The following is a 60,948-nucleotide window of genomic DNA, read 5'->3' as shown; positions in this document are numbered from 1 at the left end:
GTGTGCCACTTTTTTTTTTTTGCTGACACTTTTGCCATTAGACTTCTTGTGATAGTTTATGTGCATTAACAGAATTGTAGAACCACAGAACAGTCTTGGTTGGAGGGGATTTCCGCATATACCTGTTCCCAGCTGGTACTTGAGGAAGGACCTGAGATCAGGTTATCCTGGGCTCTCTCGGCTAATTTTGCAATATTTATAGTGTTACGGCAAAACGTTCAGTTCTGTTTACCAGTACAAAAAAAAAAAAAAAAAAAAAAAAAAAAAAATGCACAAAACAGTAACACTCAGTATTTCATAAGATTAAGCCTTCTTAAGCCTTCACTGCTCCTACACAGACCAATCACAATTTGTTCCATAGACTGCCAAGATAAACAATAAGTGACAGAAGGCAAATACAGCAGTTCTGCAGCTAAGAGCTGATGGTGGAGGAAGAGAAACACAGGCAGCTTTCACCAAGGAAAAGAGTTGGGGAAGTTTTTCAGGATGGTCTAATTGTCCGAGTCCCTCACGAGCAGACATGCCACTAATTTCAACGACAGCTTCAAACCCAGGTGATTCTTTGCCTTAAATACACCTACTGTAGATGTCTCTGAAACTCGGTGTATTAAATAACGCTACAATGACAGTGCAATTGCACTATTACATCACAAAGACAAGTTCTTATGTTAATGATAAAATCAGATTAAAAAAAAACACCATTCAGACTGTGAAAAGAATGTTGTAATGTTAAATGACTGAAATGCTGACAGAGGTGTATTCCAGCTCTTGACTGCAGGATGCTCCTGTGTAAAGAAATCACATCCCAAAGCTGTTGCTAGCACTAGTGTGTGAGAAACAAGCTCAATAGCTGTATGAAGAAACAAACCAACAAACATACTCCTTGGCAGGCTCAGGGGAGAGCCAGACAGCAAGGGCAGGACAGGACAGAGGGACGGGGCCTTAAAAGAGTGCCAGGTTTGGCAGGGAGAGGCCTATGGTACACATGGAGGTGCCAGCGTCAGCCGCTCTTTTCACTGCACTGCTTGGGAGCTGGCTGCACAGACAGCCTCACTACACCAATAAAAGTATTTTCAGAATAGTAGAAGAGGCATATTTTAGAGAGCAGTCAGATATACCATTTCAGGATTACCACGTCAGCTCACTCTTACACCTAATTACAGCATGGTCTCCAGGCAAAATGTGCTTGCATTTTCTATAGACTGCATCACAGTCTGGGGAAGAGCTGAAATGCATTTAAGTGCTGCCAAATCCTTTTAGCTCATCTTCTGTTTTTAGTGCACTCTCCACAATGTTTTTAATTCCTTCATGATTCAGCTAAAACTACCATGGAAAATAAAAAATAACTGTCCATAATCTTTCCTTTCTGTATCATTCACTAGGTCCTGTTATGAATCACTACGTTTTAACATACCCCGCCTTCATGACAAGCTATCAAAGCACTCACAGCTCCTGTCTATTTTCCCTACTGTGTAAGGAGGGACCTTCACAGCCAAGGGCTCAGGCTGCTGGGAGGGAAACTTGGTGGGCTCTGTCCCACACACTATACAATTTTGGCTGTGTCGGCAATCTGCCTCAGCTTCTCTGCTGTGATCAAGGACTACCACAGCACCGGCCTGGAGCGGAGCAAGACCTGGAGCTGCCTCTGAAGTCAACCCACTAAAATCAGACGCAAGTCTTCCAATAATAAACACTAGCATACTGAAAAGGGCTCTGAAATTTCCCTTTCAAACATTTAAATGCAGGTGTTGCTGCCAGAATTGCTCTCACTCAACAACTGGAAACTGTTTGATATTCATATGCAGAAAATGCATATATCACATCTACCTTGTGAGCAGCAAGTGATGCTGCAGGCAGGTCAGGATGAAGAACAAAAAGAGCTATTGGCCTACTAACAGTTTAATGCGGATTTCCCATTGCCATTACTCATCCATCAAACACCAGGCTTTGGTCAACACTAATGGCATACATGAGTTCACGTAAGTAAAAAACACAGTTAATTTTGTTCATATTTTCTCTCTACTTGAGGTAATCACTCCTTAGCAGTGTGACTGTAATCAGTATCAGTTTAAAGCTACCTTGAGGAGGTAAAAACTGATGCCTTCCACTAGGGCTCACTACTCTCCCAACTATCAAGTAATGTACAAACATTTACTGGTAAGTACTGCTGTTCATTGAATCAGCACATCCCAAGCACAGGAAACAGGCTGCATTAATGGTACGGACATAACCTGTTTAGAAAGTCTGAAGATCTATATCGAATACAGACCGTAGTTCAATAGTGCAGAGACTAACATTCTGGTAATGGGTTTACAGAGGAATTTCAGGAGGAAGTCATGTCAGAGTTCACTTCCTTATCAAGGAGAAAGTAAACTTAACATTTTTCAATAAACAGAACTACTGCGGACAGCTTGCATAGATGTTACAACAAAATTACATTAGCTGCTTTCCATATTAAGTCTGATGCAAAAATTTACTAACATCGAACTAAACAACTGAGATATAAAACTGAGTTTCTACCATAATATTTTTAAACAAAAGTTAAAATATAGATGACAGGGAAGCTGAACAGGAAACGAGCTCTTACAGCTTCAGAGCCCGGGTTAGAAAACTCAGTGTACAAACACAGGCTGCTGTAATGACAACAGAAAGTCATCAGCTGAGCTATAAAATCTCACTGAGTATGACAAATTCACAACATATTTTTAAAATTCTGATTTTTGAGTTCGATATACTTAATATTTTGGTTCTTTCTCACCTTCTCCACCTCAGAGGACATGTTAGATGTAGAGAAGTCACAGTGACCCTTGGAGGTGATGTCTGCAGCACCCACATGGCAGCACCTGCATCACCCAGGGACGTCCAGCTGGGACAAATCCCAGGAGCTGGGGAACCATCACGTGTGACGCATCAGGAGCAGGAGGAACAGAGCAACTCCATGAATAGGGACAAGCTAGGAATCAAAGATGAATGTGAATGATGCCTTTTCCAATGGGGTGCAGCCCCACAGGGCCTGAAATAGCAGCAGAGCCAGAAGGCAGCGAGTGGAATTATTAAGGGCTTGGCTCACATAACAATCATTTCTCCATACAAGTTGAGCTTAAACTGTGGAGCTCACCACCACAGGATGCTGCAGACACCAAAACTACACATGCACCAGAAAAAGCAATTAGTGGAAAAGAAATCCATCAGGGATACCACCACTGGCCAGGAAATCCAGAGCCACTGACTGCTAATAGCAGGAAGGGCAGAAACACTCCTCACACCTCCTCAGGCTCAGTTCTTCCCAAACTTTTGATGTTGGTCACTGTGGGAGTGAAGACATGGACAGGCCAGACTTTGAGTTTCATTTGCTACGGTTGCTCCTATTTTGTAAACTGTGATTGGACTCCAAACTTTACATGAGCCTGTGCTGCTAACATTTCTTTCCATTGCTTATGTCAGTGTGAAAACATGCCTACGTATAAAATTTCCTGCAACACCTCCAATAATAACAATACTTAATTAAGTACATCTTTAAAAAATACTTCTAAAATTAATTGCAGCCTAAGCTTCATTTGATCTGTGAACAGGACATTAACATGGAACATCATCCTTCAACACAACTTCTCTTGCCTTAATAATTTTAAAAGAAGATCTAAAACTAAAGACAAACACAGAAAAGTGAAATTTCTGTAGTTGCTTTCTTTAAAAGTTGACTCCAGAACTCCCTAATGAGTTGTAGCAAATAATTAATTAAAGATAGAGAAAAAAAGAGATTCTATGCAATTATATAAATACTTCCAAATATTTACAAAAAACTATACTGTGCAAGTCGGTATCTGTAGCACAGTGGGCTGAATAGCCACTCACCTGCTCAGACCATTCTTGCTTTCTGCCATGATGTCTTCTCATTGCTATAATTTAATCACTTAACCATTGTCCAGGCTTTCCTGTTTTACACTACTTTAAAAAAAGAGAGAGAGAAGGGATGTTTCTGTATATAGTAGTCTCAAGTCTGTACCTAGAACTGAAAGATATACAACTTATTTGGAAGTAGCAATCTATTTTTTTTTTTTTTGAAGAAAGAAAATAAGGTATTGATCTCATCGTTACAATTTCTCTTCTGACAATTCCGACCACTTTCATTCTATAGCATGAATATAAAGAATTACTATCACATCTACACTCACGTTGAAATATCAAACAAGCACCGTGCAAAAATGATCTGTTTCTTGTTTTCCTGAAAACCAAATGACATCATTTTGACACTGTCATGTTAATTCAGAAAAAAGTGTTGTAATGGACCAAAGCCAGCAGTTATTTCACATCATCATCCACTTTTTATCAGTTTGAGTTTTGTTCTCTATTGAAGAAGTTCCACCAAAAGAGAAACTTACCCGAAGTTTAGGTACAATGTTTGGCATTGCAAGCTGCGTCTTGCATTACTCATTTCTGACTGGGGCTCCTGTTTCTTCTCTCTCATCGGTATCTTCCTTTGGCCAATTTCATTGAAATTGATTCATCCATGAAAGACATGAACCAAAATGTTCTAATACATGCACAATAAATTACAGAAAAACACTGACACAGATTATAGGCAAAATAAATATTTTATTGGTTTAATATACATGTTTTTGTTGTGTTTTTTTTGTTGCTGTTGGTTTTTTTTGTTGTTGTTTGTTTTTTAAAGAAATCAGCCCTTGGGTGTTTTCCTAAGACAATTAAAAATCAAACTTTATCATATAATATTGTTACATTTGAAACTATTATTGATTAAAGACCTTGACACAGTATAAAGAGTTAGTTGCTGGAAGTGGCGAAGGAATGAAGACATTCCTAGCACAGCACAATGGGATATTACATATCCACTAAATGTCCATCTGACCACATAAAACCTCCAACAACTTCCAATCTTTTCCACTGGAACAAACACATGTTCACTAGGCTAACTGAAAATAGAATCTTAGAGGGACAGGGAAGGAAACAAATCTTTTTCCATTTTCCCCAAAATACAAGCAAGGTCACTCATCCATTACAAGTTGCACATCCTAATTGCTTTCAGAATATCAGTATTTTTTATTGCATTTTGTTAATACAAAGCAGAAGAGAACTTCTTGGATTGACTGAGAGCAGTCAACACAAAGACAAAAAAGCAATGCTTAAAATAAGGCACCTTTCTACAAGATGGGCAAACAGTAAGGAAGCAAATAAAATTAGTTTAAAAACAAAAAAAATTGTCTTTTACATAAAGATAAGGCTTTCAGTGTCAGAACTTTAAGTAGTTTTAAGTAACCTCATGTCGTTCAACCACTCTGCTAATAGTAACCGCTCCAAGAATTAACAGCAATTTTTACAACAGGAAATTTTCCTTCTTTTGAAGTGGCACTAAGTAACAGCAGTGGAAACAATTATTGGTTGTTTCAAGCTCTCAAAGTGTATCAGTTATTGCACAATAAATACCTCATAGAGGTCAGTGTTTGGTTTTTTTTTTTATTGTTGATGGTGGTTTTCTGTGATTTTTTTTTTAAGATAAGCTGAATGTGAGCATGTTATTTATAAATTGGTTAAGCCTGAAAATTTTCAAGTTTCGTGATACATCGCTATAAGAAATTAGCAACATAAAAATTTACAACAGGGAAATACAAATAAATACACAACCTCTCAGAGAGCCACAGTTTCATTGATGCTTTATGGAAAGTAATAAATGAGTTAAAGTGTCTAAGTCTTTATATGCGAACTCAAGGAAAGGCACACAGGCACACATCACAGAACCCAGCGTTGAACACAGTAGCCTATCTCAGCAGCTTTAACATCTCCTGAAGCAAAACCAACTTGACACTTCACCAGTGTATGCTGCCCAAAGCAGAATTCCACAGCCAACCTTACAGAAAAGAAAAGCAAGATAAATATCTAAATTAGATCAATATCTAAATTAGATTTTTGCTTGCTATGCTTGAGTATGCATTTTGATCATGTCTGTGGCAGGCAAATAACAAATCTTCTCACATGATGTATTCACAAGTGAATCATAAGTAATGGCTTGGTTTGGAAGGGACCTCAAGGATCACCAAATTTCCAACCCACTGCCAGAGGCAGGGCCACCAACTGGCAGGATCTGGCACTAGACCAGGCTGCCCAGGGCTCCATCCAACCTAGTCTTGAGCACCTCCAGGGACGGAGCATCCACCGCCTCTCTGGGCAGCTTGTGCCAGCACCTCACCATTCTCTCTATATAGAACTTCCCCCACCATCTAATCTAAACCTTTCCTCCTTGAGCTCAAAGTCATCATGGAGGACACAAAAAACAACGACAACAAAAATACTAGACCACTACATGAATGCTGATAGTAGATCAAACTACAAACCAAACTTTCTAAAGCTGTCCAGGATTATCAACATCCCTGTTATTTAATAAACTTCAGCACTGAGCACATCTATTTGAGAGGGAAAATAGAAACAAAGCAAGACTTAAGTTCACAGTGATATTTCACAAGGTAAGAAAAAAGGTATTCAATGAATTACTGAATGGTTCTAGCAAATTCACAGATTACCTGTAGTACCCATCTCACAGCTGGGTATCTTGCTTTGCAGTTGTGGATCTGCTTTGCGGCGATACAGCTGCTAACAATCCACTTACTATTTCTCGTCTTATTTCACCAACAATAGATTCCTTGATCTGAAAGGGATAGAGGAATTTTTCAGGTCAGTAAGCTCCGTAACTGACAGATAAAACAAACTGATACTGCAGACATGCTTGACATTATCAACATGTGAAAATATGTAACACCAAGAAGTCAATTTTTAAAAAATGCAAATGAAATAAGAGGGCTCCCCTTGGAAAAATAATTGTTAGCAATTTCAAAGCTGTTGAAAATCATATAAAAGCAAAGTAGCTTTATTTTTCTAGATGGTAAATACACTTGTGCTTTCCATTCAGAGTTTTTTTTTTTTTTTATGTTAAGAAAAATGTATTTCAACTATGCAAAGTTCTGAAAATAGCATTATGGGATATACACACTAAAAGCATGCAATATACTGGCTTTTTTTTTTTTTTTAAACATGAATTAACTCTTGAAAAGGAAGCAGAATCAATTTACCTCACAGAAACATTACACAGCAAGAAAGGCCCGAGTCAGTGAAGTTAGGTTGTAGTCCTCACAAAAATGAAGAGGAGGCTAATCTTAATCACACTTGTGGCAGCAAAAATAAAAATATCTTGATCATCCACTCAGTTTTGGATGGTCTTGATTTTAGGAAGTACCAAAAAGAGAGATGTGGTTATGGGGACAGGTGAGGAGGAAGACAGTGGGAAAATGTAGACAGGTGAGAGCTTGGCAGCCAGGGTCAGTCACATAAGCACTAACCAGCCTAGCTAGGCAATGCTGTATTCTTTTCCTTATCATGAAAGGCAAATAATTTCTTGGCACGAATAAGTGATCTCTAAAGAAGTACCATCTGTAAAGAAAATACCAGTGTCACTTCAGATGTAGCTTTCAAGTGCTTCAGGAGCTGTAATGAATGGGAGACTCAGTGCAAAAAAAAAAAAAAAAAAAAAAAAAAAAAAAAAAAAAAAAAGTAGTAGAAGCCCAAATTTCTAATCCTGGTTTTACTAGTAACAAAATCCCTTCATGTTCTGATGCCTCACCAACACCAGAGGAATAATATTTACTCAGATCTAGCCTTCACAAAGGCCTTGCCATGTTTGCGTAGCTCTTACCATCTCTGTGAACATCTTGCAATTATTCTTGTAAGCCTCCCTTTTTCCTGGTGCGTCAAAAGGATTAAGCAACAACGTCAGAAGGGTGGCAGCAGAATTAGCAATGGGTTATTTATCCTTGGTCCTCATTGGCAAGCAATTCAATCTTTAAACCATTAGTGGCAACGTTCCTCATTTCACTACTACTTTGCATCAAGCTGAAACTCAGACGCTGCAATATTGCTTTGAAACAGGTTTAAAGCTGAACTGCTTGAATTTAGCTGACAAAAAAGCCAGTGTTCAACAGGGCCTGTTTTACAGACAGCCACAATTCCTGATGATATCTATGCCAACACACGCACACACATGCGTAAAGCTTTAGGACCACTGTCAATTCAGTAAGTGCCTCCCAGACCTGGAAACTCGTAGAAAGAAACACACCGTACAGAACTACCAGCTGCAGCAGGTGGAGTAGGTTTTAAGAGCCCACAGAACACAACAGCCCAGCTATCCAACAAGTGTCGGCCACAAAACTCTGTTCACCTCTCTGTTCTGCTTCAGCATCACAGGGCTGGGTCTCCAAGGACACTAAAAGCTGGCATTCTATGCTCTCCTCTCACCGGATAGACAGAAATAAACATCACTTTCCAGAATAAGCGAATAAAAGCTTCCCAAATTAGCAAGTAAATGGTCTAGCATGACAGACAGTCTCGTGATGAAGCAGAGGCTGGAAGGGAAGCAGCTCCTGCTCTGCTCTTAACTCTTCCAATGACTTCTCACTCAACCTTGATGAATCACTTGAGCCCTCCGCCTCTCACCTCCCTCCTCAGACAAGGTCACCACACTCTGCTTCTGCTTTTCACTGCTCCTTTTGAGACCCAAGGTCATTCCTGCGTGACATTATATCGATTCTTGCACTGAGTCAGTCCCATGTGCCTGTCATGACAATTGCCAATATTTGTCTTCTTCCTTACAAGCAATTTAGGGCAAGGTGCACAGGACACAGCGCTCTGCCAAGGCTTCCTCTGTACAAAGGACAGAAGGCAGTCAATGAGCACACCAGCCGTATTTTTAGCAGATGAATGAAAAGTTGATCATTTGAAATAGGAGAAAACCCGCTCATTTACAGTACATACACTACATTAATTCAACACTAATATTTAATTTTGTATTAATAACAGAGTTCCACATTTATAGTACCAGAGTAAACCAGTAAACTTTTCTTGCTGTGAAAGAATTGCCATTACTATGATCTTATGCTACTGCTTATAATTAATTCTCTGGAAGCGAAATGTACGTCAGTGGCAATTTTGGAGATAGATCTTCAGTCACTGATGTAAAATGCAATAAGGCTTTTCAGAATCCTCTTATTCTTGATCTATGTATTCTAGAACTATTTTCTACTCAGTTTTCTCCTTGTGCCACTACTTCATGGCAGCGCTGACAAGTTTGCATGCTTGTAGTAATACGATGAGGAGTCAAACAGGAACAAAGAACAACCAAATAGACATTTACATTTTTTGATCAACATTAAGGCTGATGTAGCATTGAATGGAAATGAAAAAGGGAAGATTCTCAAATTGTCTGTAAAGACCTAGTACAACTTCCCAAACACTGATAGGAAAATTATACAATTTTTAAAGAATCACTTTATTAAGCGTCACTTATAACTGAGATCATCAGCAAAAATGACTACGTTATTGTTAAACAGAAAGCTTTTAAAGCTATCACATCTTCTAAACTGCAAAAGGATGGGGTGAGAGAGCCTGGTTTTGCTCCTAGCCACACTGTGACCTGCATGCCACATAGTAAGCACCTCATGTGATGATGACTTAGTGGAAGTCAGGCTGAATTTTCAACAAAACAAGCAGGCTGCTGTTTGGCATTTAACATTTCACAGTGTGAAATGCTTTTCAGAGGGACCTTGTTCATTAATGCTAAAAGTTAACATCAAGGTTTTTATTAATGCCAGCAAATAGTTGCAGGTCAAAGCTCACATATATTACAACCACCCAGGCATATTCTGCAACACTGCCTGCCTTCTCTTTCCCCAGCATGGGGTCACACAGCTACAGAGAATGGGAGGAATAAGAAATGGTTTAACATTTGTGAGTGCATGTAACAAGAATGCCTTCTGACAGACTTCTTTCTTTTGACAACAAAACTGGAATTCCTTTGCTAACAATAGAGCTACTTAAGGAAGACATTTCAATTTATGCTTTAGCTCTAATGAAGTACAAAAGATTTCACTGATCAGTATTTAATAGTTTTTGGCTCTGCAAAAACTACGAGTTACGAAGCAATGAAAAATCTAGGTTCAGAATCAGAGATGAACTGAAACAGGCTGCCAACAAAGCTAAACTGAAAAACAATCTCTCAGTGTGCTCAAACATTTACATAGTGTGTCAAGCTCAGTTATTTGCTGACTACTCATATCTGAATACTAGTCTCTCAGTTTCAGCACAGATGCTTTCAGCATTATGAAGTCCTCAGCACCATGAAATCAGAAGTACAATCTCTATGCAAAGAGTCTGCACCTCTGTTTGTTACCAATTACATTAAAAAGGAACTTCCACACGATAATCTCAGAGTAAGCATCAGCTGAAATAACCACACTTTGACTCTAGCTCCCCTTAATGTCTTTGCTGCACTTATAATACATTTGGATTATAGCTCTCTTTCCTATCCATTCCTCCTTCAGCAGCACCTCACTGCAACTTGTGAAATGCAGGTTTTTATATAGAAGGGCTGGACATGATACGAATAAAACATCCTAGGTTCAGTTCAGAATCAGCATCAAAGTGCAAGGCAAGACAAGCACCTCATGCCAAGTCTACTCTGAACATTAGACAAGAAATCACTTCAAAAAGGGGTAAAAGGAAAGCAAGTGGACCAGAAAGAAAATTTGGGAACTTGGGGAATATTATGACAAACAAGGCCTTTCCCAAGACTTCTTCCAAAATGATTACTTCAGGGAAGATGTCAGCAAGAGTTTGGAAGGGGTCAAAGCAGGAGTGTAAAACTACAGCATCACAAGCTCCACTGTAAGGATGAGGCCAGGAGGTGTTCAGTTCCTAATGCTGAGCACAGTAACGATGATGTCATACGCCCAGTGGTAGGGGACCAGGAGCTGACTGCAGTATCCGTCCCTCTGCAGGAAAATGCCACTGTCCCTAATTCATCCCACTGACACCAATGGCAAAAGGTACTACTCAACATTATGAGGTAACTTACTGAAAGCAGGTTTCCACCTCACTGCCAAACACCAGCAGTTTTCTCACTGTTAATACTTGTCTGAGCATTCTTCTTTGCAGTCTGAACTCTGATTAATTATGGAGTTATCCAAAGCTAAACAAGTTATACTTCCAGCCACCATCTTCACTCTGAACATTCCTTAGTAATGTACTTCTGCTTCACAGACCTCACAGTGCAAGTGTTAAGTGCCTACACATAGTAAAGCCTACAGCAAGTCATCCACTTTGCAAAAACAAGACACTGTAGAGTCTTGCGGTCACACAATGAGGAAAAGGATTCCTCATGGTCTAGTATACTCTGCCTTTTTTTTGTACGAGGGTGGAAGGAGTGGCAAATAATCCCTCTGGGACTGAAGCTCCTGCTTTATTGCAGGATAAGCCTGTCTCTCATCTGTTTTAAAGACAAAGCTGGTTTCAGTTATTCACAGTCTAAACGCAAGCAGACCTGGGTGGTATCTCTGCATTACAACCTGGCCTGTTGTATATTCCTGAGTACAGACATCTGTTTTCTTTCACAGGGTTTTATAACAGCACCATACCAAAGCTTCAAGGGATATGCTAAAAGCTAAGACTCTAGGGACCCCTAGCTAAAGGCTAAGTGACCATTCTTCAGTGAAGGAACAGGACTAGAAGTCATAAGTCCTCAATTCCTATTTCTGCACTCACAGCAGAGAAAGACCTTTCTCATGGGCATTGTTTTTGATAAAAAGTCTCTTGCTTTTTTTCCCCCCCATTTACACTACTCGCCGTAAGGCTTTTAGTCGTGCCACTGGCAAACAATGCATGCAATTTTAGTACTGTTTATTAACCTGGCCCACAAGAGAAACACCCAAGCACCCTCCTCTTTCATTGACTGCCAACAAAACTGGTCCAACAGCACCTGAAAAACATCAGTCAATATCTGAAATAATTTTTCATCTCAGTTCAGCCTGTTTCACTTACACTCCTGCTGTCATTAGTGGTTTGGTATAGAGGGACTGGGAAAGTAGTTTTAACATTTACTACAGAGTTTTAAGAAACAGTATTTCATCAATCAAATTAAATCCAAACTGGCATTTTAGCAGGCAAACAAAACAGAAATTTTCACTTGGGAATCTGAAATACTGATACTAACCCAAGTAGTAGAGATGGTAAATTTTTTCTTGCCTGGATTTATAATAGCAACTTGCTCTTCATTTACACACAAACCACTGTTATTGAAAAAAATTCTACTGCTTTACCTGAGAATAGAATTGTGGCACAGATACCTTAAGATAAGCTCCAAGTCTTTAAAAACAGGACAGGAAGAATATGGAGCCTTGGCTGGCAAATGAATAGAAATGTCCAGTGGCAACAAATTACACAGTTTGTCTTTAATTTTCAGTAAACGCCATTCAAACATTTTAGATCTCAACCCTTCTCTCCTCACCTCCCGTATGACTTGCTGCAGCTCTTCCTGCTCCACGCTTTTGTGGATTTCATCAAACGAAGGCACCAGAGTGACTCTCTCTAGCTTGTGCTCCATCTCTGGCTTGGAGTCTGCCAACTCCTCAGAGCTTTCCACCTGCTGTCCAGTGCCTGCTCTCACTGGGGGAGTTGGTGTTAAGGCAACAGAAGCTCTGTATAACTTCTTGCTTTGACTCTTAGACTTTCCTGTCAGCTCAGAGGATCCAACACCAGCTTTTCTACTTGCAGTGGAGCACACTGAGGAGGAATCAGAGTTTCCATGGGAGAATACAGACTCCGTACCCTCGGCTGGTAGATTTTCCAGTCCAAGATCTCCCAGTCCTAAACCCAGTTCAGACTTCAGAAATGATTGCTCTCGCATAAGTTCAGAGACCTAAGGATTGAGAAAAGAAACAGTCCTGAATAAGCACATAAAAAAGTCACATACAGACATAGCTATGCTTTCTTGTTATTTATTCAATCACTTACTCATTCCCTCCATGTAACAAATATGGCTATAAAATAAATATATGCTTTGACTTTACGACTGCAACAAAGAGGATCATAAAAAGGAATGGGCATTTTTGAAAGCCAACATAAATAAGAACTGTGGCAGTTCCCCAAGCCACTGACTTTTGCAATATGGATACATCCTGCCAGGGCCACTGACAGAGGCACACGTAAAGGCTTGATTTTGTTTTTCTTTACTAAAACAATTCAAGTTTGTTCTTTTTTTTTCCCACTCCCTCTGCAGTCTCTGAACTGCTTGTTTTCAATGGTTCAGGGGCTTACTCTGGACTCCTAGCATAACCTTCACAGAAAAATAAAATTTTCCCTAGAAAATTCACCACAAAGACATTATGCCAACTAAATACAAACATCTCACTTCCTCATATTCCTCTTAAAAACAAATAATACTTCACACCTCTTACAGCTATGATTAACTCTTAAGGAAAATGCAACTGTTCTTTAGAGAAATACTCAAATGATTATTTCCAGGGCTATGTCTCAAGTTAATCTCTTGTGACTTTTTTAAAAAAAGATATTAAAAAAACATTTGAAACACAACCAGAAAAGTATTAATTTCTTGGTTTTCTTAATAAAGCATACAGCACTACTTACTGGTTCAATGACATTCAGTGGAGAAGGGCACGATAGGTTATCAGCACTTCTGCTGCCATACATACCCTAAAAAATTAAGCCAGGTTAATACACTGGGGATTTTTTGCAGAGCTGCTGTAATCTAATATATAAACATGCCATGTCTCAGACTACTTTCTGTAACAGCAGAAACTTGGAACCAGGAAGCAAAGCTGGTTGGTGAAAATTTATTTCAGTCATTTTTAAAGCTGGCCCTCTTCTATAAAAGGGTTTACAAATAAGATATTATATGGTTCAAAGAATGCAAGTTTGGCTTGGACTCGCAGTAATGCCATATTTTCCTGTTCTTGGGTTTCAATTTTTTCTTTTCCCATGACAAAATATTGAAGAGGAAGATGTGGCCTGTGTTCCTTCTACAGAAGAAGACTGGCTAAGAAAGAGGAATGAGATCCATAAAAAACACATGACGCTTTCTGTTTGTGCTTCTTTTGTTTGGCTGATGACAGAATTGCAGCAGAAAAAGAGAAACAGTCTTCTGCTGAGTGAAAAAAGAGAAAGTATATTGCCACACCACCAATAAACAGACACCAGTAACCTCCCCCCCGGCAACTCCCCACTGCTCTTGAGCTGCTAGTGGAGTGTCTATACAAGCAGAACGACTCCCCATCTGGCTGGGAGCCACGTGTTCAGCTGAAGGAGCTCCGAAAGGCAATGGAAGAAGAGACCTGAAGATGACAACTGGATTTTCCTGTTTTTTTGGTCCATGGTTAGGCAGAGCTAGAGGGAAGCACACACTGTTTCTTGGGAGAGAAACAGTGCTTTTCTTGTCACTGCTCTCTTTTCACAAGTAAGTTAGCATAGGAGAACTCCAAAGAAATCATAACCATCCCAGGAAGATTTCAGACATGAGCACTACCTACCAAAACAGCACTACCTACCAGAACAAGAAAGCACTGGCAAAAGAAGCCTGAAATCTCAGACTCTGAAATCCCAAAAGTATGTATTGACACGTACTAAAAGCAAGAAAATCCCTCTGTTCACTCATCACCCTAAGACACTGAAAATTAAAATACAACCCGATAATACACAAATTGTCATTAGATTCCCAGATGACATTCCACAGTAAGAATTTTAGCACTTAAGAGTTGTTAACATTACACTGATGCATGTTACACTGAGAAAACATGCAATGCAAAAAATAACACTTACTATGTGTGTCTGAGGTCTGTAAGGGGAAGACATGTGTAGACTTCTCAGCTGGTCTTCCAATGCAAGCAGACGTTCCTCTAACTGCATCTCTAACTCCTGCAGCTCCATGCGGACAGACTTTCTCAAACTCTGCAGCTGATCAGCTTCATACCTGCACAAAATCCATTACGAAAAAAACAATGGCACAAAGAACCCAAATCACAGAACAGAGCAGTAATCACATTTCTTCTCACACAGTTCTGAATTTCCAAGCAGAAGATACAGTTTGACCCAGAAAGAATGGTCGAAGAAGGCCAACAGATCTAAATTATATTTACTTTATAGTCAGTGATGAGCTGATTCAACTAAAGTAAATAAATTAGCAATTTCAAATATTATTCCACATCAGCTGCTGCAACGCATGGTCAACAAACGTAGCCAGAATAATGAATGCCATCTGTACCCTGCTGCGTGGCCACTGCACATTGGAAAAGTATCTGAATGCTATGATGTTATTTTTATTTATTTATTTACATCTATACAGAGGAGAAGGAGAAAAATCCAAGCTGAAAATGCTTAAGACTTTTCCTCTCAAATATCCTGTGCTCACATATCCTATGACACTTATAATCCTTAAAATCCACAGATGTAGAATCACTCGGCAGAAGTGAGGAAACAAATATCAATTAATAAGAAATGGAATTAGAAGAAACACAGGGAAAACAAACTCTAGAATGAAGAGGTGTAAGGATGAGAGTAGACATGGGTTTTCTTGCATAAACTCAGTTCCAACCCTCCTCAAATTGAAACTCATAGATTTTATTGCTCTTCTTAACGAGACGATCTGCTCTTCTGAAATAAATGAGTACCCAAGTATTTATTTTTTTTTAATATAATTTTACCTTTCCTCTTCTGTCATGTGCTGATAAACCGTTGTCTGTTGACGTAGCATAGCCAATTCCAAATCCATCATTTGAGTTCTGAATAAATTTAGGTTTCGCCTTACCACTTGTAGCTCCTGGAAAGTATTCTTAGGAAAAAAACAATAGAGAAAAGAAATTAAAAAAAAAAAAAAAAAAACAACCACAACCTTATATGGAAAAAAAATAAAGTATGGAGTCCACCACCACATTTGCTCGGAACCTCTGCAACTTCAGCACATAGACATTCCGTGTCATGAGATATTAATTCAATAAGACATTTTCAGGTGTACCATACAAATCCACGAAAGTATTTCCATGTATTTAGATTGATTTGTTTTTGACACTGTTCGCAGGATAGAATCATCTCTCTGAAGATGGGGAACTGCCCAAGGATAGCACACACTACAGTACATACATACATGATGTTTCTTTTTTATTTTGACTAACTGCCAGTGTGTGTAAAGTGTCACTTACTTCATAGAGAGGTAGAATGGATGATCTCTGAGTAGTGTAACCAGTGGCAGCTGAAAGATCCTGACCTCTCATCACTGGATGCTATGGGAAAAAAAAACATTTGAAACAGGAGCGTCAGTCTCCTTCAAGAACTCATCTTCTCAAATACTCAAATAGTCCAAAAGCAGCCAATGTTAAAACACAGTCTTTCTGGCCTCTGATTTCTGCTCTCATTGTCAGCATTGCAGCAGGAAAAGGAAACTCAGCAAAATGGCAGTGCCAACTCTTAGAGTGTGCACCAAAGTTCTGTAATGCAAACAAGTTTTAGCTGGAAAAAAAATTAACCCTGTTTGATACAATAAGTAGGAACAAAAGGTAAGTTCTCTGACTTAGACATCGGTGCAGAAAATGCCTGGTACAGACTACTGAAAATCCAGTAGTCCCAACTGCCTTAGCTGACAAAAAAGTCAAAAAGAACATAATGGAAAACAGATCTGAGTAAATGAAAGTTGTCCCATTTTCAATGATGACCACAGTCATTTGCTCTGGGATTTTGCTCCGCACTCAGTAGTTGTTTTTTTGGTTTTTTTTTTTGTTTTGTTTTGTTTTTTTTGTATATGCTGATTTTGTGTTTGTTTTTATTAATCTCACCATATTGCCTACATCCAAAGACCCTTGCATGCTAATGATCTCCCATGAGAACAAGACTGTTGAAGAATTTCTATTTGCATGTTGCATCAACATCTGGAGCAACCAGATAAAAGACAGAGGCTGTTACACATAGAAATGTGGCACAGCAAAGAACAGGGGAAACAGCAAAAATGTGTACCTTTTCAAACATGAAAAAGACGGCTTGTCCAATCTAATTCTGAAAGAATTCAAAAGAACTATTGACACACCATGGAAAATTTGAAGCATGTCCATTCACTCAAAGAAGCTTTGTTCAAACATGATCACATCAAGGACATGCTTTGTTTTTCCTCTCCCAGTTTTCTTTGTTTGGGAACAAATCTACTCTTCCTTACCTCTTCCAAAAACACAGGATTGTGTAGTTGAAATATCTCCTATTTTTCTACAAGAAGCTGAGTACACTGTGGTACAAATTCAATTTTGGCTGTAGAGAAAAACAGCACAAGGAAACTATGTATTGAAAACAACAGTTTTTCACAGAAAACTCAGTACCAAAAAGGAACACATCCCCCAGAATGGGACTGGTGTAGACAAATCACTTGAAGGGCAAGGAGTTATTACGCCCTCTAATGCTAATGGAACTTTATTTTTATTGAACCAGCACGAACAAGAGATCTGGATGTAATATAGTTTTCTTTTTCAGCAGATTCAGCTAGCATCCTGCAACTTTACCCTTACACACAGCAAGACTGCAGTTTATACACGCAAGCGAATTTTATAAAGAAAGTTAAGTTCTGCAACTGCTTCCTCCCAGGCATGCTGTTGGCTACTTTGAGCAGGGCCAGCTCAAAAAACTTCAGGCATGACTAGCCTCAGGTTTTGGACAAGGGACAAAACAAACAGAAGAACAGGAGGTCTAAAATCAGCCCACTACTGCCCACCACCAGCAATAGGGTGCAGAAAAGCAGATGATTGTCCTTGATTAAAAACGGCACAGAAGACACTGAAGTTTAAAAAAAAAAACAAAACAAAACAACAACTGCATAATTGTCATGTATTCACATATTAACAGGCAGGGTCTGCAAGTGCTCTGTCCATAGAGCCACTCCACAGAAGCTTGCAGGCTCCTAAATTGGATTACCACCTCAGACAATAGCAGTATAGAGATGGTGGAGCAGAGACGATTGCTAATAAAAGGAAAAGAGCAGAAGACATCACAGAAGCCAGCAAAAATACATATACAAGGGCTGCTCTGAAAGTAATGCTTCCATTTTATTGTGTTGGCCCACGATATAAGAGGCAGTTGTTGGTGATAGGGCAGTAGACCTTGAACCTTCCCACCAATATTCCATTACATTTTGCTGCCATGAGAAAGACGGCAGTAGAATCTGACAAAATGGTGTCTGACATGCAAGTATGTATGAAGCAAAGATGTGTCACTGAATTCCTCCATGTGGAAAGAAATAACCCAATGTCATTCATCAACACTTGCTGAACATTTATAGAGACCAAATAGCAGATGTTGGCACAGTGAGGAGGTGGGTGGTGCTTTTCATCAGTAGCAACAGTGATGTGAAAGACAAGCTGCATTCCGGACGGCCATGCAGATTTTTACGAGCGCAGCATGCAGGTTCTTGTTCACTGCTGCTGAAAATGCATAGCCAACAGTGGTGGCCATATTGCAAAAGTGTTTTTCAGCTGAGAATTTTTTTCTACCAAACAGTGCTATTGTGTTCTTTTTAATCTGTTGCAGTTTCCATGAAGAAAATAGGAGGCATTATTTTTGGACCAAACTATGTACATATATACGCTTACATTCTAAAATGTTTCTTCTCTGACTATTGAGAAGATTCATACAGTCACTAAAATTCCACACACTGTGACAAAATCAATTCTTAATAAAAGGCTGATAACCTCAAGATTACACTGCTGGCTCCAGAGTTGAACGTGCTCAATACTGACATAAACCAGCACAGAAACATTAAGTTGAATGAATGATCATCATTAACATCATTAGTGAAGTCACAGGACTTGTAATGAAAAAGAAATCTATCAGTTATCCAACTGTTATCCAAGAAAGTACATCAAAGAGAAGTGACATGCTAGAGCACCATTAAAGGCGATAAGTATTTTCATATCTAAAGCTAACGACTATTGCTTTAAAATAACTGCTTATGAGGCATAGACTGCTCCTTCCTCATATGTAAGAATAACCATAAAAAAATAAAAAAAATCAGTTAACTAATGATCTGGATCAAGTGCAACATGAACAAATTCAATACAAAAAAGTAGCGGTGCACTGGACACTTGGTGACCACTTTAAAAAGAAGCTCCTGAAAGAAGTAGCAAACCTAACAGGCACAATGCATTGTTTCGTTTTTTTTTCTTCAATTTCATATGCTACATAAAAGAATATTTGGGCTATCATTTTATTTTTATAAAAATAAAATAAGAAGCTCATTTGCTTTCTCTTACCTGTGAGAGGTTCTGCAGAGAGTTTCTGATGTCATGTAGGACTCTGCGAAGCTGCATTTCCACAGTGGAGGGTGGATTGATGGCATGAGGTCGATGAGAATATCCAGAGTGCCTTGGAGAAAAGGGACAGCTGAAGGGCGAAAGCAAGGCACTGAGGGAGGAACCAGAGATACTCGGGACACTGTGGGTGCTAAGTGTCCTCATGTGCTCACAGAGTGGCCTGTCCAGCCACTCAGCCGGGAGGGAGTGCAGGGAGCACGTTGACTGGGACATGTGTGCTGGGGTGTGTAGTGGGCAGCTCTGTCCCCTGGTGGGACTGGATGCCTCGGACAGTCTCCTGAGCTCAGCCTGGGGCACTTCTCTTTTAGAGGATGAAGTTGCAATGAATAGTGTGGATTTGCACACAGGCTGACTGGTAGCTGCTTTATCTTCCTGTTTGTCACCCTCAGAAGTCAGTTTTTCATCTTCCTCCATGTGTGTGTACTTGTAAGTGAAAGAAGGAGGACCACACAGAGTCTCTTTTCCTGGAGTTAACTGGACATTCACAGAGGACACCACTTTCACTGGATTCAGTAATGCAGTTGGGAGAGATTGAGATCGCCTTAGAGGATAACCTGATTCAGCCAACCACTGTCTTTGTTTCCTCAGGAGATCTTTTGACTTCAAGAAGGAGTGCCCAGCCCTTGAGTCAGATGTACTGATGACTCTCATCCGAGCTCTTTGCAAAGCAACATGAACCCTGTCCAAGGACGATGGGGAAGAGCTGTCACCTTCCAGAGACTCCAGTGACTTAAGGATATGATGTGTTTGGTACTGAGGAAACTCAAAAGTGGTGGCATTATCAAGATCGCTTTCATCACTGCCTTCCTCCAGAAGCTCCAATTCTTTCTGCTCACTGGAAATACCTTCATCTTTAGAGCTGCCCTCTCCTCCAACCATCTTAAATACATGAGATGACTTACTTTCTTCTCCATTATTTTGTTCAGCTTCATAATCACAATTTCTTTTATCGTCTTTCCTTAGGTTTTCAGAATATGCCTCTACCCTTCCTTTCTCTACTTGAGAGTCATCATCCTCTTCATCGTCATCCTCCTCCTCCTCTTCCTCTTCTTCCTCCTCAAACTTATTGAAACATGGCCGTTCTTTGGCTATTGGTGTCTTCTGTTCTTCACTATGTGATGTCACAGTTGTCTCACTGTCACAGCTGTCAGCACTGCTTCCCATGCCTTGCAAAGACTCCTGAACCTAGGAAAGATTCAAGGCAGCAAATGAGAGAAAGAACTGGAGACTCAGCTCCTGCCTTCTCAGGAATCAGGCTAACAGCCTAAGTCCATATTCATTTGGTATTATGGTGAAATAATCAAAAATGTAGTTGGTACAGCAGGTGAAAATTAAAGAATGAAGAAACCATAGTTTCAGACTGATTAGAAGCATACTGAAGTACGGCACCCAAAAGGAGGATGGGAAAAGAAAAAGTAGCCAAGCCATTCACACTCTTTTTTGATTTGACAGTAAATATTACTGCAAAAGAATAAATGTAGCAGCAGTAAAATGAAAGTATATGTTTTAGATAGCAATGCCAAAGGGTTATCAGACTGGAGGTATGTGGCATCTCCCTTCCAAAAAGGTTCATACTCAGCATTGAAACCAAGGATGGTATTAGGGAATGCACACAAAGAAGTGGGGAGAATTTTGGATTGTAGTGAGATTCCAAGAATAGGAAAAACAGTTTGCGATATGCTCAGCTTGTTCTAAGTTGTGGAATTGTTCAAGACTGGGAATCTAATACTAGTCTGCTAGCCTCCATTGATGACTGAATCCAGCACTTTTACCCTATTCTGTCTTTATTAACACACCTTGCCCTTCTCATTCTAAATTATGATTTAAATTCCATATCGCAAAAGGATGCACTTTCAGAGCATAGGCATAAGTGAACTTCTAGTTTAATAGGGAATAAATGACAGGAAAAGCACTCATGAGAAAGGAGAAGAAGAGGTATACGGATTGCAAAGCACATTCCTTAGGTCAGCATGGTTGGCTGATATATTTAGAAGTACATTTTCATAAGAATATGTAGTAAAAAGTACAGTTTTGAAAATTTGCCATAGCTGTGATGAACTGGGTAATTTAGAGATGCTTTTCATATTTCTAACTTGCACCGTTCTTTCTGCTATTAGCTCATTCTAGAGCAAATACTTACGATGCACATTGTGCAACACTTCCATCTCCACAATCTACAACATAATTTCAGTCATGAAAGTCATCACGTACTTAACATTGCATTAAAATTTGTATTAAAATTTGTATTAAATACTACATATGTTCAGATGGTGTTCAAGTCAAATGCATTAAAAGAACGGAAGACTATAGCATTTGGGTGAAATTAGATGTGCTACAAGTGTGCTTAACTAATGCTCCATCACACTGCTTACCTACAAAGTCAGGCAAGCAAAATTCAAGTATTTGGATAGACAATTTTCCTGATTTCTTTGTTAACACGAAACTTCCCTACTGAATACCCACACTTAATGTCAAAATTGGGATGAAAGGAAATGCAATTCCAGTTTTTCAGCTTTTTCTTGAATTTCAGAGGAATGTTAAGGCTGCTAGAGTCAATTATTTAACAGTAGATGGCACTAACTTACCATACTTTTAAGAAAACAAGATGTACACCCTTCTGTATCCCCTTCATCTTTTCACAGGTTCTCTTCACTAGATGCCAAGTTCTTTTTTCCTAGTCTCATTATTCATCCCTATTTTCTAGTCAGATCAGTACTTGTCCTGAATAAAGGAGTGCTGGTGGCAGAAGAGAGCCTAGCAACTCCATGGCATAGATCTCACACAGACTCAATACATCTTTTCAAAACAGCATAATAGAAAGCAGAAAAATCTCATCACTTTGCAGCCAGCACAAACAAACTCCGCTAGTCTTCCATTGAAGAGGCATTTAGATGCAACACACTTTTAACAGGCACTTAATCAGGTTTTAACCTGAGCAAGCAACTCTAGTTTGAGACTGCTAGCATGCCTGTCAACTTACTTCAGCATAGTTCAAATTCAGCTAAGAGTAGAATTGCTATCTCAAAATTTTTATGCTCATTCTAGAAACTCATGCACACAATTTCCATTATTCACCGCCACTCTTGGTAAATGTAAGTTGATGCTTAAGGGAGACAAGTGGCCTAGTCCTGTTGTTGCTTCCATTTTGGCACTCAGCAGACATAGTAAGCAGAAAAGCACACAGTCCCAGTACCAAAGCTGAGAAGCAAGCTTTGGTGGATGAGAACCTCCTCCTAGTAAGTGCCAAATAGCTTTTAGAACGTTTGGTGTGTTTTGAGCAAAGTCTCACACGCGGTAGCATAAAACAAGTCCAGTAGCTGAAAGCCACTAAAATGAAATTACTGGTGATACCTGAATTCCCACTTCCATATATTCTGCATCATAGTGATTCAGGTCCCAGAAAGCTACCCAATGGCCTTCATCCAGAAGTTGGCCAGAACCTAACTTGAACACATCGCTATGTGAATGTGTTAGAAGAGGCAGAGAATATCATTGCTAAGTATCAGATGAAGTTGCTGAACAAATGTGTGTAGTCACATAAGCATCCAGCTGAACAAAAGCCTCCCTTAACACTTGAAAGTTCTGGTCAGTATCACTTGAAATTCCAGGACTGAGAACAAAGGAACTGGAATGGGAAAAAACATAGGACTCTGAAGATGGACTAAACATCAGTATACCTACACAGCAAAGTTAGTATGAAAGTGTTTTCTCTTTCTGTCAACTTCTAGCAAGAATATAGAAAGATATGGAAAAAAAAAAAAAAAAAACACCCTGAAAAGTAAAGTAAAATAAAATAAAATGACACAAGAAAATGAAATGAATTTCACATTTTCACTAGAAAAGTTGTATTAATCACCTTAATCTCACTTCATGCACAAGAGGAATGGACTGCACTTCTGAAACCTCAGCCAGTAACAAAAGATATACCAGAAATAGCACACAGGAAATACTGAATTTAGAGCTTATTCCAGGCCCAAGTATACTCCGACTCTCCTACCAGAAAGGCTTTAAAATTTTAACACAGCATAAGGGACTGTGCAGATCCAATTCTGAAAATGAGAAGTTTATTAGAACCTTGACTGACAGTCACAGAAGATGCCAAACACCAGCATACCTTCTTCCCTCCCCACAACTCTGCTCTGCCACAATAATCGATGCAATGCCAGCCACAATATGGAAGACTTACCTGAAGCTGATTAAATGGAGAACAGTCTGTGGAAGAATCCTCAGCAAAGCCACTGCTATCTGAGTGCTGACTAGCAGTCCGTAAAAGCTGATCTGCTTAAAACAAAGCAAAACTCAACTATAGTTCATTTGCAGCTCACCACCCTTTAAGCCAGTCACATTCAACATGTGCTTTTCTTTTACATCAAAATAACATTAAGTAGATAGCCCTACTCCTTTTCAAATTCCATTTTTAACAATTCATTTTGAACAAGACCTGCTGGTTCCAATCATATGGAGTGCAAAACCTTCCTTCACGCAAAGCTTTACTTGTGCAACTTTAAATAGCACTGGCAGAGGAACCTTTTTTCACACTTTTCTCTCCTGTTTTGTGGAAAAACCACACTCACTGATGTTGCTACTGCTGCAGTTTTTCTTCCACCAAAACTGAATCACTGGTTAACTCTCATGCATTCGTTGGAACAGCTGCTTTTGTACTGACATGCACAGATCTGCTACCCCTCCTGATCAGAGTGATAAAGGGGTTCACTGCCAGCCCAGACCATCTGATGCATCCCAAGGAACAGAATAAGATGAGCAGAGAGCAATGCATAGGCCTGAGAACTGCTAGAGACTCCCCTCCCTGGTTTAGTGGCCAAACACAAAACATTTCGAACACACTGACTGGCAATCAGCCAAAACACACTCTCAGCCCTCATTCTGTACACTGGAGATAAGATCCTCCCTGCTTGCTCCTTTCTACTCACAGTAGAGAAGTGTTCTAAGAGCCTAAAAAGACACCCAAACCCTTGAAGCTATCCAAGAGTGATGTCTTCTGGTGCAGGCGCTGTACCACAGAGCTCCCTGGCCAGGGGATCTCTGTACACCCCGCAGTACTGTGCCACATGGCACTGTTGTTCTTCATTGGACACAATGTATACTTCCAAGTGTAGGGTTTAGCTCACACCATTATGGCCATCTTGCTCAGAGTGATAGCAATCCATCTCACCTCTAAACCTCAGCAAACCTATAAGAGCTTGGCTACGGGATGAGAGCACAGCAGCCCTCAGCCTCTGCACCCCACCACCTTTTCATGCCTTCACAGAAGCTCACTGTTCTACTCTCTGTAGCTGAAAACAGGATTTTGCCCCACATTCCTTCCACCACTTAACTGTCATCATATAATTAAACCCAGTTCACAGCTCAACGCATTGGAATGCATTGTGAAAACTGTTTTAAACTGCTGGATATTCAGATCTAATTTTATATTAAAATTATTAATTTTGTAGAACATTTTACCAATGCAGAAATAAAAGTCTGCATAGGCACAGAAACTGGTGAACAGCTGGTCAGGGAAACTGCCCTTTCAACTTCATCAATGTTTTCATACAGCTTTTAGGGAGTGCCTTTCAAATTATGCAGCTACTGTGTTATCATGGTGGCCACAATATCCTGCAATGATAAACAATTTTTTACCACAAGGCAGACGTCCCCACCCAGCTCCTAGTAAAGACAATAGGAATTACTTCACTCGAACTGGCCTGGCTCTTAGCAAGCACCCAATACAATGCACCAGTGCATACACTGGCATCTGGTTTCATGTACATGAAATTTATTATTGCTCAATAAAAATACTGACCTGCCTTTCTATTTCTTTCTTAGTCATACATCTGTAAATACATACGCACACGTGTACATAAACATATGTCACTAAAAAGGAAATATTAGATATATGTACATCTCCCTAAATAATTCTCAGTCTCTTAGGGAAGAGTGCACTGAAGTTAAAATCAGGGCTTTATATCATCTTCCACAGGGTTGGTACTTTACAGAAGTGACTTGACAGCCTTACCTGCCACGTACTGCCACGTAAATGGTCAGTCAACACCAGAGGCACTCATACCTGCCCCAACATTATTATCCATGGCAATAAATTAGCACCACATCAATAGAATCAAACCACCTTGGTGCCTCCAATAGATATAATGTAATACTAATGCAGCCATCCTTTCCTGTTATAAAGGTGCTAGGATATATATTTTTTTCAACGTTTTAAATAAAATCAGAGAAATCAGAGAAGACATTTTTTTTATAAGCATGAGTGGTCTTCCTCTACCAAATCTTTGCCTCTTGCAAATTCTCAGAATTCTCCTTGATATCACTACCATGTAAATGAAGTAAAAACTTTTAACAAACAGGAATCTCTACTTCACAAGTGAAATGATAATGTTTGGCTCCATAAAGATTGGAAATATCAATTTTTAGACTGCGATACACTAATATATAGCGGTATCCATCCTTCCTGTCAACTCCTGATCCAGAAGTACCAACCTGCTCCATGTCACTTGGATGCTTTTCAGATTCAAGCAGATGAGGGGAGAAGATTAATGTTTAGTCTTTATTTTTTAAATTACAAAGTTACATTTAGATCTTGACTAAAATGCCCCCTGGCAGCAGAGAATCTTAAGACAAAGAAGTGCTAACCAGCCATGGCTCCCCTCTCCTCACCCTGAATGCAGAAAACTCAGCACAAAGGCCGGAAAAAAGTGTGGGAAAATGAACCACTCAAGATGAAAAAAAATAAAAGTAACAATCAAACTCATGTCCCAGTTAAACTGAGCACGAGACACAAATGCCCCTCGGATGATTGTTTTAAGTTGCATAAAACATCAAATATTTTTAGGCACTGAATACAAGCCAGAACAATGTGGGTATTCAAAATACAGCAAATACGCTGACAAAGTTCTAAGCAGGAACAGATGATGAAAAAGAGGTCTGTGGTTTACAGAACATGAAAGCACAGATTAAACAGATTAAATAATTCATCTATTCTGTATGTTGTAAAATAACATTCAGCTACCAATAGACTGACAATTCCACAGATCCAAACAGGCCAATCAAATACTCATATGTTCCGCATCACTGCTGCTGACAAAGGAGGACAAATGCATGGAAAGTGCCTGTGAAAGTCTTTAACATCTATATTTCTCATAGCTACGGTATTGATAAAGCTCTAACATACTCTGATTTTTGTGTGATTATTAATAAATTGACACTCCCAATATAGCTTTGAAGTATTCCATTCCAGGACTTAAGACCTGCTGCTCTTATTTCCCCCCATACTGATCACACACTGCAGCCCAGCACCATCCAAACCAGAAACTCTTCAAAGTCCCCAGGGATTTCTTAGCTTCTGGATATACACACACAGATTTCTGCAGATACTAAATCTGTTCCAAATGTTTTCTTCTCACTCCCCCATCTCCAGTCTACTTCTGGAACTTCAACCTCTAAAAGGCACAAAATACAATAATATGCTGACAGGAAGTGCCAGTGATCTGCTTTCTTCATTTTTAAGGACTACATTTTCAGAATTAGTTACTGTTTTTGACTGTGTGTGTCAGATGCTTTAAACGAAATAAGTTTGTCAATCCAAAATTTGACAAAGCTACTGATGGCAGCAACCAAACACTCACAAAACACAAAGCTCTGAGAATATTTTGTTCTGTATGTGTGCCTATATTTGTCTTGTCAGGAAGAATTGTTTTCCAGCTAACAAGCCTTCCTTCCAGATAACTCTGCAAAAGGTGAGTGTTTTTTTCTTCCTTAAATGCTGGACATTTAACAGCGCTGTGTGTTTACAGTGCAAAGCACATGAAGCTTACTGTGTTCCTAAAAAAAGACCCAAACCTATCTGTGAGCAAAAAGAAAAGATATACACATTTGAATTGTGCAACAACAAAGAACAGAATGCCAATTTGGAGCGTAATAAATAAACTTCAGCTCAGCACTGTTTAGAAGACACAACCTAAAAAGCACATCAAGATGGTACATCAATATGATTCAGAATTCTTTGCTTCTCCATAACATATTTAATAAGGACACTACTACAGCAAAACAATCACTTAGAAGCCACTCTGAAGCAACAAGCCTGCCACTTATAACCACAGCTATCCTGACATTAGAAATATGCTCTGATGGGGAGTCTAAGCCACAGTAGCCTCAGTGCTGTTCAAGCATATGGTAACACACTCCAGAAGGTTCTTCTAACTCAGACTATGATTCTATGAAAATCTTTTTCTCCTTTCTTAATTCAAATAGCTCACACCTTACTACACATACTCTTAAAATGTGTAAAAGTTTTACACATTTTAAATTCCAAAGTGTTGTAAACACCAGGGAGAGCACCCACAGCCCATAGTGCAGAAGTAAAATTGCACTGCAAGGTTTGTAACATTCTGTACTGACCAGCATTAAACTAACACTGCTAATCAACACAGAAGTACCTCTAAAGGGAAAAGAAAAAGGTACAAACTTATTCTGACAGAGAAAATATTTATCTGGAACAAACATTTGTTAGGGATGCTTATTTACAATAGAGCCAGCAGCACTGAAGTAGTGAGTCTGTATGAGAATCAACAGCGGAAATCACATTGTAAATTAAGACCTGCAATTGAATTTCGTGTTGACCTGATCTCTCATGACTGCTAGCCAGAGTACAACTTCACGTTCAGACACAGCAGCAAGCATTTTCAGAGAATGACCACTGACACTGGATGACTTCAAATTTGATGAGCATCTGCTTTCTGAGAAAACAGAAACCTACATCGTTCACATGAACAACCTGAAAAAATAAGTACTATTTTCATGTTTCAAGTAAGCTCCCCACCACACACTTTCCTTCTAGGCAATTTCACTAAGACCTGTATATAGCACCACCATACACTTTTCACATCTTCCAGGTGAAATAAAAAATTGGTCCCAAACTGATTTTAGTGAACATGCAGACTTACCAACAGCATCAATATCCTTGTGAGACAAGTTATCTGAGAACCCTAGGCAATACTGGCATGAGGAAAAACTCTCATTGCTAATCATTGCCAAGCACATTCAGAAACAGATGGGATATACTAGCTGGAAGATAGGAGCCAGCACACCCTGCTCCTGCCACACTAGAAACCCAATGCCAGAGCTGCTCAGTACTTTTCAGCAGGTATATATTGATTTAGTGGAGGGTTGTTTGTTAGGGTAGTATGATTAGGTCATGGTTGGACTCAATGATCTTTAACGTCTTTTCCTACCTGAGTGATTCTATGACTCTATATGGGTTCTTATGGGTTCTATGAGGGTTTTTTTTCTTGCGTGGAGCAAGAGGAGGGTACCTCCTAGTGGGAACCAAAAACATAAAATTGACATTTTAGAAGAAGGAAAATATATATGTGTTTTTAATCCTCCTTGACTGCAGCTCCAAGTTCCATTAGTCATCTTTCTCTGAAAAACTGTTTTTGTAGCTGCCAAGGCCAGGGAAATAAGACACCTGACCTGTAAAGAGTGCATCTCTGTCACATTACCTGCACTAATCTATTACCCGAGGGCTTTAACCACAGGCAAACAATTGTCTGAAAGCATGTAATCATTAACTTTAAAATACAGCCAAGGGGAAAATGCTGGGAACAGCTAGAAATGCAGTTTCTGGTGGCCTTTCCTTGTAGCCTGTATTCATGACAGAGTGTGGTCAGATGCTGGAAAGGGCTGCCTAGGGAGGTGGTGGAGTCACTGTCCCTGGAGGTGTTCAAGAAATATTTAGATGTTGTATCTAGGAATACAGTTTAGTGGGATGTATTGGTGATGACAGGTGGATATTTGGACCGGATGGTCTCAGAAGTCTTCTCCATCCTTGGCGATTCTGTGATAACAGGAGATGACTTGGGTGTGCAATTCTGTGTTGCACAAAACACTGCTGAATTTGTAGCACAACATAACCCTAGTAGCCAATCATCAACCTTCAGCACAGAGCCCAGAGCATGCTCAACCATACTAATGCAATTCAGCTGACAGTTCACAAGACTCAGTTCATCTGCAAAAAGGCAAATGAGAATTTCCGTGCCTTAAGAAAATTGCCTGTGTCTCTCTGCAGCATCTTACATTGATAGCTATGCTGTTTCACCAAGAACTAGCATGAAAGCTAGGTGTCTTGCTAAACACAACAAGCTCTAGTTCTTTAATTATACATACATTTCAGAGAGCAGATTTCACTTTCCAACTTTGGGTAAGAGCCAGTAACAGTCAAAATTAAACATCAGTCTTTTCCCTCTTTCAAAACCATAAAATATAAATAACAATTGCAGATGAAAGCACATGTGAACCACAAGAGCCAGTGCACATTCTGTCACATGAAGGAATACAATTTCCATGTGCTTACTAGTCTTCTCTGCAGACAGCCTTCAGATAGAACAGTAGCTCACTGGCAAAGGCTAAGCATATCATGAAATTTAGGTTTAAAACAATATAATTTTAGTTTAAATGGATATCTTAAATTACAGGATTTGCTAGAGGAAAAAAAAATCTCAAAATCTGAATTAACATTTCTGCTTCTCTGAGCTATCATCAATGGCACAAAAGTGCAAACAGGCAGTGAGGTTACAGCACTGTCATCTTGCCTGTAATTTGGTTGCCACTTTGCAGTAATGTTCTGTGATTTAACTGAAAAGGAAACCCAGATTTATTTTTTTTTAATTCTAGAGAGAATTTTTAGAAGTTTAAAATGCATGAATCAGCATTTCAAATAGGGAAGGAATCTCAGCAGACTGCTGTCTCCTAGAAGTTGAAGTCTACTCACCTTTCCTTGACTTGGTCACTGCCAATTGATGAGAAGCTGGAACGTGTGGTAGATCCCCCTCTGTACTCTGGATCTATTGAGAAGAGGAATATTTTGTGAGACCAACTGGATATGTTCCTGTGCTACTCCAGGCTTCCCCACATTACTGCTTGTGGAAATACATCTTATGTATTCCAGTAAAAGACAGGAAGATAACATGCAAAGTCATGCAGATTTCAACTGGGAAACATACAACTACATGAAAATTAATCCCATTACTTAATCGCTTTGTGAAACAGCATTATTAAGAATGCATTTCTTTGACAGCCATTCAAATGATTAAAGGAATACGCCTAAAATTTAAACAGGAAGGCCTTTGTTTAGCTCAAAAGCTATCATATACTTTCTGTTGTCGGTGCAACAGAAAAGATCCTCGTGGTTCACATAAAAGCTTACATGCTCAGAACCCCCAGTCCAACTAACTCCCTAAGACTCCCTCCTAACAGGCTGCCTATCTATTTGCAAAATTAATGACATTTTCCTTTTCAGTTTTGATAAAATTAAAAATGCAAAATCAGCACACTAACAGTTGGAAGCCCAAATTAGTATTTGGCTAAAGGAGAAACTCTGTTTGTATCAAAATCATGTGTATAGCAGCCACAAGAGTGCCTTCTCTCAATGACAAGGATTTTCAGAAGCACTTGGCCTGAACTTCTCACTGTTAATAAGTGAACAGCATTACTCTTATATAATAAAACGAGAAACTTCTATTCCTTTAGGAGACAAAGTCTGGATTATGAAAGAGCTAAATGATTAGTTTGACAAAAGCAGGGGAGCATAGGAAGAGTTCATCATTTAAGTTTAGGAAAATACGCATGTTTTTAACTAAAAAACATACAAAACCACACATATACACAAAGCCAACCAAAGAAAAAAAAACAATACCAAAAGCAGGAATAGTAAGTAATCTTACAAGCCCTTCTGATCAGACTAGCCGTTCAGGAAAGATATCTTGATTTTCTTAAACATTCTGGTTTCCGATGGCTAAATTTGCCACCTCCAACCCAGCAAGCCTCTTCTTATCTAAAAAATTTCCACCTCCTGTCCTTCGCTAGCAGACAGCATCCCAAAAAGTGCGCAGAGAACTTGTTCTGCCCCATCCCTTCAGCCAATATTGATGCTGGTAAGCGAACTTCGTGCTCTAATTGGTCATCTCAGGAGAGGGAGTCTGAGGGAAATCCTGCCCTGACTCACTCCCACACTAGCTATCTTCCCAGCGACAGACTTCCTAATGGCACGCAAACCTCCAAGGCATTCATAAGCACGCAAAGAGCTTCCTTGATATATCTGTCATCTTTCTTATGCATATCAAGCTGAGAAAACTTTGGAAGGAGTTATTTTCAGTTTCTAATACAGCATATTGTTCATTAGACTCTGCTTAAGAGACATGCAAAAATAAAATCAAGCTGCCAAGTATTGTTCTAGAGTTTTTGTAATAAAACTGAACCCCTCTACCAGTTGATACGTATATACTAGGTTGCATAAACAAAAATTCACCGCAACTCCAACCCACATCATATGTCATCATGCCAAAACAGCTGTGTTTATGGACTGGCATCATTGCAAAGTGTGTCACCCAAAACTTCGCAAATGCATTGCAATTAGGTTATGCAGAATTTGGTAAGCATTATTCACTTCACAGCCCTTTATAGCCCAATTTACTCTGAAAAAAATATATATCCTTTTCTTTGCTTTTAAAAATAGTTACAGCTTTGCCTAAGAATGACAAAATACAGATTTCTCCTCTAGTATACGTGAAACCAGTTATCAAGAACACAGCAAAATGCACTGCCACTCAGACCCCTCCCCTTGTGCCAACACAAGAATCTATGCAGCTACACAACAAGCTGTGTCAAGGAAATTATCTAGCTGAAAACTACCCCAGGAAAAATAAATCAAGATACACAGGACTTCTTTTCCTCCCCTCAACTGGATCAATCTTTTGTTCTCGTTCAGTAGAAGGCCACATGTGTGGGTGACGGCACACAGATGCAAACAAATGGCAGGAACTACAAGACACTGGATTATTTCTTTCCCCTCAGTGAGCACTTTCATTTATAATATCAGTTGATCTAGAAGAGACTCAAAAGCCTGCAGTGCCAACACAACACTAGATACAATATCTTCTAAATGATCAGTTTGTTTTTCTCAGTAAAACTCTGGGAAGTTTCCGATTGCCAGTTTTCTTTACTCATTCCAGCCACAATCCTTCATTTACACATCTACTTCACATACATGAAAACGCCTGGATTGTCACAGCCATGTCAAAAAGCATCCACAAAACAATTTGCTATTTTAAGAGAGGTCTTGCAATCCTATCAGTGAGTCTATGCAAAAATAAACTACTAAATTTGAATTTGTAGGCTGCACATTCACTAGCCTAGTCAACAAACTACTTCTAGGAACCTAGGCATTAGAATCCCATTGAGACAGTGGAAAAAAATGAGAAAATTTATGCTGACTCAAGAACAACAACATCATCACTATCAACAATACTTCAATAAGAGGAGCAACTAGAGCAACCTACAAAAAGAAAGCAACAACTGTCCGACAGTTCAGAGAATGTAAAGCATCCCTGGAGAAAACACTCAACTACACAGGAGAAAACATTCCTCTACTGGCAGCCAGCAAGCTATGTAAACTGTACCCAAAAACAAAGTAATATATTTCCACCTACCTCTTCCATCTCAAAGGAGTCCTTCTGCTGAAGCATTAGATTCATTACAGAGGGGTTGGCAAGAGGTGTGCAGGGCTCCCTACCCACTGATGCCACAGGTGGCCTTTGTGCTGGGGCACCACTTTCAGACGTGGTGTTATTAGGTGCGTTGGGACTGCTGCTGAGGCTGGAAGGGTCCAAAAGACCAGACTCTTCACATTGTCTGTCCTGGGGGCTTACCAGCCTGCTGTTTTGCACATTTGCCACAGACACAGTATTCTCATGCTTATCATCAGTTCCACCAGGCACGATCTCAAGTCTGTGAGTGTCTGTAGCATTTGACTGACTACTGGCTATCTCCTCCTTTACCGTAGCCAGAAAAGAGGGAGAGTCTTTCTTTTTGGAGAATTTTGGCAACTTAGAGTCATTTTTAGCATCATTTTCCTCACTCTCTGTCTCAGCTGGACCTCTTCCTTTTTCAACAGGTGAAGGCATTGAGCAGCCGCTACTATCAGCCTGCTGTGCACTGCAAAGATTAAGCTTGGACAAGGTCTTCATTAACCGACTGGCTGTATTGCTGCGATTTAAGGGAGGAGGGCTGGATGCTTCTTTGCTGGAAGACACTGAATTCATGCTACCAATTTTTTGCAGAGGAGTCCCAGAGACTTGAGAATACAAAGAGGAAAAAGCATTGGCCACAGTAGTAAGCACTTCAATCTGGCGAAAACGACCTGCACGAGAACAAAATGTGAGACAGAGTTTAAGAGGACCTTTGGCGTCGTTACAGCTCAGAACTGCTGATCCATTTCTACACAATTGTTCAAATTGTCAGTGACACCTCTTTTCCTCATATCTGAAAAGGGAGCTTTCATCATAACTGGTGCCTCCGCACCCCATCGAATCTCCCTCTATTTGTATCAAATCCAGAAATGAACACTGTCTAGTTCTATAACCTGAAAGGGATACCGCACAGTACAAAGAAATGGTAAAAACAACTCTGCAAAGATCTCTAGTAAATGCACAAGGAGAACAGCACGAAAAGCATTTACAAGTAAAAATAAAACACAGACATGCAACTGTAAGTTAATTTACAAAGTACCATCAGGAAAAAGTGTGCCTGTAGATGGACAAAGCAGTTCCAGTAAAATAGGACATTTCAGCTATGCCCTCGTTTCAGAAATACTTGTTCCTGACCTAACAAAGACCCTGTCCAAGTCAACAGCAATACTGGCAGAGACTTCAGCAACTACAAAAGTAGGTCACTGCCGACAGCTTTCACAACTCCCACTCGATTCTAAAGAACAAATGAAAGACATATATTGCTATTAGTTTCATTTCCATGCTCTAAAGCTGTAACAGAAGACAAGCATAGAAGAAAGCAACAAGAAAGATACAAAACAGAAGGCAATACCAATCAAACAGGATGCTTTTTATTTCTTCTCTCCCCTGTAGATCATCTTCTCTCATCCAAGGTAAATATCAGCAGTCATCTCTTCCACATTTAAAAACCACACAAGTCTCACTATGGATTCTGAATGGAATTTGGCCTTGAGGGTTTTTGCCAGAACACTAGATATGATACCTTCGCCTGAGGTTGTTTACATAATTAAAAATGTTAAAAACTTTACTTCAAAAACATGCTTACTTGTCAAAGCAAAATTTGGATTTTCCACTTCCATGCGTTGCATCTGAGCGTTCAAAAACACTTTGATATCTATCCCTCTGGCAAACGATGATGAGTTAAAAAATCTTGCTGGAATTTTTGAAGCAATATCTGGTTCATCTCTTCCAAATCCGAGGTTATAGAGCACTTCTTCAGGATCTTCTTCATAAAGCTCCAGTAACTCAGAAACACTAGACAAACGACAAGATGTTTATTGTGTGTGCATCTCCTTTCAGCACACAGTGCCTTCTGTCCAACTTCAGATCAGCCCGCTAGCCAGCTTTGTCTATTGAACTTTTGACTCTTACAGCTCAGTCTACTTAAGGAAATAATTCCGGAGATATCTGCATCTCAAGTTTTGGTTCACACCACCAGAGACACAAGCCCAGACACAGTTCAGATCCAATTCCATTATTTATAAATAAAGGTCTTGCACTGCAAAGCTCCGATCTTAAAATGTTATTAAGATTTCAGACATTTCTAAGGCTTAGGATCAGGCTCATCCTTGTTTACTGCAAACCACAACAGAAAACAAATAGCATTTTATCAAGCAATCAAATGAAAATTCCCTTCTCAGCTACTAAATGCAACAATGCATATAAATCAAGCCAAGTCCATTTAACTTAGGAACAGAAGTAGTAAGTTTTGCCAGCAAAACAGAGCCAAATTCCACTGAACTGTGCCACGACCTTCAAAGCACAGCACTATTTTACCTTGAAACAGTTGCACTGCTTTTTCCAGAGCCTGTAGAGTTCATACTTCTCCCCTTCTGGTGAAACTGAAGTCTCTTCTCCTTCGCCAGCATACCATTGCTGTCAACAAAGCAGAGAGTACTGCGATAAACACGTTCTGTCCAGGGATTTGATTCTCTGTCTCAGAGCTACGTATCCAGTGCTGCCGAATTTCTGTTCCCCCTTCAGCATTATCTGGTTTATATTAGCCATGTCACTTATTGAAATACAATAGGAAAAGCGAACCCTGAGACATCTCAGTAAAAACGTACACAGACTAAGGATTTGAAGGTGAATGCAAGCTGAGAAAACAAATCCCTAATGCCCTCAGCCAACCCTCCCTCCATGATCCCACCCTTACAAGCAGGAGAAGGGAGAAAGCCAGGCATCAGGTAGGCCACCCTGCCCACCACTGGCTCCAGCAGGACCACCTGGCCACAGTGCATCTCTGCCTCACACCCACTGCACCCAGCAGGTGGCTGGGGAAGCTGAAGAAGCTGCAAGATGGAGCAAACAGAAAGAGGTGTTTTCAAGAAGGACTGCAGGACCAGTTTACTGCCTGCATCTGGAAAGAATGCTAGCTAGCTCCTCCACACTCACTGCTACCTCACACCCAAATCCATATTTACACTTGGGGAGTAAGCAATCTTCCAGATGTGAATTTTATCCTGCAAATCCTAGTACCTACACAGCAGGAACAACCACTAAGAAACCCAAGATGATAGAGGATTCACCTAAGAGTGACTCAGGAGGAGCAACAAGGATGCTACCCATACAGGAATATGGACTTCCAGCCAACTTGCAGATTTTAAATATAGCACATTTCATTCAGAAGCTATCCTTAAGAAGCAGAAGCCTCTACTCTGAGAGCTTTTTCCCCACTCCCAAAGGATATCTGCTCCAAAAGGTAAAGCCACTCTTGCCTTGAAGTTCCTGAAGTGATCAGAGACCAGCAAGCCAAAGAAGGTAAATCATACTGTAGTTACCTATAGTTCCTTGCTTCTCTGCTTTTCCCCATCATTATAAAAAATCTACCTCACCTCTGCTGGAAGAATTTAAATCTACATTTTCTGCATTTCATATTAACTGTTCACATGCTATCTGGATCTTCTCCTTCCCTCCCTTTGTAGATAGCCATGTCCTGAACAGGCCTAGCTCTAAAGTAACATACGTGACTTCCACTGCACCCTCTCTCTCAAATACAGATATTTCTTCAAAGTAAAGAGGAAAGAAAAAAAAACAGATGCCTACCACGTTTCCATTTGGGTATCACTCCGCAGATGATTAGCTGTAGGGAAACAAGATGATGTTAAGCACAAACCTCTTGACAACTTCACTTCCCACAGCCAACATGAAAAAGTATCCAACAAGCACTTCTACGAATACTTTCTTTCCATACAAATAGGATTGTCAAGTGTTCCTAGTTTACAACTAACATAAAGACAGTCCAGTTTACTCAGGCATTGTTTAAAATACAAGCTTGCATGGACTGTTTACTTGCTGTAATGAATCAAATAAAACTTGAAATTTTGCTTGCAATAATTTAGTAATTGTTGTATTAACAGAAGATTTATTGCTTTGTAATCAAAGACATAACCAGCTGAAGGGTTTGTCACAATGGAAGGAGAAGAAGAAAGTAAAGATGTGGTCAACGTAAGGATTGCTCAGCTGGAAAGAGAAGAGCAGCTGGTGCCCATAGCCAGGTAACTGATACTGTGTACATGAGCCTCTAAACCCTCACTGTTAGCTCTGTACAGAAGGCCAGGCACTAGTTCTCTCAGCCATGCAGTCCATAAACAAAAGCTGCACCAAGTCTGTGAAACTGATGGGACCCATCACTGTGCAAGGATTCAAGTGGACTTGAGGAAGGCCAACTATGGAGGCCATGCACATGGTCACCAGCCTCCTGCCAGCAACTCAGCCCTTACTGAAGCTGCAGAAGCCAGCTCCACATGCAAGCATCCCAGGCAGCATTATTCTTCCAAAATACCAACACCCCCATCAAAGCAGGGAGTTGACCCTCAGAACCTTTGGTTCTCCCAAAGAGGCAACCCAACATTAACAAACTCGCCACATGAGACAGGCAAGGAGCACACATATGTTACAGCAACTCTTAGAATCAGCTACAAAAAGAGCAAAGGTATGTCAAACACCGCTAGAAAAACCTTGCATTTGCACTCATTGCATTTTCAGGGGAAATGTCAAGAACAAGGAAAACACAGGGACCTTATAACCTCCAGAGACATCAGAAAGGAACTCAAATGTAAACGAAATGCAGAAGCTGCATTTTTTTTTAAATTTTAAATATATTTTCATACAGTATGAAAGCAAGCCCATCTACACACCTTAATTGTTGACTAGTTCCAGCTGCTAAACTTTGGGCTCTAACAGCCCAGTAGGGCACCAAGGTTACAGGATCCTGTCCAGTGCCCTCTGTACCATTCTTGCAGGGCTCTGGCGTGTCTCTGGGGTCAGGCAGCCAGAGATGCACAAGGGCAGGCCATTCATACCAGCCAAAGAGGCCGTCTGTACAGTGAGGCACGCAGCACTGCTCTAAGTAGCTCTGTTGTCTGTTGTTCTCTGATGGGAAGCAAAGCCCTGCAGAAGCTCTCGTGTCCTTACACGTGGAAATGAACCAGCAATTCTGGCACTGAGATCTTAGTCACCTGAACAGATGGAAATGGCTGTCTGCCAGAATCATGCTAGAGGATCCCCAAGAACAGAAATCCTCAAGAATGATAGAGGGAAAAGGGCGGGGAGGGAGAAGGCCAGAGGGAGGCTTTCTAAATTGCATTCTTAGTCATACCCTCAGAATTGGGATGACTGCTAGAAATACATTTTCCCTATGAAATCTTCACATTGCAGTGAAGCTAATAAGTGGAAAAGACTAAGGGGAAAAAAAAATCCTACTTACTCTATTGCAGTACGTGAATAATGTGCAGCTTTTCTGTGATTATCAGATTAAGGTCATTATCAAATTAACTGCTTTCCTCAGAAGTACCGAGTCTTTAAAAATTAGAGATACCTCTTTCTTCAGGCCCTGTCACACTGCTTCAAAATCACTGACAATACAACTGTGGACAAAAGGGCTTTCTACTATGCAAATTCTGACACTTAGAAAACCATAGTTTAAAAAACTACTGAAAACTGAAGGCTATTTTAAAATTTATTTGTAAGTGATAAAAGATAGAGCCTTATTGCTCCTATCCTGCAGACCACACTAGGAACCAGTTTGAGAGACTGTTTCACGCCATTTTAGTTATGGATGCTTTGGATCTTTATGGATGCTTTAAAAGCTGCTTGTTTGTGGGCACCTCTGCCCACAGAGTACGGTAGCAAAAGAAGCAAAACCAAACACGTCCAGTACAAACAGCCACATCTCCTTCCCTTTAAAAAGGGGAAGAGAAAGAAAAGGAAAGGAAGCAGCTAGTGACAGAAGAGTACATAACACTGCTGATTCAAAGGACTTACTCAGCTTCGGTAATTTTCATTTTTAAAAGTGCTCAGCTCTTAATGGGTATGCCTCTTGGCTGACAGAATTGCATTCCTCCTTTCAAAACCCCGCACTTGCCACTCCCAAGGGTTTCAGTGGAAGCGGTGCATGCACAACTGCCAAGAGTAACCCATGGACAAGACAAACAAGTAGGGGAAAGCACTTCTGCACAGCACCAGTGAGTGCTCAGGGCTGTGCAGCAGCTGTGGGCATTAGAATGTGAGGGCAGAAGAGAACACAGAGTTGACTCTGACCTTCAGATTAGACCAGCACATTTAGCAATAGCAATATCCTAATGAAAAAAAAAGCAAAGCTTCTTGCATTTTCCTATGTGCTCCATGCTGTTTTTTTGCCCAGTTTTATCAACTGCCTTTGAGAAGGAAAACACTGTCTTTCAAAATAAAAATCAGATGACTGAACACAATTCTTTTTTCTCTAGAAAAAGTCATAATCCTGCCACACCCACCTTCGGCTCCCAGGGATAAGTCATCTTCAAAACTTCCTCCATTTCTCACCAGCATGCCTGAAAATGTACAGTTAGCCGTTCAACTACTACCATGATGCAGTGTTTTCTTTTCAACAGCTTAACTAAAGATACTAGCAAGACATTTCAATTGACACAACAGGATATAACTAGACCATATCTACAATCCCTGCATTACTCATACACTAAAAATGCACTAAGTAGTGAGAAGTCACATTTAAGAACTCAGTTTTGGCTTTTTTTTGTTTTGTTTTTTTGAAAGAGAACAACTCCCGCATTGCTTTATTTTTATGTTCAGAAGCATTCCCACGTCAGACTGCGAGCAAACCAGAGTGCAAACCTAGAGGTACTACCTACCGTATCCGCTCCTTCTACAGATGGATTAGCCACCAGACATCTTACCAGGGGGATTCTAAGTCTGAGTCCAGCTTAGGTATTCTCTTTTCTCTTTCACTATCCCAGATTAAGAGTTCAAGCAAAGACTTCAGACAAAGTCAGTAACTCCTCCACACTGTGTCACTAACTGCAAATTCTCACTGTACTTTGAACTTTAGTATTCAGACCTACTCAGATAGTAAAATTTTCAGGTGTGGCAACCTGAGTTATTAGACACAGATACTATCTAACACTTGCCAGCTTGGAGAGAAAATTAACAAACTCTCCCATTCAGCTTTTTTTTTTTTTTTTTTTTTTTTTTTTTTTAAGTCTTAAAGTCTCCAGAAAGATTTGAAATTTCTTAGGCACATCTGCTTCACAATGAGAATAGCCCAGTAGTGTTGAGTAGACTGTCATACTACTGATAAATTGCCAAGGTCTCAGGTGAACGTACACAAGAGCATGCTTCTCAGAAAAAAAAAAGATCCCAGTAGGTAAAGCCTTTCCTTACCCTTCAACAGTGGGTTGCTCTGCTCATCCAGGGAGGCTCCCAGAGGCGTTCTGAAACCACAGAAGAGATTAATACCAGCTTAAAAACTTGCTGCTTCATGTCCTTCCTTGCAGCGTGCAACAAGCTTGTGATAGCAGCAGTTGTCCCTCCCTCCGCCCCCAGAGAACACAAACATATGAGGACTGGCAATAACTTCCCAAGCACTCCCCAGCCCTCTGAACAAATAGAGAAAAGCAACAAAATCTGTTGATAACTGTAGTGCTGTGACACAACTCAGTGGCAAGACTTCAGGGCCACAGCCCTCTCTTGAGGAGAATCACAGACCTCCAAGAACACCCTAAAACCATGAGTATGGGGTATTGAATAGGGCAACTCAACCTCATTTATGTGTCAAAAGCCTTACCTATTTTCTAAACATTTAAAACTTCTTACCATTGATTTACCTTAGGCTTTGAAGAGAGAGGTGAAAAGCTGCACTCACTGGTCAGAAACAAGACAAAATCTTGTCAACTACATTAGCTGTCATGTCCCAAGTGCTAGTATTTTATAGACTCATTGCAGATCTCATTTGGATGATCTCTGCTATCCCTGTTCCTTGAAAGTATTCCTTCCCAGCGGATTTGCCAAATCTCACCATGTCCAGAATCAGCAGCAGAAATCAAACAACTGACAGGTCCAATCCCTTCCCATGCTCACATGAGATTTGTTGACACTCTCTGGGTATTTCTACACCTTGTATCTGAGAGATGTCTAACCAGATAGACCTGTCGCCGTTAAGTAGCACCATAGTGCTCAAAACCCAAAACAAAGCCAGAAATATAATACCCATAAAGAAGGGAAAAGCAGCCAATATTACATAGATTTCATTTGGGTTTTTAATTAGACAAGCACATAAACCAGACCACGGAACTCAAAGCAAACAATGCTCTGATACTGTATTTGTTTTGGTGTCACGGCCAAATTAAGCAAAGAAAATTTGCACCTGCTTTCTCACAGATCTTGTACTTTCCAATTGCTTTTCCCCTTCTGAAAACAGTTTAGAGTTTCCATGTTCTGCCTGCTGATAGAGAGCAAGCTAATATTGGCATGGGAAGCGAAGCCAGCCCACAGTGAGAGGCCAGCTCCAGCAGCAGGAGCTCCCAGGTACACCAGGTACACCCAGGTGCTGCAAGTGACAGGACAAACCTCACGAACTCAATTTTTGTGTACTTTCCACGTCAGGGTTTCAAAGAAGTTAGAGCAGATTCTCTGGACCCTTTCAGCTCCAGTCAGCCCTGTGAGTGCTCTGTGACAGCACCTGTGCCCGCTGCTCACATGCAGGCTGTGACAGGCACCTTCCGCTTCTTACCCCTCCCCTTCCAGCACCTTCACCTTTCCTATACAGAAACTCACTGGTGGTGACTTTGTCAGCCAAGCTCAGGGCTGCACACACTGGCTGGCAGAGAGCAGTGAAAGCAATCACCAAAGCTGGCATTTTCTTTGAGAAATGAAGCTCCATTAGTACTGCAGTGCATTGGCAGCTACAGGAAAAGCAGCTCTGTCAGCTATCCGTCTGCTTCTCTGTTTGTGCTCCTGCATACATACACAGCTGCTTTGCATTTCTTTTTTTTTAGGAAAAGTGCATTTAAGAATTAGGTGTAACCCAAGCTTAAACAGAGACAAGCACTGACACCCAAATACTGCAGGACAATGTCAGGAGCAGTTCTGCCTCTTGGTGCATGGCTGTTTTCCAGCATCAGGGCCAAGAAACCAGCCCCAGGCACCCCGCAAAGGGGTCAGTTTAGAGGCCACTCTACACACAGAAGTTCCAGAGGAAGCACTGCAGCGTCCCCATCACCTTGATGCTGAGGACACGAGGAGGGCTGGGAGTACCATAGGCCCCAGGGAGGCTAGAGCCATGGGGCTGCTTGGGCAATGAGACTTGCAGTATTTCATCTGCATTCCCACATGGCTGAGTCACCTGTTTATTATCACATTAGAACAATGACTTATTGCAGCTCTGGTGCACACAGGAGCGGGATGGATCCTGGGGTGCAGGTGAGAGATGCCACGTAAGCCACGTGCTCCCCGCAGGCCTGCCTGCTCAGCCTCCCACAGCAGCAGGACCAGGGCTCTGTGAGGTGTGTAAATGCCCTCTGCTTAAACCCCTCTGCTTTGAACAACCTGACTTGGGTAGGAGCAGTGTTTATTTTAAATGTGGACCAAAAAAAACCCAAAAAACTATCTTATTTCTGAGGCATTTCAAGAACTCATTTCCTGCGCATCTCCAGGACATAGTTCCTAAATACCTCTGACACCCCCCTGAACCACTGGAGGAGTTTAAACACATGGAATTAAAATAGCACACACCATACCGCTGAGTAAAGTTTCTCCATTTGTATCTGTGTAATACAAACACTTTTGTTTCCCTTCTAACCTTACAGGAGTCAAAACTAAAAATCTTTGCAAGCTTTCTTACAAGCCTAAAAATGCCTCATCAAACCGCCAAGGAGAAAGAAAAGAAATGCCTTTCCCAAAACATGAGCAAACCGGACGCTCTGGGTATCATCTCACACTTCTGAAGCCTCTGTAATTCTTGTCACAGTTTGATACATCCTCACTTTCTTGGTTTTGTTGCTGTTGTGCTGTGTTTGTTAGTTTGTTTTTAAACAATTCTACACCACATCAAGTAGCATGGGCTATTAAGAGCCCTACCCTCTTCTCCAAAGCAGATGTGACATAGATTCATATGCCAGGCAAAAAAAAAAAAAAAAAAAAAAAAAAAAGCCCCAAACTGCTAACATGAACATCATGGGACAGCCAGCCATTCTCTTCATCTTGGTTATAACACTGCTGATGCTTTTGGAAACAGACAGATACATCTTTTAAACAGATCTATTTATGCAGGAGGTTGATATTACTGTTTTTGTGCTACTGCCAATTCAAAACGAGATCTAAGATGTACCCATTTTCCAATATACGTTTCACAAAAGCTTATATAAAATCAGACAAAAATGGGAGTGACTTTTCTAGAAAATACGTAACAGAGAAAACACTTCATTTTGGTGTAGTGATAGTTATATTTCTATACCAGGACAAACTCTTAAGAACTCTTAAGAAACTCTTAAGAAAGTGATTGTGCGATCACCCAACAGAAGACCAGCCTGTGAATGTTACCCACACTTTATAGCAAAGCTTCAAAGCAAAAGCAATGTTATTAAACAATAACTACCTGAGATGACAACAACTGCAAGTTTTCTCATCTACTGTTTTCAAGCATTCTTTTTTAAACAACAAGAGTATCAGTGGCACTGATGTGTCACTTTTAAAGCTGCTCTCTTTCTCTCTTTTCCTATATACATTGTTATCAAGATAAAGCCTGCTCAGGGTTTCTATACATACAGTCACTTTGCAAGAATGCAAGCTGAATAATCACTTCCCTGCACTTAACTAGCTGCCGCTCCCATGTACACTATATACATAGAAACTAAATCATTCTCCAGCTTTAAAGCACAACTGTGCACAACTTCAGGCAACTGGAATGGTACCTCCCACAGGTATGGACAGTATCCGTGTGCAATCAGAGGTAACTCCTGCTTGAATAGTTTGGCTTAAGAGATTAAAAAAAAAAAACAAAAAAAAACACCTTTATCTTTCTGAGGAGAGCACAAGATTTTTCTGATACTGATACTCTCTAGAACAGTAGAGCTACACTTAAAGAGACTTCTGTGGAGGGGCTGCAAAGGGTTTCACAAATGTACATTAACTAAAGCTTGCGCTTTTATGTTAGCAAAAGGATAAAGTCACATTTTATTTCCTTACATGTAAAACATGGAAATAGATAGCAGACCAAGATTCCCACATTTTGTGAATCTGCTGCCACAGATGCAAACACATTCCCCAGAAGTGCCAGTATCTCCTTTAAACAACAGTTGCTAAAGGACACAAATAAAACAGCAAGCTTTGCATTATCCTTCAAGATTTGCAACCATTGATTAAGGTGTTTGTGCTGACAATTTGCAGTTCTGTGCTATTTCTTAAATTCTGCACCAGAATAGAGGGCTGACAGTGTCAGGGAATGTTCTAGATAAAATCCTACACATACAGAGAGAAGCGCTGCAGTGGCATTAGGAAGCACTTCTCCCTCAGGGAGCTCTTCCCCCTTCACTACTCCATTTTTCCCCTCCCCACTCAAAAAAGAACCACAGATATATAACATCTTTATTCTGCTAAGCTTTTAAGGATATATTCAATCAGGTCTATTTGTAGGGAAATTCAAGAAAATCTCCCATTTTGGCATTCCAGGAGAGCAGCCTGCCAGGGCTGGCCATCAAGTTTTGGGGATGCAGTATGATTCCATGCCTTTCGCTGCCAACACCCCTCCCAAGGTACAGCCTACAGACATTATGAAGAAATCTATACTGTGGACACTATGGCTATAAAGCAGTCCAGATCACAATCACAGGAGTAAGCACAGCTCAGCTGCTTACTGGATCAAAAGATCATAAAGGCACAGCTAATCTTAGAGGTAAATCTTCATCTAAAGCAGTTCCAATGGGGGGAAAAAAAAAAAAAAAAAAAAAAAAAAAAAGAGAAAACTTGAACTTTGTTAAGTACTGGAAAGCTAAGTGTTTACTTTCGTGCATCAGAGGGATGAGAACCCTTGCAGGGTAGCAGGACAGAATAAAGAGACAGGACAAAAGTGGCTACAACAGGGTTTAAAAGCATTTATGCTCTATGCGATTAAGACCGAAGAACAAGTAACGCAGACAGCATGCTCCAAACACCCATAGCTCATTTTGTGGCAGCACCAGTCACAGACTACGCATGCCCTGTCTCAAGTTAAAGAAGCCCCTCTTCGAGGAACAGAGCAGCTTCTGAAATAACGCTGCCTACCTAAGTCCGAGCCGCATTCCCCCCAGCCAGAACGCCTTCAGCCTCGCTACGCGAAGGAGCAACAGTGCCCAAAACCCGCTCCTCCACCGTGCACGCGTTCAGCACCACTCCCCGCAGCCCGCACCGTTCCGCTCCGGGACCCACCTGCAGTCCTTCAGCCATATCGCGATCTTCTCGTTGGGCACGCTGTGGCCTGGGGGCAGAGCAGCAGACAGCCGACCGTCAGTCACCGCCCGGCCGTCGGGGGCGGCCCCGCGGCGTCCCCTGCCCCGCCGCCCCCCGCCCTGACCTGCTTCTGCGGCCAGCGGCAGCTTGCCGCCCGCGAGGTGGTCCCGCTCCCGGTCCTCCTCCTCCTCCTCCTCTTCCTCCTCCTCGTCGTCTTCCTCCTCCTCCTCCTCGCCGCGGGCCAGCTGCGCCGCCGCCGCCGAGAGATCCTCCGCTTCCGACGCCTGCCAGGAGTCCCGGCTCTTGGCCCAGGCCTTCCTCTTCTGGGTCGCCCCCTGCCACTCCTCCGCCGCCGCGGGCTCCTCCATCGCGCCGGAGGGGCTTCACGCCGGGAAGCGGCCGCGGCGCTTAGCCACCCTGCGGGGAAGCGGAGCCGCGCCCGCGCTCAACCACCGCCCCGAGCCGCTCCCCAGCTCCCCCCGGGGCGGCCCCGCGGGTCGGCGGCCCCGACGCCGCCCGCTCGACTCCCAGCGCCCCGTCCCGCCGTACTCACATAGCGCGCCACGGGCAGGCAGCGGCGGAGGCTGCGCCCGGCCGGGCTGCGGACGGCGGCTCCGACTTCCTCATACCGCTGGGGGAGAAAACGCGGCGGCCACGTGATGGCAGCGGGGCTGGCGGCATCGCCTCCTGCCGGGGCCGCCCGGGGCCGTCGGGAGTAGCACGGCCCGGGGGGACGCCTGCGCTCCTCCGGCTGGGGAGCAGCAGGGCGGGCACGGGCGTGCCGGGAGGCTTTTTGCACGGAGAATCGTAGAGCTGGAGCAGAAAAGCGCAAGGAGACAGCCCGAGAGAGAGCATACAGCTTTCTGACTTGTTTAGGGGAGTTTGAAACCAAGAAACCTCTGCTCCGGTTTATAAGTAGAGGTATATGGGGACACCGGCAGTACCAAAGTAAAACTAGAGATGTGCTTTCAGCGATTTGAGAGCCCCGCACCAGGCACCCCTGTACCCAGTCTGGCCCTGCGCCTGCAGATCACCCTGTAGCTGGCTGCGGCAAGCGGGTGCGTGGGATACCGCCTGTTCAGAAGTCAGTCAGTCTAGGGGAATATCAGCTTAATAGCACTCATTAACTAGATGCATCTTGCTGCAGATGAGGGACTCCAGCGTTATCCTCTTTTTTTTTTTTTTTTTTTCCCCAGCTTTATAGCCTGTATAGCCCAAACTTTTCAGGGAATTCTTGTCATTTGTTTACCTCTACAAAAGAAAAAGAAAACAACTTCCCCTCTGCCTATAGGCTATTTTCCCAAATAAACTTAAGTTTTCTGAATAGGTCATAAGGTCCTATTGAAATTAAAACAGACAAACAGCAGCACAAAGACAGCGTATTTATATTTGAATTGTCCTTTATAGTTTTATTGCCATACGCATTTTGTGACTGCATTTTTAAATGCAGGTATTCATTCTCTTAGAGAAAGAGCAAACAACACTTAAATCCTTCTTGCTGATCCTCAAAGCGATCAGCATTTTCCCTGCATGGCAGACATGCGCTCACTTGTATCTGAGCCATGCCCCAAGGCCACCTCTGTCCCCGGTGAGGGGAGCCACAGGAAGCACACGGAGCCCTCCCCAGCAGACACTGCGCTGAAGCTTTGTGCTCAGCAGAGGTCACAAACAGGTGTATTTCAAGTCCTGGAGCCTTAAAAACAGTTTCCCGAGTTTGGTTCTAAGAATCGAGCACAGCATTGCTCCAGCACAATAGCCAGTATTCGTCATTTGTGTTTATGTGTGGTCTGTTGAAAATGAATCTGTATGGTTAAGTTGCCCGGCTGAGGGCTGCAGCAGAATCCCACAGGCAGTGGAGTGCTGTGACATTCTCACACCACAATTGTTTTTCTCCTTCCCAGGGAACACAATAGCTTCTGGGAAGTAACAGTTTCGTTGGCACAGCAGCGGCTGAACAGTTGCAAGCTAAAAGCGGTACTGTCTGCAGTGCCAGTGCATCTTTAAGGAGTTCTTAATCCACAAATCGCTGACATTATTGCCTATAATTGCTTGCCTGTTGTGACAACAGTGGGAGAATATTTGAAATACAAACAGCAGCCAAGAGCTGTTTGCAAGAGCAGTCCTGCAGCACCCACCACATGCAATTTGGGCTCACGCTTTCACCTTCATCGCATCTGACAAAGTTCCCTTGTAACTCCATACGAATAACGATTGCACACCCACTGTCCTAAATAGGTCTTTATCCAAGGGTAGAAATTTGGCAGCTGCTTCTTTCCAGTGCTTGTAAAAAAAAAAAAAAAAAAAAAAAATTGTTTTGTAATAAAAGCTCTAGCTTCAGATGGTAATTGTTAGTTGTACTTCAAAGAAATAAGCAACTGGAAAAAGTATCCCATTAACTCTTCTTGTCACTAAAATCAGACCAACTTGGTTTTTCTGAATTACTTTTGAAACTATTAGTATTTATATATTAACATTTATATATATATATTACCAATAGTTAGGTAAGAAGGAATAACTGTTATAGATTCCTTAAGTCAGTACTGCCATGGTTATAAATCTACCAGGCATCACAGTAACAAATCACAAGATATTTTAAAATAATAATAGGACTTTTATCTTCTGGGTGTCAGCTCTGAATGTATAAATCAATATATAAATATATAGGAACACACAGACACAACTTAGCCCAAAGAATCCCACTAAGTGAAGTAACTTATTTTTGAAGCAAAAGGGTTTTGAAAAGGATGCAAATCAATTTTTCCCCCCTAAGGAGTATTCTTTCAGATACAGAATTGTTTTCTTTTGTTGTTTTTTTTTAAACACATTCTCTTGCAAACTGAAAAGACATAAATGATGTGTTTCCACATCTTCCCCTGGGGACTCATCCCAGAACCCATGTTCTCTGTGAGCAGCACTTTCCTGCTGTGCTGTATCTGAAGGGTTTCCTGAGCTTTAAGTAAGAGCAGATTGCTTCCCTTCAGGGTCTGAGCATTGAGAGACCCTTCACTGCTCCAGTAAGGTTACACAGTTTATCTGTATCCCTGCATATAATATACCTCAGCCTCCAGATATTAAGTGCATCTTTACAGGCTATCCAGGTGGGCCCTCAGTAGCAAGGTCACAGCCTATTACTCTATCTGCTACCTCCAACAGAAGGCTCCCCATCACCACTGCCACCCAGTGCCAGAGAAGGGGTAAGCAGGAGCCAGAGAGGTCAAGGCAATTTGCACTGGCCAGATATAGAAGCAATTTCTCCTATTTTCCAGCTCAGAAGAGGGCTAAGCCCACCCCATCAGCCATCCTGCAGGATGCACAGGTCAACCAGCACCCAAAGTCCCATTGCGGAAATCCTGCCACAGAGAGGACCCCGTGACCATGTGAGCGCACACACATATGGAAGATTCTAAACTGTGTAATTAGGAACCTGTTTATATCCCAACATAAAACAACAACAAAACCCACAAACTAAACTCTCCAGCTAACTAGGAATGGTTAATCCTGTTTTGGCTGTGAATTCCCTGTTTCCATGAGCTTCTATCCTAGAACATGTTCTCAAGGACACAGTCCAACACGCCCCTGAAGAACAGGCTTAATGCATCCCAGTACTGTGCCTTTTGTCCCATTAAATGCCTTAGAGCAGAGGTACTGTAAGAAAAGCACACATTTAAACTGCAGTGAAAACAAGCTCATGACAAGATAAACTTGATACAGCTGCCTAATGTAGGTCTGATCTTGGGACAAGCAGCTCCTGATCAGTGATACATCCTGACTGCAATTGGATTTCCATGGTGCTGGTTTTTTTCCACAAAGAAGAGAGGAGGAGCTAACAAACAGATCACCCTAGCAAGCATCCTAACAGAAAATATTTTCTACATAGTAACAGAACTGTGATATTGTGCAGTTATTTGCTTTGGCAGGGGGTACTTAAAGAGCAAGAGAATGCCTGAAGACACACACAGCTCAGTGTCACGTACATTTTTTGAAGTTTCCACAGCCACATTTTAGTGAATGCACTTCATTAAATTAACTTCTTTCTGAGCCAAAAAAATAAAGTCTGAGGCCTCCGTAACACTATAAATGAAAACAACAGCCTGACAATACATCAGAAACACCTATTGAATATAAAAAAGGGTTGTGTACTGTCTCTTGTGATATTTTCAGACTGATGGCCCACTGCAACGATGGGCAGCTTGGTTTCCTGACTTTTCCATTGCCTACCCCACCACTGCAAATGAAAGCAAATGGCTGAAGATTGATATTTGTAGAGTTCCTTGGAGATGGTGGTTTTGGGAAGGTGCAGATATCTATATTCCCAGCTTTTCCATGTGCCTCTCACTACCCAGTTCCTCTTCCAGCAATGGCAGGAGGCAGAGCAGCCCTTCTCTCTCCCACAGAGCATCCACAGGCCTTTTCCCTGACAGTAGACCTTTTCTTTTTTCCCCCTCCCACTGGTCTCGTAGAACACTTTGCATTATTTTAGTCATTCCAAGAACCTTGCATCTCCATGCTGACAAAGCACACCAAGAGTATCTTCTGTTTTAGACCTTTGAGGATTTTTCTCAACAAACTTAGAAAAGGAAGCAATGGTTTTTACCACACCATCAGGGATTGCAGAAACCTAAATCAGCTAACTGGGACACCATAATTACTAATGCAGAACAGAGCACCTCCTTGCATCCAGTGAGATATATACATGCCGCAAGATACTAATAAAAGAGTTTATAGAACATTGCTTTTCTTTTTTAAATTAAGTGTTCATTTTCTAAATTGCATATTTAAAGCAAAATGTTGCAAGTTAAAGGCTGTCACATCTAGAACATCATTCAAGTATCTTTCTTCATAAAGAAGAAAATCCTATGCTGGTTTGGAACAACCACTGTTACTAGACAGATGTTCTTTCTCGAATATATGGAATAGAAAGGATGGAAAGTAACCTGGCAGTTTTACTCTAATAAGTTAAAATGTTCAGACAGACTCTATGGCTTTGCCAGTCATTTTGTTTATGTGAATGATACGCATGAAGTTTCTATAAAAGAAACAAATGCATCAGTATTAATTAAAAAAAATCCAACATTCTGGAATAGTCCAGCACTTTAGGCCCTCTTGAAAGCTATTGGTTTATAAGGTGACTTGTATTTTTATGAATTCTTGCAGCATGAGGAAGGAGGAAAAAACCCACTTCCGTGAGGGCGTTTACAAGAACTGTAGCATAGCAAGAGGAAGTTTCTGGAGGAAGAGCCGGATATCTGTCCTGAAGTGGATTACAGCTGTGCCACCAAATCAGATGGAGACAGCTAAGGCCAACTATACGTAAATGTATGAAAACAGACACCATACAGAAGAAAGTAAAAGTGGTGTTTAATTGTCCAAGATGTAAATGCGTTCATGTCTCTGACCTATGTCAGTGAGTAGCTGCAATTTTTGAAGATATTAAGAAAGCAGGCTAATGAAAGAAATAGCACAGATTTAGGATATTGAGAGTGTGCTTCATTTTAATTTTAGAATTAGGTTTGAATTTTCTCATTCCTTATTGCCTTTAATTTTAGAGACTTCCATTCCCTCTTGAGAATCATCCTTATGACACCAGGACAGTGTGGATTAATGCATGTATCCTATGCCACAGCATTCTATGCTTTTTACAGTTGGAGAACTACTGGACAGTTTTATTTATAATTACTCTTCTTTCTAATCATTTCATTTTTGTTCCTAGTGGAACAGGATAAAAAAAACAACCCAGAAACCAGAGGAGATTTACCTGCACTTACAAGATCTTTATATTATCATCTACATTCAAAAGAAGCCTACTAGTATTTCGACTCTCTTTGGAATCCCTAGCAGAACTATTTAAATTAATTCTTTAACTTACACATACATTGAGGTATGAGTTGCTGTTACAGTACCCGTGGCCAAAGAATGATCCAGAGGAAAACAAAGCAAAGGAATACAGAATATCCAGATCTGCACACCATATATTCCCCTGCAGATTCATTTAGAAAACTCACTAGACAAATTTCTTTTTATTAATTTTGTTTGTTTTGGACTTCTGTAATGTCTTCTGTAGACTTCTGTTGTCTAGTGAGTGACTTCACAGTACACCCTTCACCATTTCATCTTCCTAAGTGCTCTATGAAGCATACTGAAACTTGAAGTTAAATTCTCTCTAGATTAGAGTTGAAGTTTTTAATCAAATTCAGAAATTTATACTGGAGAAATAGGAAAATGATCTCTATAATTTGTTTTTCTTAAGAAATTTTTAAAAAGCACCAAATATGAAGTTGGTAATCATTCCTCATCTGAAAGCCTACACAACATCTCTCCATAAGCAAGCATGGAGGATGTGCCTTTTGATTGCCATCCAGAGCTGAGCTGCTCAGTTTTCAAGACTAGTTAGTTACACAAGTGTGTTGTCAGATATATTTACCCAATGTACCAATATCATTCATGGGCTTGACTCAGCTCTAAAATTAATGCATTTCCTTTCCTTGGGATATATGACAAATTCCAGAGTGATAATGGTATTGACTTTAAGGCGTTAACCAAGTTATTCTACAATTGCTACTAGCAGTAGAACAAAACACACCAAACTAAATTGAAAACAGTAACAGTTGACAAAGAAAACTACAGCTAGGTTGGGCTACGCAGTCTTGGTGTTCTCATATTACGTAGTGTAAGGTGCACCCACTCAGTGCTGAGACATCAGTTTAAACAGTAGAGCTCAGAGTGCCAGAGGTGTAACATCCATCTGTGGCAAGGGTGGGTAGGGAGGGAAGGAAGAAATCCAGCCTTCAAAGCTCCTTTGAGCTAAGACTTGGCCAACAAAAGATTATCAATTAAACAACATGAAAGCAGGAAACAAAAGAAAGATTATCTACATTTAAAATATTTGTAATTCAATTAAAACAAAATTGTAATAAGAAGAACAAATTCATGCTTTTTCCCTTTATGCGTGAAGTAACTACTTCTGAACTCAAAGCCAGTAAAAGAGCTGTAAAGGACAGAAGACTTCCGTGAACCTGCTTAAAGAGGCATATTTTACTTCATCAACTCTTCCACACCAATCAGTAAAATCTAAAGAAAGATGGTTTCACCCGATTCAATAATTCCTTGATGAGTCAACCATTCTATTTAAAGCCTTTTCTGTAAAAATTTAATGGTCAGATGCTATCATTCTAAAGACGATATTCCAGTCTAACAACTCCATCTTGTTGCATGTATTTTTAGACATTTATAAATGGATCCTGCAGTGTTCAGAGTGCAAGGTATTTCCCCAGCTGACTGGCCAGAGCCCAGTCTGATCCGGTAGTGGCCAACAGCCACTCCTGTCCTGCAGTTCTTTGGTGACTTACGTGAATTCATTTATGTGGTCAACAGAAGTGGCTCCCACTGGGCAGAAGTCCAAGCATGAAAGTGTCACATTTTGTACTAATCATGTGCCTCATGGCTGTCTGTGGTCCTGGCTGGCAAACCCTTTGTGCAGAAGTCTCATTAACTTTAAACGTAGCTCCTTAAAAAGCACAGAAAGGACTGGCAGTGGTTAAAGTGATGCCAAAAATAGATGGAGATGGAACCTGTGCTGCCCAGAGAAATTACTCCATTACTTCAAAGTTCAAGCTTTCTGGTGCTAAAACAGAAGGCTTTATCTGCTCAGACCATTTAGATACTAAATTCATATTGCCTTTGGGAGCACTAGTTAATGCAAATTCAAATGCTTCCAGTCTCTGAACTCAGACAGACTTTCCCATCCATTTAATCAATTAAAATACCAACTGAATGTCCAAAAGCAGTACATACACAAAAAAGCCTAATTTCTTTAAAATTGTCTGAGATTCTTCCCCTGCTGCGCAGTGGGAACAGCTGATGTCTGCGTACTCCCTGAGGCTGGCTAATCCCAGAGTGCTCCTACCTTCTGCAGCTCTTGCCTCCCACTTGCCTTCAGCCAGTGAGCACACCTGCACACACATTGACATCTATGCCTCTTTTTAAGTACTCAGTTGCTTACTGCAGGAAAGGTTGCAGTTATCACACAGAAAGCTGTGGGCAGTAGATACAGAAGGGTGAGAAAAAAACTGCCCTACTAAAGATAAGGACTCCACCATTCGTGTAAATAAGTTAAGTTAATTTGGTTAGAGCAGATACTACAGAATATAACACCTAAGGGATAAGAACATGACATTTTTAGTAAGGCCTATTGTTGATAAAGAGTGATGCTCTAGACAGTGATGGCTTATTTCAGTGCATGTGCCTCTTTCCACCAAGCTTCTGCCCTCACTCCAGTGATGAATGGGTCACAGTATTTTCATTCAGGGCTCCCTGGCACTAGCAAGAAGCAGCTTTTGAACATTGCTCTTAACCCATCCAGGCTTTTCTAGTACTGGAAAACCTGGATTATATTAAAAAAAATGTTATGATAAAAACTGTTTTGACCCATCCACTGTTGAAGGCAGTTGCACTGGATACAGAAACATGCTGTGTTTCCAAAGGTAAGACATTGGAACAAGCTGTCCAGGGAAGTGGAGTTGTTTCTTGACCACCTCCATGGATGACATGTAGACACAGCACTGAGGGATGCGGTTTAGTGGGCGTGGTGGTGATGGGTTATAGTTGAAATAGATTATCTTACTGGTCTTATCCAACCTTAATTCTACAATTCTGTTATTCCCTTTCTGTCTTATACTCTGGTGGCTATAGCATACAACAGATCTGGTCTGTAATGTCCGACATACTCCACATATCAGCTGTCACACTGACTGTCAAACTCACAGCTGTTAATCCTGTGCACTCACTCATGTTCACCCCACTTGTACATGCCCCTCTTCATAGTTCAGAGCTTGTACAAAGCTGGAGGCAGCTTTACCTCACCACCAGCTTTATTGACCTGCCTTTCCAATGCCTTTCTGTTGGTGGATGCGTGCACTCACACGCACAAGACAGGGTCACACAGAAAGATTGTGTGTGAGATTTAGAGGTGATTAATCTCACTAAGGCAGCATGGCACTACAGGAAACTTCTTTGCAGAAAGAGGCCTTGCTTTCATCCCGGCTAATGATGAGGGAAGAAAAACTGTCCCCGTATTTTCAGTTATGGCATTCTTTGTTTTAATGATTAAATGTGAAGGAATAATTATGCTGGCACTACTGAGCATACCACACTTTAGAAGCTCTTTATTTGCCAGTTATTGTTTGTATTATAAATGCTGAAGTGAAATGACGCATGTGCCCTTTTTGCTGTCATATTGTTTGCTTTAACTTTCATTGGATCTAATCCAATGGTACCTTTACGTAGGCTTCTGTATAATTAAGATAGTGTGCAAAGCCTCTGAAAGGAAATCATTAAGTCTCTTGTGGAGAATGCACTGCTTTCCATGTCTGTGCTTTTTAAGAGGATATAAACTCACCCTTCATCAATTAACTTCATGATAGTCTAAGCATACTTCAAATACAAATCCCATACTAGGCTTCTAAAGAAGCTTTCAGTGAAGTCACATTGTGGGCTACAATTCTCTGGTTACAAACATAAGTTTCTTGGTTTTCCTAATTGTGAGGCATTCGTTTCTTAGAGGAAAAAAATACTTTGGAAAAGTTTGCGATTCCCTCTCCCTCAGAAAACACTTCACGTGACGTTTTTAGGACCTTACAGGAAAGTGTATCAAAACCAAAGAACAGCTCACCATCTTTCTGGGCTACTGCTGCTGGTACCTTGGTTAAAGATGCTAAAGCCAGAAATCAAAAGCACAGGTATGCTACCAGGGGGAAGAGGAGTGATTTACCTGCTGAAGAGGACAAAGGATCATGAAGTTTTACATTTGTTTGCTCACATGTAGTCACAAACACAAAGCTGAAAATTTCCCACCACCTATCAATAGCCACCTCTTACTGCTCCCAGCCTGGGGCTGCCGCCTGTCCCAGGGTGATCTGCCCCATTTGCCCCATGCACAGCTGCACCAAGATGGATCCAATCCTGCTCTAAAATCAGAGCAATGATAATTCTGCTTTGCAACTCAAAGCACGCTAGCCAAAAGACCTTTAACTAGTGCTAGTGTATGAATCCCCTGTAGACCACTGCACCATTTCTCTCCAGCATCACCTCTTCCCATCTTACCACAGAGGATGTACATCTGCCCTGCATCTAACGAGTCAATCAAGTAAACACCAAAATCTGCAACACCAAAAGCTGCACCCATGATGGGAGAGAGCAGCAGCAGCAGAGCTTTTCCCTCTCATACAAGTTCAAGTTGCCATCGTTAAAAACTAAAATAAAGGTGAACTGCAGGAGAGAGTTGAAATCTAAAGATAATTATGAAAGTAAAAATGAACAAAAATACAGCATGCAGGTACTAAGTATGTTTGTAGATCAATGCACAACAGTAAGGAGTGGTGAGTGAACAGGCATTCAGTGCCTTTTTTTAACCTAAGACTAAACAGTAAGTGTATTAAACCTGGAACTACTTGACTCAACATGCTTTAGCAAAAATTGTAATTAAAAAATCCGATTAAACAAGGTTCCATTCCCACACACAGCTCCACCTTACTGCCTTGGCAAAGCTGGTGCTGGTAACACCCTTCAGCTAGTTTTCTCAGAGCACATTAGCAATTAATAAAAGCAGAGTAGAGGAGTTCATGTTTGTTTCCAATACATGGATGGTGCTTAGGGCATCAGTGCTGTCTGACAAAGGGTGGTGTTTCTGAAAAAACACTAAATTGGCTCCATGCACTCTTATTTTGTTTGTCCTGAAGGGCAGTAGAGCCTGCCCAGTGCCAAGGACTGGCATGGCCCAGCAGCCCAGAGCCCCCTCCTTGCCTTCTGCTGCAGGACAAGAGCCCCTCTGCTTCTCACAAGGTCCTTGCACTGCCAGCAGCTAACTGCTGATCAAGCAATCCTACTGTGGAAGTCAATTAGAAAAGGAAAGAGACTGCTCTAAATGCAGATGGCTTTTTCACAGCAATCAACTGTAGCCACTTACAAGTATTGTACATTACAGAGTATCTTAATAAATCTGTTATTGAGAACCTATGTATGAGTTACAGTGGAAACACATACATTCAGCTTTCTGCTGGCTGCAAAAATCAACTATGTTTCATTCAGCAATTTCAGCTGAGCTCCGATTCATCCCTAGCAAAACCACGAGGTTTCAGGAACTGTTAAGACAACTGAAATATTTCAGAACATATCTGTACCATCAAGGACCATTGGAACCATCTCAATATCAGTAATATTCCAGCCTCACACGCTTCCAGAAAATAGAAAACAGCAAGATTTTCTTATGCTCCCATCCTCTCCAAGCTTTCCATGTCTCCTCTATTTAAGTGAGGAGCACACATTTTTCAGACCAGCCAAAGTCTCCTAGCCTCATAAATTTGTGTTTATACAAAGACAACATGGCTGTAGCAAGAAGAAAAAACTAACAAAACCCAAACAATTGTGTTTCTATATCCTTGAATATTTCTAGCTAAAGGGAGAAAGCAATTGCTCCTTAACACCCCAAAAATTGTTCCAGGAAAAGAGGAAGATGTTGAGAGCTTGACAACTTTTTTCCTTTTATCACAAACCAAAATACTGCCATCAACAAGTGCTATCCAAGGAAAACAAAAAAAAATCATGATCAGTTTTCCCCATCAGCTTTTTTCCATGATTCAGTTGGTTTATTGGTAGATCTTCAATAGTACATTGCTGAAGCCATGAAGTTAGATCAGTGAAGTATTCTCATGTAGGCAAAAAATGAAACCTGTAATTCAGAAGTATTGCCCACAATCACACCATTATACAATGCCAGCTAAAAAATGAACCATTCGGCATCTTGCATCTTCTCAGTAACTTTGGAAATGAAGGTGTATGATCTGTTGGCACAGTTGACAGTTTTCTTCCAAGGAGGCAGATGCTCTCTGACTTGTGGGCTGGCAGCACAGCTGCACTTTGTCTTGTGCTGTGACCTGCCTGGGATATAAAGTGGCTGTTCCAGCTGTAGGCACAGCTGCTCTAGGTCTAAGTGCTCCCACCATGAACTCTACAGCTATCTGAATCATGCACTGGACAAAGTACAGAACATGAAAATCTCCAGCACACAGTGAAGTCCAGCAGCACATGTGGAGCATGCTGGACCCCACTCCAGACAGTAACTGCAAACAGATGCTCCTGAATTTCTTACCTGCTTCTATAATGGTTCTTTGAAAATTAGTAAGAATAAATTTGTTTGGCATTTGGAAGTCAAAGGCAAATAGCTGAGACTGCACAGTCTGAGCGAGTGGGCAGTTCAGAGGGAAGCAAAATTCCACCACTCTATTTCACCCAACGAGATGAGGCTGAAGAATTGCTTTGCCAAGCAGAGGAGTTTTACTTTCAATTTCTTCACTGTCTTCCACAGTTTATGCAACCCTCAACTCAGAGCTTTCCCTTTCAGTTTGATGATAGTGGGGAAGGACACTGGAAGGTCTCTTGATTTATGTACGGACACCTTTATTTCTCCAGCAGAATAGGTTGCAGGGGTGGAAAAAAAATGAACAGATTTGAAATACATTTACTTGTAAAGTTAGAGTTCTGAGTATTTACACCCGGTTCCTGTATTTGCAATGGTGATGGCTCTCCTCTGGGTTTCTTAATACAGAGGATGCATCATTCAGTGAACATGAGATCACAGCATCCTGTCAGTCAGGCAAATGAAAACCTCCTGTTTTGTAGCAAAGACATCAAATGCCCCACAGAACATAGGAGTATCAAAATGGGGCTGGGGGCTGAATCTCTCTTCCATGCTACTATTGTACCTTCAGCTTCTGAAAATCACTCTGATAGGGACAAATTTCAAAATAGCTCCAGCAGAATGCAGTGGATGCTGACTGCTGAGCACAAGGACAGTGAGCACCACAGCTGCCCAGACCAGGCTGCAGCACATCAAGATGTACAGCAAGGAGGAAGGGAGCAGGTGCTATTTTCTAGAGTTGTTCTGGAAAAGGAATCTTAAAATTGCCAGTGCTATTAACACTCAATCACTAAATCACTGTGGGCTCCTTTTTACACAAGAATACCTTAAAAGAACAAACTCACCCTCCTCTCCCCTTTGATTGTTTACCCAAATGAAATATTACACACACACACAAAAAGAAATGAAGCATGCTGTAGTTATGATGGCAGTGCCACAGAAAGGGATGATACGGTATTAGAAGGAAAATTCCAACCTTTTTTTTTTTTTCCATTCAGAAGGAAAGAGTGATAGCAATGCATTTTAATCATTAACTTGGATTAGCTTTCACAGCACCTGAGAAGCTGCCATATGGAACATATTCCAGCAGTTTCTACTCCTAATGCTTAGAGATTTCCAAGAAACAAACTGTGCAGTACATGAACTGATAAAGTGGCCTTCCATACCCTTCCTCTACAGATCTATCAGTTACACAAGATCCATTAAGGTACACTGAATGTGTCTAACAAAACCCTGAGTGAAACACCATGCTTTGGAATAAGCACTTGAACAGAATAGAACTCGAAGTAGTGGGAGACTGGAAGAAATTTCAGCTATGCTGCCTCCCACTCCAATTTCTTCTCAACACAGTCCTGTTGTGTTTGAGACCAGAGAGTGAAGGATACAAGGCATGAAGAACTGAGCTTTGTTGCCCCTCAGTTGCCCAACTCAGATAACTGTAATGGTAGTCATGAAAAGACATTGTAGAAATCTTTTTATTTCACATACGCAGGAATAATAAAAATCAGTACGAGTAGATACCAAAGGAGCACCAGTGGCACTACATTATTGTCTCTATGAGTTGATCTTAAGACTTTCTCAAGTAAATGTTTAGATCCGGAGACATTTTTGATACTTATAGATGGGTTTTTCTCCCCCATCTTTAGGGGATTTTGTAACTGCATTTATACGAAAGGACTGATTAAAATACCAGGAACTGATTACCTGTTTCTGGGAAAAGTAGTGCATTTAGGCAATCCATAGCAGGATTCTTAGAAGCCTTGCTTGTGAAAGCTGGAAGAAAACTGTCTCTGACTTTATTAAAGATGGTTTAGATGAGAAATTCGGGAGGAGCAAAAGTGAAATGATTCCTCAGGCTGCAGCCTGGCTTCAAGAGATCTGGTTTGAATTCTTCTATTTTACTTTAAATGAGGAACATATCACAGGCACAGGCTGCAGGTACAAAGCTGCAAGTGCAGCTTTGATTAATGGATTTACATGGAGGATACAAGTAGATCTGAGCTGTATCTATTATGTTCTGATCAAGTGGATGTGCAAAGAGCATTGTGGATGTGGATGCAGACAGCATTGCTGTGCCTTCCAGCCGGTTGTTAACCGCTGCAGCAACTCCTGACTTCAACCTCTTTTCACTCACAGAAGGACAAAATTCTTTACTTCTCTTGCAGAGAGAAGTGAAGGCACTGCAGGAAAGAGCAGCTAGATGGACACCACGGAATATTCACCCATTGTCATGCTATGACTGACTGCTGAGAAAGGCAGGCTGTACACCAAACTCACTCTGCATGAGGCCATTAACTTTAGAGTGACAGGATACAGCAAGTTCATTGACAGGCTGTGTCTAACACACATTTCTAGATAATCACTTCCTGAGGAAGAGCTAAGATGTGAAATAGCAACAATGAAATGTGCATGGACAATTCCATGCAAGTTTTGAGCAGCAGAACACCAGTCTATTTCTTTTTCCTCCGCTCAGACAATTTATAGACCAGACAGTTCACAGGACCATGCAGTCCCTCCAAGAAAACATCCAAGTGGGTGGCAAAGAGAGGGAAGAAGGGAAAAGAATCCCAGGTCATTTGAAGTTTGAATAAGTATGAACACAGTTTCTGGTATTTTCTTCTATCAGATCTGGCTCTCCTTAGGTTGGGTGGCTTAAACAGCTGTCTATTTGCACACAGTTGTGCAACATTTTTACAGCTTGCTAATTTAGACTTGAGATTGCAGCATGTGGCTCCCTTCAAACATAACTTAAAATAACAACAAAAAAATTCCTCAAGGTCATTTGTTTAACATTTGATGAGAATCAGGGTCCTGTAATTTCAGGCCTTGTTAGGAAATGGGTGAAAAAAATCTCTAATGTATTACCTTTCCAGGGTACATTATGCAGCTGTATACATCTTTCAGAATCACTAAAAATGAAGATTAGTTTGTTGTGCTCAAATTAAAGAGGACCCTTTTGCCACAGGCATTACATCTGCACATAATACCTTGAAGAAGCAGGGACTGCACTGAAATAGTAACTGAGACATAATGGCCTTATAGAGAAGAAAAAACAAGCTAGCAGCAAGATATCTCCCATAGCTTTGTATCCTGGTCTTCTCAATTTATGGATGTGTTAAAACTTCAAGAAAATGCAATTTTATCTTGAATTATGCATGGTAAAGGCAGAAGTGTCAGGGAGATTACAGTAATAATATTTTAAAAAGATGAAAACGCAAAAGATCCTCCCCCAAGAGCTTTGCTTTAGCTGAGGGATGAGAACAACTGTATACACAATGAACAGAGACCAGCAAGGAACTGGAGCAAAATGCCAGCTGGAAACGAAAGCAACAGGGATATGCAAGAATGGTAGGACTGATATAAGGCTCTGTAATGATCAAAGGGCTGCTTCACACTAAGTAGCTGATAGAAACAAGATAGGTTTTTAAGATGCTTTGATAAACAGTTTTTTGCTAAGCAAACTTCACTTTTGGGAAAGCGTGGGAAGAAGCTAAAAGAGGGACCAGGGATCATTAAGGACTTAGAATAACCTCAATTTCAAGATGGATCATGACTGAGAGCTAGACCAAGCACTTCTGAGAAGTCTCATAAGCAAAACATTGAGAGGCATTTGCTTTGACTTACCATTTCCCTTTAATGGATGTAGGCTGAATGTATTATTTCCAATCACTCATGTTATTTTTATCCCCATGTATGGACATCACATCTCTTCAGCCCAGGCCTTTGGAGTTCTTCCCAGCATTGTAAAGGAGCACAGAGTATTACACTTCTTATATTTAGCTACTGTAGATTCAAG

The 60,948-nt window shown here is 40.9% G+C and overlaps 1 protein-coding gene across 1 annotated transcript; it reads right to left on the bottom strand.

The window, feature by feature from the left end:
- Nucleotides 1-6,547: 6,547 nt before the first annotated feature.
- On the bottom strand, nucleotides 6,548-44,985 carry ITPRID2 (ITPR interacting domain containing 2; the record flags this gene model as incomplete). Its single annotated transcript, XM_079538948.1, has 16 exons — nucleotides 44,942-44,985; nucleotides 39,923-39,972; nucleotides 39,019-39,075; nucleotides 36,311-36,347; nucleotides 35,042-35,140; nucleotides 34,311-34,519; nucleotides 32,687-33,396; nucleotides 29,971-30,043; nucleotides 23,374-23,465; nucleotides 19,128-20,372; nucleotides 16,044-16,124; nucleotides 15,549-15,676; nucleotides 14,668-14,818; nucleotides 13,480-13,545; nucleotides 12,341-12,751; nucleotides 6,548-6,658 (listed from the first exon to the last, which is right to left on the bottom strand). Exons 3-16 carry the CDS (start codon nucleotides 39,071-39,073, stop codon nucleotides 6,548-6,550), a joined length of 3,468 nt encoding a protein of 1,155 aa, XP_079395074.1. The 5' UTR covers nucleotides 39,074-39,075; nucleotides 39,923-39,972; nucleotides 44,942-44,985.
- Nucleotides 44,986-60,948: the final 15,963 nt, after the last annotated feature.

This window comes from Tetrao urogallus, assembly GCF_951394365.1.
Source record: "Tetrao urogallus genome assembly, chromosome: 8".
Classification (NCBI taxonomy): Eukaryota; Metazoa; Chordata; class Aves; order Galliformes; family Phasianidae; genus Tetrao; species Tetrao urogallus.
The sequence above is the reverse complement of the archived record's forward strand: the minus strand, read 5'-3'. Positions and strand labels throughout refer to the sequence as shown.